Here is a 66,304-nt window from a genome sequence, read left to right on the forward strand (position 1 = left end):
CAGAACACCACCCGCAGAGCTGTCTCAGTACCATCCTCCACAGGATTATAGTGATATACTGAGGTGTGTAACAAATATCTTTTCCTTTTTTCATATTTCTGTTTCACTTTCACTGCACGTGCAATGGCTTCTGACATGCATTGAATAGCACAATAAAACAGTCGTACCACAGTGCAGACAGGGGTGGGTTCTGAAAGACATCTGTCATGAGTATGCCATTAGACATCTGTGCAAGGGAAGAACACTGTACTTCTACTTTGTTTGTATCCCACACATAAGTATCATGAAGGACTAAGAGACGATTGTTTAAAAAAAAAAAAAAAAAAAAGCACAACTGCTTACTTGTTATGCAGTGTATTCTGGGTATTCAGTGAACAATTATCCCTGACTGATTTAATGATATGTACCATAACCTGCAGGTAGGATGAAAGACAGGCAGTCTCAATTTCACAATGACCCAGCTTACAACGATCCACATTAGCAATATTTATTAAAATAAATAAATAATTAAGCCACTATTAACTGTTTCACGGCACAATTACTAATTCACTGTGAGAGAAGCTGGAGAGGGAGTATAAAAAAAAAAAAAAGATCCAGGGAAAGCAACCAGGGTAAGCCAACACTTTTCTCCCCCCCCCTCAGGGGCCTTTGGGTTTGTTGTGTTGTCTTTGTTATTTTAGTTTCGTTCAGTGAAATCGTGAGAGGGAGCTACGGAAGATTCATTTAATCCTTTGAGTGTGTGACTCTGCCCCACTCACCCTGTAGCTGAATAAACACCTGCCTGAAGATTGTAAAGTTGCATCTTGCTGTTCCCCATGTATTGTAATTCCCAGACCATCAAACTGCATTTCACACTACTGAATACTAGACTCCACTTGTATGTATATTTAATTCTAGAAAAGTTTATACAGTATTAATCTTATGACTACTGTCTAAACTGACTAAATCTCTGGTTATAATATTGCACCTTTGAGAAAACAAGAATCTATTCCCGACAATCCAGGGAAATGTTTCCAGGAACATTATTGCAAAAGCAGGAACCACCTGTACTGTATTAGATTTAAGAGAAGAACAAATGGAAAGAAACTATGCAATCCAGCAAAGTTTCAATCTGAAAAGTTTATTTTATGTTTAATATAAAGGCACTGATTTGTTTCCATCTAAGAAACAACTATCGTCTTCTCTTATGAATGATCTGATTCACATAGTTCGTTTCATTGCCACGCATTGCTCATTATGATGCTCTTGGAAATTGTTGAAATATAGCACATAGTTGATAAAGAGGAATACCAAACACTAACAGTTATTAGAGTCCTACATGTTTTGAGTGTGGCTATATTTTCCCAATCCGGAAAAATGATATAACTGTCCCCAGTCAAAATACTTCCATTTCTAAGAAGCAGCATTTGTGATTTCACACTCAGGTCTCATTAAAAACATTGGAAACACAGCCCTCTGCTGGCTGAATTACAGGTCACAAAAATTTAACATACTTATTTTTGTCTCTACACCTATCAAGTTGCTTCACTAATGATAAGCTTGAATTGTGTCTATTGATGTCAAAGAAAGAGATATATTCTTGTTCACTTACTCACATTCAATTAAAGCACAATGTCATGACTTTTTTTTTAGACTATTGTATATTTTTAAGACATTTTAGACTCTGCTCTTACTGCATTTCAGAATGTAATTTGAAATAATTAAGAAATGGCAATCCAGCTTTCTGTACAGCTATGTGCACATTTATGTTGCTACAGCATATAACAGCCTGGACTCATGAAAAAACACAACATAGCATAAAGAAACAGTAGTGCTAATAGGTATGTGCAGCTCCAACTTGAAATGAAATGTGCTCATCCCCCATCAAATTACCTTACCTGGTGCTGTTAAGAACAGCAGCAATTAGAATGTAATTGGGACCACTGCCAGATTTAAAACAGAGACAGATAAGCACACTCAACTTGATGTAATTAATTATGATATTGGTCAAATCCTGTGTTTTGGGTATTAGTATTGCCACAGCCACATGCATACATGAGCAACCCAACGCAGCAGACATCTTTAGTTATGGATTTAATGACCCCATCCATTGTTTTGACTTTCTCCAGCCCTTCCAATTAGACATCTAATGAGACCTCTGCCAGCCTTGAGGAAGTCTGAGCCCATTAAATTTGCATAAAAATCGCTTAGGGGTGATATTTAAAACGAGTCCAGTATCGTAGTTGACATTCACATGATAAAATCTGCAGTTGCGTTGATGTCTTAATGAAGCAGACTGTGAGAAACAGCGCAAATTAACCGCTGTTTGGTCATTTCCCTTTTTGGTGTTAAAAACATGGTACAAAAATACAGTCCATTTTAGGTGCAAGTGTGTGATTGCTTTCAAACTGATTTTTTTTTTCAAATGAAAGAACATTTATAAGGAATTCTTTTGGTGGTCTTCAGCTTAACATGACTGGTATGTGCACGCACGTGTCTGTGGGCGCATATGTTCTTGTGCATTATTCACATCTTTCAAAATGTTCTACCTCACTCTACAGGAGACTCCGCAGCTCAGCAGCTCAATGAATAATTCGAATGCATTCAAAGTATTTCATGGTGGCTGCCACAGATGTCTGATGGCCAAAACCAAGGACACGATACTGTTATCTCTGATGCTGGCATAAACATCACTGACACCATTCAGCTTTCTCCAAATTAACCTTCAGTTACCAAGTGTACATAGTAATATTATACATTAGATCCTTAATGCTATAAGCATGGATAGAAAATTCAAAGGTTGGTTCAAATGAAGCTGAGCTAGGGCAAGCAGGAAGGTACAATGTGCTAGTGGTGATGCCATCCCATGAAGTCAGAACCCTGCTAATGAAAATAACAGTAGTTTCCTAACAGGGGACCTAATGTGAGCAAATTATATCTCTGGTTGTGTCATGTGGATGGTAAAAACATTACACAGGTGTAGTACTACATCCGTCTTAGATTTATTTATTTTGGGTGTCCAACAAACATTGTGCATTTTGATTAATTTGCTTTTGATGGAGTTGTTATTATTATTTTTTGCGAATTTATACTGATGTGCATCCTATGGTATGCTATGAGTATCTTCTGTCATGTTGCACATTGTTGTGTAGGACTGTTCAAGTATGACCTACAGCCATACATTTAGTGTTAGAAAATTTCATGGATGCTGTGAAAGGTTGACTCATACAAAACACAAAACACACAGACATTTTAATTCAAATATTCTTATTTGTTTGGTAATCAATCTTACAAGGGTCAGGACTTCTTTGTTTCTATCAGTAATATGTATTTCTACACGGCACCTGGAAAACACAGGATATGTGTATGTCTTCTGTGTGCTGCTAGTGTTTCAGGCTGTGCCTTAGCAGGTGATGGGGTGATTTCACGTTAGTGGTGTCTGCAAAGAACATGCAGCTGTTCTGTAAGTCTGCTCCTCAACAGGCGTGTACAGTTGGCGAGGCTGCTGATGTGCGTTTACAATCAGAAACACATTCAGCAACTGTTTCAATCTTGTCCAACAAACAACATTTGTTTTAAGCCCTTCATGGCAGAGACACTTGTTGAAGTGCTTTGCTATGCTTTTCATAGCTAGCCAGAACAAAGACGTCAGCCTCAAATGATGTCATACAGACTTCTTCTTCTAGAGAGGTATTATTTGCTGCATGCAAAACTATGGGCTGTCACTACATTTTCATAGCAACAAAAAAAGATTCTTGCAAATTACTGTTTCAAGAATTAATAGTATTCAAGAGGATACTGATTTCAACATTTTGACATCAGCATTTTGACATGACACAATGTCAATGCAGTAGGTCTACAGTGGTAGTGTCAACCGAGTAGTGTCTTAAGCTTTTCTACAGCATAACAAGTCTGTATTAGGAGGAGGAGAGAAGAATTCTTGGGGATTCTCACTGAGTAAACTCTGAATATAATGTGAAACACGTCCCTTCATTGTTTAAACATTGCTGAACAAATGTGAAAGAAATGGATTACAGACAAGTGTGGACAGCATATGGAGCTGTTGAGTGGAGATCTGGCTGTCTGGTACTGTGTACCAACTGTCTGCAGACAGTGAGTCTCTGTTAGTGTCCATTTCTTATTTCCAGCAATCACAAATGGAGACCACCACATGGATTTCAGACCTCTCACAGTGTCATATTTATCATATCTATATAGTACAAATGCAAGAAATTGCAAACTGCTATTGCATGTGTATCATTTTATCATCTTCAAAGAATTTATGAATTTTAATTGTTCTAGATAGTGACAGTTCATCTTGTGTCAATGTAGCAGTTTGACTTAAAATTGAAGGGAATTATATATTTACTCATTTTGTGTGTCGGCCTTGGCAGTGTACAGGTTTCTGCAAGAACATGGGCCTTTTGACTTTTTTTTCCCCCAAAAATGTCTCACTGGAATTTTGAGGAATAACTGCTTAGTTAAGTTTACTGGCTCTTTAACAATGTATAACTCTCCAGAATGTGGATATCACTCTCGACATATGCCATTCCTTCATCTGACTGAGAACATTCAGAAGTTCTGATCGTGATGAAGCAAATCTGTTCAAGACAATCCTCTCTGAGAAAGAAATCAACAAAAACAACAATGATATGCCAATTGTTCTGAAATTGTTCTTAATCATTCTGAACTATTTTTAGACTGCGGATGAACAATTCAACCAATAAATACAGTCTTTCCATGCAAAATCTTTTGAGAACAACTTTGATAAAATATATTGGCAGTGAGGAAAATGGCATTTCATACATTGAATATAAGAAGAAATATAAAATATAAGAAACGTCTTCTTCCTGCATGCCCCATAACTTAAAGAGAAAATACCATGTCAAAAAACATTTCTTTACACAGTAGGATCCATTAATATAATGCAACCAACAATAAGTAAAACATTATTGTATGGAAATTACATACAACTTAATTTTGCATGGGGCCTTAAATTTGAAAGTGTTTTTGCATATATTTTTTCATGCATATGTGAAAATGTTTTGTATCTTATGTTATGTATCTATGTTTTGTATTTTAACTGTTTGAATGTCTCTCCACTCAATAGTCTCAACTCTTAATATGTACATTTATTTTTTTAAAAAATAGTATTTATTTTACATTTATTTTTAAAACGTGACATAGAGGTAGTGCTGCTATAATGTGTTTAGCACATGGTTCAGAATAATGCACATGAAAGAGTTCAACATTGCTTTCATATATCCTCAGTGTTTTTACATATTCATTTATTCATTTTTCTAAATTATATGGCTGTAGATGTCTACAAAGAGATGAATGCATAGGAGGTCTGAATGTAGGGACTGTTCATGAACAGATGGAAAACAGCTGGACTCCACAGAACATGTTCAAACCAATGCTGTCACAATTCACGTGCAGACCCACAGAGAGGGCAGAAGCCAATCAACAGATCAGATGTCAATCAAATGAATCATCATAGATTCAGAGGGGGAAACAAAGAAAAAGGTACGTTGATTAGCATGTGCATGCAATATATAACCATCTACTGACTGCAATCATTTCAAAGGGGAGTGACCACCAATTTTGTATGACATAATTCAGTTTATTACACTTACAGAATCTCCACACCAATAGGAAGTTTTTACCGTGCAAGATTTTTGTATGGAATACAATATAGAAATCGTATCTATCATAAAGGTATAGTCACAAGCAGTCTGGTATTAGTATTGCAAACTGTAACCCACTTCTAACCCATTTGACTGGCTTCGCTGCTCCTCCCATTCACCACCCCCATTTGCTCTACTGAAGTGGTTTCAGTAATTAGGTCAAGTAAGACAAGTGGAGACAACCTGCCTCCCACCATTATGTGAGCAATAACTACAGGGCTGGGTGATTCCTTGTTAGAGCAGATCTCGTTCCCTAAGCGCACAGTGTGACCCAAGTTGTTGCAGAGGGTGACAGTGATCCTTTTTAACGCCAGAGCTGAATATGTGTGTGTGTGTGTGAGGTTGAGTTGACTGTAGGGGTGGAGTGAGAGGTGACAGCTCTGGAGTTAGCAGGGACATGGAGGGGCGCAGATGCATCAGGTCATTAGGCACAGAGGATTCTACTACTGCTGCCAGTCATTCTGCGGTTATCCCTGCTGCTCAGGGCAATGAGAAGCTCTGCTTAACTTGCAAGCCGTCTTTCTTTGGCATGCAGTTTTAATGTGTGTACGGACATTGAAAGTGTTACACTTAAGCTAAATTTTTAAGATGACACAGAACTGTCTTATTATATAATAATGACAGTAAATTTTGACCAAAATTCAACGAGCACATCTGTGACTTGTACTTTTACACAACTGACATCTGGTGACAGATTTGTCTCAATAAGCATGGTACATTTTTAAATTATTAGGGACATCTGCTATATATCTGAAATAAATATAAAAATCATCCATAAATACAAAGTGGTGTGTAATAGCCCTGAATACAGTACAAACATCCCTTTAAACTCATAAAATGGAATCACAGGCCATGCCAATGTTTGTTGAAGGATGACAAAGTAAAAGTCATGTGGTGATGATCACAGTCCCAGGCTATGGACAGTTAGATCACTAAGCTTTATCACATGATCACATCCTACAACACATATCACACTCTCCAGTGTAGCTAGTCATCCATACGAATCCACAAGCCCACAGTAAAGCAAAGGAAGAGTGCTGGCCTACTTTCAGAGCCAGCCATTACAGATTACAGCAAGCAATAGCTCCATAGTTATACATGCAGTATGAATGATAGAAGGAAAGTGAACTGGTGTCATTGTAGAGCAGTTAGAGCAGCAGCAGGTTAACTGTGGATATGTCTAACCCAGTCTCCGTAGCTTCCATGACTGTGGCCTTAAAATCCATAGGGGTATACACTTCTTAATTTGTAAAGCAAGTACATAAGTAGAAGAACTGGAGAGGTTGACTTGAACAGCACCTCAGACAGACTGTTAGTTTTATCCTCACTGATGCTGGGAGTTCAAGAAAAGGTGTGAATGCTCTTTGGTGACAAGAGTGTCTGTTCCCCAATAGCCTCTAGCAATGGGCTTCCTTTACTTTCCAAATGAGGTGTGAAGATTGAATATAAATGATCTGCCATTTATAGCATCTCTTAAGCGTCTTTAAAGCCTGCTTGCTCTAATTGTCATCTTGTGCAACAAGGAGGCTGTAGAGGAAATTCAGCTACTTGTAAACTTATTATACACCATGCAATTCTGGTGTCTGTCAGGTTGCTGGCAATACAACATTCTTAAAACTATTTCCAAAACAGTACCCAGTGTTAAAAAGCTCAGCAAACCAGGAGCCAAATCTACACCAGAACCACAGCCAACCTCAGTTGCTCTACTCAAGTAACAGCTCTACCCAACTGCAGCCACACACCTGTATTTAATCACAGACAAATTACACAAGCATGGCTCATTACCAATGGATGGCCTCTACCCACACATTCCACACATGCACACAATGACTATGGCATGGTTTGAAATGAAGCTAATTGACAGAGACCTGCTATCATTAATATGGCAAATAGATGCTATGCATTCCTATACTCGCTCACCATCAAATACAAATATAAATGATAACATTTAGAATTGTTACAGCTTGTGGTAGCCTTAGCTTTTCATACAAATAAAGGGTCCTTTTTCCAGCAGTGTTTCTACACATGTAATTGGAGTTCAGTGTCAAATGGAGGAGTGGATGTGTAGTGCTGCATGATACAAGTATGCCATCAGTGTCCGTTTCAAATCAGGAAGCAGGAAGTCTGACACAGCATTAAGCAGTGCTCACTGAGAGTGCTGTGCATAATGTAGTTTAATTTAATTCTGGGGAAATTGTTCATCACTGTTTTTAAAAGGTATTTTAAAGAGTGCCCATCACTTCTGTTTATGGAGCTAACTAATAAGATAAATGTGTGAATAAAATGTGACTGTTCATCCTGAGGAGACTAAGCATAGTTTAACATTCAATAATAAATCTCACTATACTAAGTTTTTTATGTTAACCACATTATCAAGATTTTTTTGCTAGGATGAAGCAGAAAGTAAGTGATTTAAATTATGCTTAGTGATCTTAGTGAACTGCTCTCTTTGAGCAGTGGGCTATTTTACATGCTCGTAGGCACTGTGGTTGCTCCACTATGATGCTACTGTAGCCTTCTCTTTATTTCCAGCAAAGTCTATTTGCTATTTTTGATTGTTCCTTTTGCTTCTCCTTTTGATAGTGATGACATTTAATGGATGCTGCTACTACAGTTGTCTGTTTATTAACACACCACCTGCTCCATCAGAGCGTTGGCGTCATTGCAAAGCCCCAAATCAGCTGAAAATCAGGGCAAGTTTGTTTCACTGTATGTGAATTGGCACCTCATCCATACACAACTTCTGCTGGTTTTCACACGCCTCCTCCATCGTGTCAGGACGGAGTTGGAAGAGTGCAAACTTGCTACTAGGCAAGCCCAGCAGGAAAGCACAAGCTTGCTCAGTCACTAATGGCAAATATGTGTATCAGTATGCACATCAGCAAAGATAACAGAGACAAGAGCTGATGAGAACACAGCGTTCAAGGGAATGGTACATAGGGTATGGGACTGAATGAGTTGTTTGTATAATTTAATAATTAAGTCTAATTTTCTTGAATGTAGGAAGAGCTGGTTTGGAGGGAAATCAAAGACGCTGCATGTGAGACTGTGGCTGATGAACAGAAAACCACATTGTTAAAGTGCCGTAGTGATGTTTCTCAAGTTGTGTCTTATCTTGTCACGGAGCAGACTGTCTCGGGCTCCAGTTGCTGTGCATGTGCAGTCATTTAGATTTCAGTGTTCACTGAGCAGATCCAGATTTTCTTGATGTTTCAAAACTGTCCACAAAATGAAGAGAGTGCTGGAAAAAGACATAGAAGGCCCGTATAAAAGGAGCTTTTTACAGAAGAACAATGCCATGCAGGCTTTCATCTGTAATATCGTATCCATTTTCACATCCATGTCTTATGCTATTTTGACAATTTTGCAGATTTTAAGCATACTTGCCTTGACTATCTGTCTTCTGTGTGGGCAATTTGGCTCTGTATTTTGCTGTTTTATAATGGCAGTGGCATTAGTCAGATTAGGAAATGGTAAAGTAGAAAACTGTGTTATTCTCTTCCTGCCTCCACAGACTGCCATCTGTGTTTCAAGTCTGCCAAGAAGCTCTACCTTCCACCTCAGCTGATAACATCCTAAAAAGAAACGAATGTGTAAAATAACATAAAAACTCCAGCAGAACACAAGTTATTGTGCAAATATTGGGAGAAGGCGCCATTTTAAGGCTGGGCACAGGAGGGCCACTGCATTAAACCAGAGATCCGCACTCAAATACACAGGTACACAATGCACAGTGAACTCATTTTAGTGGGACATGGGCATCATCATAATCATACCACCCGAAGTACATGGGTTATCAGAGTAGCAGCCAAAGAGAAGAATATTACTCTGTAGATCCGGTTACATCTTGCTCAGAATTTCAGCCCTGCTCAGCCAGTTAAGGGTTCAGGCCATGTCATTCGCCAACAAAGACTGGGTGTCTGCAGTGGTGGAACACAACTGGCGTCATTCCATTGGGGTAGGTTGGGTTTTGCCTGCAAGTGTCTGTTTGCCACTGTGCCACTGTGGCCCCTCTGGTGGTTTTTGAGGTGCCTGCAAAGTCGCTTTGGTGACATCAGTGGAAATACGCCTATCCTCCATTTAACGTTTGCTTCGCTGTGATTACATTGCCCTCAGAAGTGAAGGAGAAATGTGTTAGCTGAGATTTGTTTGCCAGTGGACCAACTGAAAATGCTAACTACAGTTGATCTATGAAAAGGAAAAATAAAAATAACAGCAAATTTGATTAAAGAAACAGGGGAACCATTAATAAATGAAAAGCACATAAAAACACTTTCCATGAGAGTAATTTAAAAATTCCAGCAAAAATGACTTTTAAACACACCAATGAGCTCTTTAAATGTGAACCATTTGTCACCTTACTAAATCCAAAACTGTATGTTTGATGCTTTGATATTGCATTAGCAGAAAGCTGAAGATTTGTGAAATTTGACTGAAAAAGTCACAATAAGCAATATATACTGTGTCCATTCATAATAAGTACATTTACAGAATGTAGGTTTTACCCTGAGTAACTCTAGAAAGGCCAGAGTAAATGTTTAATTATAAGTATTGTGTTTTAAAGGAAGGAAAAGCAAAAAGTATTGTATTTTGCACACCCACCTCCACAACAATAGCTTAACCATGTGGTGAGTGGCCTGCTTTCTGACTTGAGACAGAAAGTAGACAAAGATATCTGAGAGAAGTGGTTACTCTGCCTCCAACTCCCCTCCCCCACCCATGTAAAAACAAATCTCCTTTTCTGCCTCAAGCCTGAAACTATTGAGTCAACAAATGTCAGTGCTGTCGGTCAGGGCCAATAGGGGAGGTGGGGTAGGGGGGTTGTGTGTGTGTGTGTGTATGTATGTATTGGGGGGGGGGGGGGCTCTCCTTGAAAACTGGACTGGTGCCAAAAGCAGATTACTTTTAGACAAGAACCACCTGTTACATCAGTACAGAACAAAAAAGGTGAGAGACTCAAATCATGTGAAAAGGATATTAGTTCATTTATTTATAAATGAAATCATTTATTCACCCTGGGCAGAATGTATGGTATCTGAAAACATGTTTAATGAAAAAAAATTGTTTATGGTATTTAGATTTGGTCTGGTGGGTAAAGAAGGCATTTCACATTAGGACGAGGGGAAAACCCAGCATCTTCCCACTCGTTATGATGCAATAGGTTGTGTCTTTCAAAATTAATACCAGGCAGGAAATGAATGTGTCATCTTAAACACATGCGCAGCCTTTAATCAGGGGTGCTCTTGCACTCAGTCCTTATTCAAGATAGTCTCACAGTTCAGTGGTATGATTCATATCTTTAACTACTGGGCAGATAAAAAGAAAACAAAAGGCAGTGAATTTTCTATTTTAATATTTCACTAGTTTGAAAAAAACAGAGGTTTAAGGACTTTTTTTATATTGTAAACAATGGATTTCTGTGTATGCTTTTTGTCCACCAGAGCCTCTTAAAAAAACCCTCAGAGACTCAGCAAAAGGACACAACAAGATAGTATACAACATTTTCCACATGCATAAACACTTGTGTTGCTGTATAAAAAATGATCACAGTTCTGGTATTACAGTGTACACTGTGAACACACTGAAAATATCAGCTGAACAGTGTTGAATTTGTCTTTTTAGACCCCCTCGTTCCTGGCCCACGTGGGCTCTGTTGGCAGGAGGTGGGCCTTATAGAGAGTAGAGAGAGAAGCTCGCTGGCTCTGCAGAGTTTCAAATGTTGGGCTGCTGCTTTCCTTCACCTCTGAAATCAAGCCGCCGGGCTGTGAGCGCCCGAATAGGAGCTCACTGCAAGTGTGAGGGGGGGAACAACTTTCAACTGAAGTCACTGGCTGGAGCGCCTGGAGTTGAGGAGGGACTGTTCTAAACAGGTCCGTTAGAGGAAAGAACAAGACAAGGGGAACAAGGAAATTTGGAAGAAAAAGAAACACACAAGCATTGCAGATTTTTCTCTCCAGCGTCTTCCTGTCAGATGGGTCTGCACGGCTGTGCTCTGAGATAAGCCGGCTTGCCTACGCAGACAGCCCAGAGCAGCAGTGAGGTCTGGACTGAACAGCAGAGCCATGCCCCGTGTGATCCACTCCAGTGCTTCAGGGCAGCCACCATAGTGTGCACTATTGTGTGTACAAAAAAAAAAGAAAAAGGAAAAAAAAAAAACCTGCCCTTTGTGTAGGAAGGACTCGGGAGGAAAGTGATTTACGATTTACTTGGGCTTGCCAGCAAAGCAGGCTGGCTGCCTTGACACAAACACGCACAAGTGGCCGCTGCGTGCCGCTGCGTTCTGTGAACTACATGTGTAGCTGAGAGAGACCAACAGCGACACCAGGCTTCTCCTTCTGGTGCTGAGAGCAGACGTCAGACTGCTCCATGAATATTGATGTGGAGGATTGTCTGTTTCACAGAAGAACAGAAGGAACCAAGATGGCTGCCCTTTAGGATTTGTTAAAGAGGAGACCCAGACGGTTTTCTGGAATTCTGCAAAGTGGAGGGACAAAAAAAGAGGTAAGAGTTTTTCCTGTGCTTCTTCGTCCTTTTTCTATGTATTTTTCTCCATTTTCTCAGCTTTATTTTCATTGGCCCTGGAGCTTGGGCTTGACATGCAAATGTCCCCAGTACCATAATAAGGAGGGGATATTAAAGCTTCTACAACATGGCTGACATTTTTTTTTCTTTTTTGTAGTTTAAAAAGCAAACAAACCCAACGCCCAAGCCCAGTCTTTCCTGTGGTTGCAGCTGTTTTAGAAAAATGGTGACTTTTAGATGGCTTTAAAGCAGTCTTCCTAAGGCATTGCCTAATGTTATGTATGTTGATGAAGTACTGTAGTTTCCAGCTGAAAATGAATTTGTGTCTGGGAGTAAATGTTGCATTGTCTTGATTTGGTTCTTTGGTGTAAAGGTTTGATGAGACATTTGTCACTGTGAGAGGAAATTGTTTTACTGATTTATATTCCATCTTCTGACTTTTTTCTTCATTTTGCATTTTCCAGTTCTGTTCATGGCTTATTATTCCCAGACCTTTAAAACACAGAGTGGTGTACAGGGGTTGTTCATTTGTGTTGTATTAAGACAAAAAAGGATGGTTCTGATTAAATGGAAACTACTGTACAAGGGGTCTTGTGTAAAAGGGTACTGAGTCGGAGGTAGAGCTGTGCCGCGGGGACCAGAGTTGCTCTCGGCTGTGTGCATCTCGTGAGTCAGCCCTCATAGCGCTCACCGGTGAATGACAAGCAGACACAAAGACAGGCACGATCGCAGGAAGGAAAAAAAAAAGATTGTGATGGTTTAGGGCCACAAGGTCAGGGGCTTTAAATGAAATGAAACCTAAATCTACGGCACCGTTAATCAAGGGACAGGAGAGGGAATTTAGAGTACATTTTGAAAAAGCATCCAAATGTTTTTTTCTGTCCAAGTTAGGCGTGTTTCTTTCCTGCTCTGTTGATTCAACAAACAAAAGCTACCAGTAAATCCTTAGATGCTGCATGTACTCTCCCAAATAAACATGCATTTGTAAACCAATTTCATAATTTTTGAATGCTCCACATTAATTTCACATTACTCCTTATGGGGAATTCATGAGGATCAAGATATTTTTCATGCCTTTTGAAATAAACTGTTGAAACTGGTCCAGGGCAGTCTGTCTGGTATTGATCCCTATGACAAACTGTTAATGACTGGCTTTCAGAGAAATATTAAACAGAGTTGTTCAGCTGTTGTTTGTGTAATAACCTCATGCCCTATTTTCCTTCTTTTACTGAGGGGAGATAATCATGGGGGGATTAAATTCTCCATAGTAATTGCTGATGTAATGGGATTGCCATCATTTGCTTTTACAGAAGCACTGGAAATTTTAAGTGTGCCAGTTTCCAGATACAATCAAATCAGGGAGAGACCTGATTAAGTCGACAAAGTGATGATGTCACAGACCTTCATTAGAAATTCAAAATTAAGGTGTATATTAAGGAAAAGGTTATAAAATATTGTGATTTTCTTCATAATCAAGGTTCTAAATATGTATCAATCTAGGCCAGCTTAAAAAATAAATGTGTGTTTCATGTGTAATTCATGTTTAATTTCATGACACCCTGTGGATATTTATCTCAGTAGTTTGTTTTTATTGCTTGTAAGATTTGGAGTCTAATGTGATTAAATTGATTACAAATGGTTGTTTTGTTTTCTATTCAACATACAGTTACATTGGTATTAGCAGTCAAGCCATCCCTTTGAATATAACATACATAGGCCTTTGAGAATTTGTGTATTTGGCCTGTGAATTCCACATCCATCATTTAACAGCTCACAGCGCATGAATTAGTGTCAAGTCCACATCACTAGTGTTTGTTGGAAAGACAAAAGCGTGGGACTTTATGAAATGTTGTTCATAAACATTGAAGAGAACTGAGGTGGGGAAACACAACTTGAAGGATAATGCATGTATCCACTTCTGCTAAAAATATGCTCCGTGTATACATTTTTGACAGATAATTTTACAGTGCTGCAATAACACTATATTAAATGTCTAGAGCTGCGTTTCCCAAACCTCTCCTGGAGGACCACTTGTCCTGCATGTTTTGGATCGCTCCCTGCTCCAACAAAGCTGGTTCAGATGATCAACTCGTTATGAACTCTTGAAGCTGCTTAATAACAAACTGATCACTTAATTCAGCTGTGTTGGAGCAGGGAGAGATGTAAAACATGCAGGACAAGTGGCCCTCCAGGAGAGGTTTGGGAAACGCTGGCCTAGAGTGTTGTCAAAAATGAATCGGTCTGTTGAAGGCCATCTTCTTGATTTTCTAGTGCATATTAAATCCAGTAAAATTTAAGTGTAACCACAAAATACCCTGTGATATGTACATACAAAGAAATTCAAGTAGGGGGGAATACTGATGTCACCAGGGCAATACCTTAGATACACTTAAATGCAACTATTTCAACAGACAATTGACAGCAAAAAGGTTTTAAATTCCATTTCAGCTAGTCTCAGCAACTATCCTAAAACCATTAAAAATAAAAAATAAAAAAACTAATTGCACCTTTTGACAGATGTTCAACTAGGATATCAATTTATGAAATGTGGCTTCTTTTTAATGTCAGTGCTAAGCATTTAGCACAGTGGCAAACAGTCAGTTAAAAAAATTTTCTTAAATTCTCCTCTCACTCAAAACATTGCTGTTACAACACTGAAGTGATGTTAGTTTTAAATGACATAAAATTAGATAGGAAAGTGTTTTGGTTCTTTGCTCAAGTCCCAGTCAGTGGTGGTATGGTAGTGTCTGAATACTGAATGTTGACTGTATTTGGTACAGTGGGTACAATGGACACATGACTTTGTCCCTTGGACGAGCAGGGCTATCTACATTTGGCGAGTCTTTGATGAGTAAAATTGCAGACAGTGCAGACTTATATGAATGCGCAGCTTCATTGCATGTGACTTATATTTGTGTTCATTGCAGTTTGCTAACAGTTTTGAACTCCTCCTGTCCCCGTACTGTCGCTGTACCTACTGTATGCACTTTTGTAAGTCGCTTTGGATAAAAGCGTCTGCTAAATAAATAAATGTAAATGTAAATGTAAATGTAAACTTGATATGAGGTTTTGTCCTCCACTAAAAACACCCATTGAATAATTTGGCTGACTATACTCTATATGATGTAAATTTAAGTACTGTAGAAAGCAGTGAAGATAGACCTAATACATTAAAATATTATTATCATTACTTTGTGTTTAAATTTTTTAGACCATTTGCAGAGACATGTATGTAGGTACAAATTCATCAAGGAGGACCACATAGAAGTGGCATTGAATATGATGCATTTCCATCCTCTTACAACAACCCCATCTTGAATGCACCTCATTGAGTGTGTATTTAGAATGTCAGTAACAGGTGACATGTTGTCACACCCACTGTACACCCTGTTTATATGTGTTTATGTATAAAACATGCCTAGGAACTGCATAGTTATTAGTCTAGTATGTGCACAAAAATATTAAACAAAACAAATAATGGCAAATGAAGTTGCAAATTAAACATATTTTGTTGATTCCACTAACAATGACCATTGAGACAGGAACCACAGAAGGCATAACTTTATTATTATTATTATTATTATTATTATTATTATTTTGATAAAATTAGTGGTCATTCCACTGTGGAGTGAAGCATCCTGTATTCAATGAAGGCCAGAAGAAAAAATGGCAACATTGTTGATTTGCCAAAGGCTCCTAAATTGAATTCCAAAGAGTGGCGTTCCAAAAGAAGGCTGTTGGTTAGAGTGGTCTGTTCTAACCTCTGACAAATGCATTATATTTCCTACCAAGGCCATTCTGAAAATAACTTAATGGAATCAGTTTGTAAATGGAAGTGTGTGTTCTTACACAATCATCGCTGCACGACATCATTAACAGTGCATTTAAATGACAAGGCTAGCAATGGGGGACCTGTAACGTGACACTAATTTCACTGTTATAGGCGTACTATCTACCTGCAAGAAGGCTTTGTTTTCAGACAAAGATAACTGGACACGAGATACTGGGCTACAAGGGAAGGATTCAGCATGATTTCAGGGTCTTCAGCCTCACTGCTGTGCCCCTTGTTGGCAGTCTACCACCCTAACAATGTAATGGTGTTTCCCAAAAACAGGAGCCCTTTGAAATGAAAGGGTCTAAGTGAAAAGTATATATGTTTGGCCGGCCACAGTGCTGCTGTCCCCTGTACTAATTACTCATAGCACCAATTGCACAACTCTCCTTTGCCATTGAGTCACACATCACACAGACCATTGAATACAGTCTAATTCTTCCAAAAAATGCGTCATTCTGAAAACACAAGCTCGGCATTGAAAACCAAACGCTTTCTTTTTTTTGGTTGTTTTTTTTTTCCCCCCGCTGTGGTTTACCGGCCTATTTTTGAAATGTGCTATTATTGCGAAGAAGGCCTCATAATGACAACCGTGGCACGGGTGGGAAAAGCCTTGGCTGGATGTCCCCAAATTATGTCAGAGTTTACCTCTGGGGTGAGCGTGTGAGGTCAGGACTAAAAGCTCTCCACGTGGGCTCGTTCACATGGCCGCTCTGTTTACAAACAGCGAGTGCCGGCACTCCGCCGGCGCTCTTACGTAACGGCATCCCTCAAGCCGCTCGCCTCTTCCTGACATTTGAATATCGCCGTCGCTGACGCCACGGGCGGAGAGAGGGAGCGCAAGCGAAGTCACCGGCCCGGAGCAGGACGGGACTGAGGCGTCTTACAAAAAACACGGCCTTTCTCTGTCAGTGGCGTGCTTCCGAAAACTTTGAAGGCCCCCACAATAGCCCTGTAAAGAATGCATGATCAAGCTGTTTTGGGGCGTACTATCGGAATTATAAACCATCCCTGTTTTCATTTTATTTTTGTAAGGAGGGTTTTCTCATTCAAGTAGTCGAATGATTCATGAGTACATTGCTACACGTGATATTATCTATGTATCTCTATTCTGTATGTACGCAAGTTGAATGTGTTAATGATGGAGAGCCAACTCATATCTCTGGTGAATATGCATAAGTATGCCAAAATGTTCTTATTTGTATCTAAGAAAAGAAAAAGCAAATCATAGGACACATATCATTTGTAATAATCATTTTATAAACTGGAAAGCTTTGTGTAGAACGTACACTGCCACAGTGTTTTCAAGGCAGTTTTCACACAAGTGGACCAATGTTTTGGTTGGCTCAGAATGATAGGGTAATGGCAACCATGACACATTACTCAGAAACCCTATAGACCTTTCCCACTCGTACATCTTTTTCAAAGTTGTACATATTTTTCCAAATAACTCTTTTTGTTCATTTCCTCAAGTTATTATCCGTTATGTGAGAAGTTTCCTTTGAAGAGGCGATAATTCATGTGGTACGTGTGGTTTACAAAATCTGGGGGATTTATAAAATTACCAGCTGTGCATATTCAAAGAAAAGTAGATTTACTTTAAGGAAAGCAGAGGCGGGAACACACAGATCTGAAGGGTGGTTTTGCATTGACTAAACGCTGGTAAACATTTCCTTACAGTTTCTTTTATTTCTGAGTAGTTCTCATTGTTGAAAATATCCCTCAAACACACACAAAAGGAATTATATACAGTTGCTTTCTTTTCATCTGCAGCTGGAACACAGAGTTGAAGGACAGAGATAGCTATCAGAGATAGATATCATTCAAGGCTGTCTGTGTGAATAATAACAAAAGTAATCATGAGGAATTAAATGTTTGATTTCCAGTGTGTTTGTTTGGTTTTAATAAGTAGTGCTTGTTGTTTCCATTGGCCCAGGAGATGAAGGCCTGTGTTTGGTCTCTGTCCACCATGTCAAGCTATAGTGTGGCATGCAAGCTGTGTGTCAAGCCTGTGCTGTCTGTATGGGACACTTGAGAAAAGCATCAGGTTGTGGATTTTCATCAACAGCGATGTGCAGCTCGCAAACGAGCAAATCTTTTTTGACCAAATCTTTTCAGTGTACTGTCTGTGCTCATCACCTATTCAAAATGATTTGTTCCTGTGAGTCACCAGTCAGGCGGCCCCAAGCACTTTGAGGGAATAGCTTATAGAAAGCCAAACAAAATAACAATGCTCAGGGTGTGGAGTAAAATCTTAACAGTGAAACAGGCAGTGTATCTGAACCATAATTCATACCCTCAGAGTTTCTACACATAGAGAAGAAGACAGCTGATAAGTTATCATTTAGTTCTTCCTGTGCATTCCGTTGATCTAGTTCTTTCAGTAAATGGGTTTCCTACTCTTATTACCTCAAAGTTGCCATTTAATAATAAAGCATTACATTTTGATCCATAAATGTAACATGTCCAAAACACTGCCTATGTATCAGTAATGGAAGAAGTATAAGGTAGACTATGTCCATCTCCTGGCATTTTGCTGGAAGCCATAATACACAGAATACACCACATAATACACCATAGAGTTCATAAGGGAATAACTGTATTGACTATTCCCATGTTAACCTCAAGTATGAATCTAATGATAGGCAAAAGGTCATTGTGAAGATAAATGAATTGAGAAGATGCGATTGTGTCAGATTTTTGTACATATACAAACACCCAATTTAAAAGATTTATATACATACATTCACTATTATTCCATACATGTACTGGGTAAATGCAGTTTAAATAGACTGAAATTGTAATACCAGGTTTTTACTGTGGCACTTTGATCCTACCCAAGCAATGTTAAAAGCATAGGAGAGATGACTAAAGCAGCCATGCTTGCTCCTCCACAGTTAATGTTTACAGCAGATGGCTTCATACTGGAATCAGGTGGTCACCATGGTAACCCTTCTCTTTGAAAGAAATTACCTTTGTACAGCAGTGGCAGTTCATCAGCTTGGTCAGATATATTGACCTGCATGGAAACAAAGGGCCTGTGACATGCAAAGTGAAATGTTTCTGAGCAAACAATGGCCGCGCATGTATTTTTTTTTGAGACCACCTCAGTGTGATTTTAACCTCCATACAATGACATGCTATGTTATGCTTTTGTTTCAGGGCTCTCAGCCATTACAGCTATATAACTGGCTTTTGCATCACAGCTGTGGCTGCTTGTTTGCCAATGCTGCACAGGGTTCTTCCAGGTCAGGTGATCCAGGTTCACCATTTCTAGGTCAGTTCAATGAGGTCGTTAGAGGTAAATCTCAGGGTAATCCATTTTATGACACTGGCTGGGTAATGATTAGCTTCAGGGAATCTCTGTTGACACACAGGACAATGTGACCTGTCCATGTACCCGCAATTTTTCAAAATGATCTTAACATTACCACACAACACTGACATTAAGGAATTATTTTACACACCTCGTACCAAAAACTCCAGTGATTTAATTTCAGATCACTAATGGAACTATTCCAGAGAATCTCTAACACTCACACAGGAAATTAACTGAAATAGCAAACATTCCAAAGGTGTTTATTTAACATATGAATTATGCCAATGAATCAGCTGTAAAGAGAGAACAAAGACTATGAAAAACATTCTTGCAAATAATTTGGGAATTATTTAGCTTTTTCACGGATTTGTTAGCTTGCTGGTTGGTTATATTGTTGGCTTCCTACCTTCTTTGCGGTGTAGCCCTCTTTTAAGACATTTCCAAGAACATTTAATTACACATTCAGAGATATAGAATTTTCAGTGCCAACCATGGTTTTAATCATCAAATTTCATAATCATAGGATCTTTCTGTACGGCATCCCCAATCGTGATCTTTAACAATGTCAAAAAAGCTAGAGGTAGCTAATTAGTTCTTTTTCAAAAACTTGTCGTAATATTTCAATTCAAATTAAGGGTGCAACTCTTTTGATATAAATTATATTATTCTATCTGGTTGATACATTATTAAATATATTTTCTGGGTTTTTTTTTTTTGCAGGGGGTGTGCCATAGCTTTGAAATACAGGGGCTTTTCTTATGGATATCTTTGAGCAGGAACACAATACAGAACAGATGCATATTCTGTGTTGGGTAGAATTCCTGCTGAACAAGTTCTATGAGTAAAGAGCACACAGGGAAGGGTGGTCTTTTGTCAAAACAAAAGGCAGTCAGTCAGGCTATCCCAGTGATCACCTGTCAAAATGCTGCCTGTATTCTGTGTATCATCTGTAGTGAAAAATGTTCCTTAAAGAATGATAGTCTACACATCTTGCAATTTCATAATTGCAAGACAAGACAGCAATATGTGGAGCAAAAAGACTACTCAATATCGTGAAATGTCAAAGACTTCAAAGAGCTGGTGTCTTTAATTAGAACATTCAGGCTCATGTTTAATAGATTCCATCAAATTAGTGATGCTTACATAGCCATCCATTTCACAAATAAACCTCAGTGAGAAGGATTCCTTGAGGTTGTCCCTTTGACAAGATGAATTAAGGCAAAACATTCCTGTGGCAGACAACACAAGGGTTTTGTGAAATTGTTAGTGTATTGTACTCTAAGGAGACGACTTGTGTGGTATACAGCATACATTGTTGTTTAACCCAATTGTGATGCTATATCAATTTCGCTTTCCTTGTATGTCCTTCAATCTCTATCTCCAAAGGGTATGTTTAGAATACATTTTGTACAGGCCTTCTATACCCCCAATCAGAAAAGGTGAGTTATATTGGGTATATTAACTGTATTTGGAAAGAAAGAAAGAAAAAACACTTGCCAAAATGTTGCCCTCAGAATCCAGTGTTGTCTCTAATGGAGCAAATGAGAGTGAAAAAACACCATTGTTCTGTTACTTTAAAAGGACTGCTTAATGAGTTGTTGTTTATGTAACTTTCTGTCTGTGTCAGTAGTGATTATCAATAATAAATCAAAAAGCAGATGCAATCGCTTTGTTTCCACACCAGTGCACTTTGTGTGTTTAATTCACAATGCAGTGGCTCTGGTGCTTTTTATTTCACCCATAAATCAACTTTACAAGGTTGTCTTATGCACATTAATAATAATGTACTGTTGCTAAAGTTGAGTACAGTTATAAACCATCAGCTACTATCAGACAAGACATAACACTAGCAACTTGTGTTCAGGTAGGTAAGGACCTACAATCCAGCAGCTGTATCAGAGACCACATTCGCATTTGCTTTTCTTTGGTAGCCTGTAAGTCACTTCACAATACCACATAATTACACAACTAGTGCTAACCTTGGGAATTGTAATTCAATAGTTAAAACTGCACGTATCATTGTACCACTTGTATTACAGTAACAAATCTATAGTGAAAAATGAATGCAAAAAGCAAGGGTGGCCAAGGCTGAAGTGTCATTATGAAGCAGTTGCTAAGGAAATATAAAGTCGTACTTTACAAGGCCACAGCCCTTTGTGTCTTTGACAGACACATTGGATGGTCACAAATGGAATGTTGTTGAACACTGTAAGGAGAGCAGACTACTTCTTTCCCAGATTATGCTTATTACAGAGATGCTTATAACAGATAGTTTCAAAATCAACCTTCCCAGGAGATGGTTAGCAATAAAATGCCCCAGATTTGCTCAGGTTTCCCATAATTCCCAGTATTCATGTACTGAGCAGGAATGGAGTCACCATCAGTTACTAAGCTTATACTGGAAAGTACCATTAGCCACTGTTTTATGAATTTTTTGGGGACCCTGGTACTGATCTGTTCTCTGTAACAAATTGTAGATTCTCTTTCAGACTAAAAGGAATTGTTCCCCAAACATAGTGTTTGGTGATTAGCGGAACATGGCAGAACAAAGATGTGCATAAGCACATTAATATATGGCCTATATCACTATATCAATATTGCACATGCATATACCCTGCATGCTCTCCATATCCTAAGCATATCTATTTTCAAAAAGATACTCTGAACATAACAAAGGTGATTGAGGGTAAGGAGTGATAAGTGTAGTAATGACAGCTGACGCTGGAAGTGATTACTCACTCCCAACGTCAGCTGTTTAGTATAGCATAGCACATACATAAGCCACTGCAATGCTGAGTAGCCAGATTGAATACGTACTGATGAATCCTAAAGCGGTCAGATCTATATTTACACTTGCACTTCAAACCTGTCTCACACTCCTGTCATTTGACACAATTAAAAGTTACTTGCCCATGGGGGAGCAGCCAAACATGTGGTAGTTCAGACAAGCTCAAACTGTTTAGTAAAATATGGGAAATAATCATAAGCACTAGTTAATAAATGCTATTTCTTAAATGATACTTTTAAAATGTGATTACTCAAGTTTGCTTTCTGGTAATTATTTAGTATTACCCAAAAGCAAACTTCTTATAACATTCTTGGATGTTATGTCTCTTTCTGATGATTAAATCCAAGTAACTGGTTATGGGGTTTGGGATGCCAAAGCATCCATGAAGCAGTCTTTGACTTTAAAGACAGAAACACATTAGTGCAACTTTTTAGTTGAGAAAGGGAAATGCTCTCTTATTATAATGGCCTATTTTTGGCCGTTGTGTTAAAAAATAGAGGTGTTCCTTATCTGATTTATGACCATTCACTGTGGCAGTTAGGGTCTTGGCTTTGTCCCAGCTCCGGTTTTGAAAGCATGATGTCTAACGCCAGTCTAGACATTTCCACACCAGCATTTTATGATGATGATGCTGATAATGGTTATGATTATTTTAATAGAACAGCATGGTTATATTCCACTCGTTCACTCCCACATTGAAAAAAATGCATTGTTATTATGTACTTGCTTGGTAGAAACCCTTATCCAGGGCAACTGATATGGTAAACAGTTCACATTTTTTTAGCTGGAGCAATTCAGGTGAAATACCGTGCTCAAGGATACTGAGTAGGTAACAGCAGAGCCCCACCTTGGATCTGAACCTGTCGTCTCAGGATTGCAAAACCAGCTCCTTAACCCCTATGCTGCTGGTCATCCATGAGCTCAAATGTGTGTGTGTGTATATATATATATAACTAAGCATTGCGATGATTGTGTGCACTCTAATTAATAACCATCAAGAATATACTAACTACAAAGCTTAATTGTCTCTTTTCCAGTGCTGAAATAGGAAATAGAATAATTGGGACTTTGTTGGTGTTTGTCTTTTTAGTTCTTTTGTGAGAAGGTGACACATGTACCCATGTGTGTATACTCATATTTCTCAGTATCAATGCACTCTTTGGGCTGGCTTACTATAACTCAGGTGTAAACAAATGGAGGGCCATAAACCAATACAGGACAAGCAATGTAAACAAAGTGCGAAACTAGACCCTCAAGCTAGGATTGTGGTCACAAAGATCAGGAAGGAGTTCAAAACAGCTAGTTTACAGTATCTAACTGTCTTTCCCTTAATTGGAATGTTCACTGGTGCAAATATAAATATTTTTTATTGTTATTATCTTTAGAATTTAATACTGGGATAATACGCAAATATAGAACAGATGGAACAGTGGTGGTGAGGGATTAGAGAGATTGTAAGATTTTGAATGAGGAAAATTAACGTGTTAAGATTTTCCCAACATGAGAACTCTACACTTTTTATAGAAAGGATTATAATTACAAACCCCCAAATGCATACAAATTGCAATATTTATTTCAGTTGTTTCAGAATCAGTTGCAATCATGCATCATAGGCATTATAATTGCCTCCAAAACAAATTGTGTGGACAGTCAAGATTTACTTTGGGTTCATATTTATAAACTCAGATTGAAAAAAAAAATGCAAGGCTAAAAATAAGGATCATCATCCTTTAATTAAATATGCACAGGGTGCAGCCAATGTTGCTGTTTCAGTGCTTGCACAGTGAACATTCAGCATTTACTGTGTGTGCAGCACTCAGACAGGATCTCTGGCTGGGTTATCTAATGGTCTCAGAGTTTTTTTTTTTTTCCCCCCCAGAGTGGGCGTAGCCAACTGTGACACTCTACACAGCACTGCTCAGTGTTCGGTAAAATCTGGAGTGTTCTGTTGAGGAGAAGTGGAGCGGAGCTAATATTAGTCTGGAGGAGGGAGAACAGACATTCTTTGCAGGCTCTGTGCAGTACACTGCTTAGGTTTAGTCAAAAGGTTGTGCAGGGAAAAGTCAGTTTAGACCAGGTTTGCCCTTCCTAGCTGGGTCTGAAAAGTGCTATTTTATTTAAAATAATAAGGAAGTAACCCTTGGTGCAAATGAAAAAAAATATATACTTTAAGGAATGAATTACAAGGATACACATTTGTAGACACCAAAAGACAGCATAAAGGACATATGTTTCTAATAATATTATAACTGATTTATAAATTATATCCATGTGCCTTCAGTGTCAGGTATAATGGGGGTTCTGTGAATTGTCAGTGAATGTAGTATGTTTGGTAATAATAAATATTTTTCGCTTTTATGTTGTTGTGATGATTTGTTTAACTGACAGTAGCCATATTCAACTATGTATAATTTATATTCATCTTTAGTATTATTAAGTTAAGTCTCAGTCTTGGTCTGTAAGCCTGGTCACAGCCCTGGATTCTACCATGTTTAAGAGAGGACTCAATGATATGAGGATTTACAAATCCTGTGGTCATCAATTCATTTCGACTTTGTGAATTTTATCATTCCACTTTGCTTTTCTGATACAGACTGGAATGGCCAGCTTCCTTCTGCCATCTTTCTTGTGACAGAACAATGCTTTCAATGCTATTTGGACATCCCTTTTTAGTAGCTCAGTGGGGGTTCCAGCTGCTAATGTTTTCCAAGGGATTACACCAGGGGACGCCAGCAATGCCAGACACTCAGTTCATCTGACTGATAGTTGTATATTGCAGTTTAGCATAGGTGATGTAGCTCATATGATGGGATCAAATCATGAGGCAAACAATACAAAAAAAAGAACAGATTATCTTGTCCACAAGGCCATATCATTTAGTGTAACCTTGGTTCACCATTATAGAAATGCTGTGTCTGAAACTAAATGTGTAACTAAAGATTTCTCTATTGGTTAGGCTCACATGAAGGAAGAAAGAAACCTCCAGGTGAGAGTAAATGATCAGGAGGCTTTCATGGTATTTTAAGAAGCTAATACAACCTTCCTCTATTTATGCTTCTCAAGCTAACTATGTTTCACATATGCTGGTGCAACTGTAAGATGAATTGGTTAATTTGCATTGTTGTGCATTTTTCTTTTTTTTGCCGCCAAAAAATGGAGACTTAGGTAAACTAACAATAGACCAACTGATAATTCAGTATTTTAATAATTGTCTTGACTTAATGGAAATCAGAAGAAGAGTTTTTAAACTCCCTGTTTCAGTGGTTTAACATTGTTTATGTTAAGTTGGGAAAACTGAAAGTCAGAAAGAGACTGCTCCTCTCCTCTGATCATAAGCAGGCATAATGGGGTCCAGATGTGATTGTCAGTGCCAATGGCAGCTAAATTATTGTTTCGGATGAAACATACTATGCCCTGCGATGAGCTCCTGAAGCATTCCAGAAGTCTGATAACTTGTTTATGATAAGGAATTTTTTTGCCTCCGTAGGGAGTAAGCAGTCCATTTCCAGCATATCACCCTCCTAGATATCAGTTAGGTGAGAAATGAAGTGCGAGATGTTCATCTGGTTCTGCACTTGGTCAGTGTTGTCCACACGCTGCCTATGAATCTGCGACGTAGTTTGCATTTTGCACTATAGTGCAAATACACTGCGTACTACACTACCTCTGTACCTAAAGGGGAACAAGGCAGAGAGGGTTATTTGCATTTAGCATAGCCTTTGAACTGCATTTGATCTAGACCTACCTCATGGAATGGATGTCCCCACAGTAATGATATTTCATCAAAAGAAGCCACAGCCATAGAAATGTTCAGTTATTGGCTTACCCAATCAGATTTTCAGTAGAGTCTCCAAAAATGGGAAATTGATTTACTGTATGCTGCCAAGGTTTTTGCACAAAAACTGTCAAAACATGAAAACGTGAGTTTATGAATGGCAAAAGTGCAATGAAAAAGGAATGACATAAATGTTAGATTAAAGATTATTTCTAGAAACAGGGCATTTAGCAAAAGTCTGCTGTCAGGGTTTACATAAATGAAACTTAAAAGTAGACTTCATATGAATGCGTTCTGATCCTTGACTTACTTTGTGTGTGCATTTATGAAAACAAAGCCTGAATCCTTTGCACAAGTGTGCCCCATCTGCACCATCAGTTAAACGTAGGGCAGGATCACAGATGTCTGCTGCAAACATAAATGGCTATGGGAGACCCTGTTGAGGGCAAAGGTAGTTTACTCTCATGAATGCAGCCCTCACAGGAAGTGCAGAGCTCATGGTCATAATGGATAAGACTGCGGTGTTGGACCCACGTGTACAGATTTTAGCACAGGTGCTGATGATGTGAAATGCATTAATGATGCTTGCAGGAGCCAGAAACATTCCTTTCAATGAAAGGTTTCTTTGCTTCTAGAGAGATAGTGGAGGTAATGAGAGAGCAGGCAACTGACAATGCTTTTTGTCTTCATCAGGAAATACTCTGCTGCTTATACCTGCTCTGTTTTTAAAAATAAATAAGCTGAGGAATGCTTACCATTTTTCATCTTTGAAGTGAAATATTTTAGTAAATCAATACAACAGATACAGAAATCCCAATGTGTGTCCAGTTGTCCCCCATTATCACTGCATTACCGTATGCCTGTTACCCCTGTTCACAATGACTGCTTTGGCATATGGTTGTGGCAGGACCATGTATAGTACAGAATTTCAATGGAGTGTAAGGTCAAGAACACTGCAGCATAACAGCTGACACTATCCACATAACAACTGTTCCTCACAGTATTCAGTCAATCAAACCAGTGAAGTTTTACTTAAAATAGCGCTCCTAACAAAGTAATTGTCACAGGGTATTTCACAGAGTGCATTACATACGATATTTATATTCCATCAGTAACCTTTAGCCTATGTCAATGCATCCTGTGCCTCATTCATATTAAAATAATGCAAAAAACACAATATGGCTCATTCATATTAAAAGTAAATTATTGTTATTATTTCTAACAATCTTTGGATATGTATAAAATTAATTATTGTCTAACTGTTTATGTATTTATTTTTTACTTCTATTACCACTACTCCCATCCCTTAGGTCAACCATATTTTGTTCCTTTTTCAATCTGACTGTCAAATCCAAGCTGAGTGTAATTGGAGCATCCACTGTTGGAAACGACGTTGTTAGGTGGAAACTACTCAGGCTTCCACCTAACAACACTGAACATACATACACTGAGGCTTAGGTTTTTCACTAAGATTATTATTGGACTGTTTTAGCATGTTTACAGACAGTTGCCAACAACTCTGTGGTTTGTTTCTGGTTTGTTTCAGGACAGACGGAGGGCAGCCTTGTGGATGGACTCAAAGCTGGCCAGATGGAAACAGAAAAGGCCAGTCATGAGGCGGAAGAAAGACTAAATTTAGCATCAATCGGTGCTGTTTGTCAGACTGAAAGCTTGATCACCAAGTTGCAGAATGGAAACCAATCACCAGAGGTGCTCCCTCAGCAAACCAATGGGGACGCTAGTTGGAACCACTTCAAGCCCAATGTAGAGAACCAAATGAAGAGATATGGGGAAAAATGTTCCAGTCCTGCCGAAATGCATGACTTGTTTGATGAAAGCACACACCTGAAAAATGGAAGCATAAAGCATGCACTCAGTGAGCCATCATTATTAGGATGCCACCAATCGAAAAAACTCAAAGTGGATTCAGAGCTTAATGGGGAGGACAATAATATAATCGCTTCATGGGACAAAACAAAATCTGTCAGCATGGCGAGCAAATTGGGTTGCGTACCAGAACCAGAGTGTGATGGTTTGCAGGACCAGAAACTGGATAAGAAAAACAGCAGCTTCCCTGATGGGGACATTTTCTCACTTTCAAGGAACAAGCAACTAGCCTTTTCTAATGGTGCTACAGTGACCTCTCCTTCCATGGAAGACACACATGGTGACCTCTTAGAAAAAACACTGTCTCAGTATTACCCAGAACATGTTTCAATCGCATCCCAGAGTAAATCTGAGGAAGACTCATCCAAAAACCTAGTTTCAAACGACATGCCTGGAAATACTATGAATTCTCCATCGTTGACCTCAGGTTTGCCCATTTCATCCCAGGACTGTGCATCTAGACACCAGGACGGGATGTTCTCAGAGGTGCACAGTGACGGTGCTTTCAATGCCTTATCGGCTGTGGATGAGCAGCTGCAGCAAAGGCAGCTGTTCCCTCTCCAAGACTACCCGGAGGTGCAGGACACATACTCACAAGCTGAGGAGGGACAGGTCCTTGGTATGGACCCATCTGTGAGGCCTGCGGGCAGTTCAAACCAGCAAAATGTCACAAAGGACTTCTCTGACAACATGGAGGCCTCGAGTATGCACCTTCATTCAGATGAAGAGTTCTGTCAAAGCTCTGACCCCAGAGTTCCACTTCAGACTGAGGAGGCGGAAAGATTCAGCCCCTTTACTGATGAAGCTATGGCTAGGATGATAGGAGATAAGGAAACAGAGACTAACCACCCTTCAGAGGACTTTAATCCAAATCTTAACTCTCAAATGAGTCAGCAGCAGATGCAAGTTGAGGCTCAACAGCAGACTGATGAACCATTGATGAGTGCACCTCAAAGCCACAGTAAACAGGTCTCTCCTAGCTCTGCATCGCCCAGTCCCCAAGAGCTGACTGCACATGGCTTGGATTCCACTGGCAGTCAAAAGCCTGAAACTGCTTCTGTTTCTTTCAAAGGAGAAGCTGAGGAAATGTTACCGCAAACAGATCCCTACCCCAGGGTGAGCTGGATTGATCTCAATTCTTCCCAACCCCCGCAGACAATGGCCCTGTCACAGACCTGGAAGGATTTCAGTTTACAGCCTCAGCGGGAGCGTCAAACCAATGCTGAGAGCCCGGGCCAAACGCAGAATGCAGGCCCCATGACAGGATTTCAGATGAAGGGTGCCCATAAATCTGCATTTCCACAACAAGACGAGCAGATGCACAATACATACAAACCTGACCAAGGATATGATCAGGTCTGCTACAACACAAGGCCAGAGTGGCAGCAACCAAACTCAACCCCCCCTCCCGTTCCACGGGAACAGTCTCAGATGCAGCCTAAAAAAATGCAACACATAACCCCACAATATGGTACTCCTCAGCAGCAGGTTAAAAATCTGTTCCACACCAAAACACAGCAGGAACTCTTCTTTGAGAGCACTCAGGACATTGAGCAGATTCTGGAGCCTAGGTATGCTCAGCAACAGCAGCCACTGGCCCCTCATCAGTCTGAAGGACAGCTGGCAGGCAGTGCACTCCAGCAACATCCTTCCCAGAATGCACCAAATGTAGGAAAGCCTCGGGATCAGCCAAAAGATCCCTCTCAGAGACAGCTGGACAGTCAGCTCTTAAACAAGCTCGGGCTGGAGGAATATATGAGGCTTGACAAAGAACTGAAATCATCCGACTGCACATCCCAAAGCCAGAAGGTGCAACATAACACAGGGCTTCACCCCACTGCTAGAAATTCTCCTGAGTTTTCAGATTCTTCATTACCAACTGCACAAGCTGAACACAATATTACATTTCCGTATGGCAATGCAGTGGATTTGCCGCAGCCTCAGCATGCTCCAAGCCCAGACATTCAAAAGCAATACTCAAAACCACAGCAGATTCAACCGCAGTCGAACCACACAGGATTTCCACAGCCAAGGCCGCCGATACAACCACCACCTCAGGTACCACAAGGTGCTTTTAACCAACAGGCAACATCACAGATGTATCCTAAAGCAGAAGTTCAAGAGTCCTGTGCACAATTTCAACAAGGGCAGCTCCAAAACCAAAATTACACAGAATTTCAGAAGCACACGGTGCTGCGGATGCACCTGCTGCAGAAGCAGGAACGACAAGGGCACCAGCAAAACCTGGAAGACTTCAAGCACATACTGCAAGCTATCAAGCGCGAGGACGGCCGAAGGTCTGAACCTCCTATGCTGCAGCAGGACAAGGTACTAGCAAACCCTCCAATGAGGGCAGTGATAAAGCAGGAGCATCTGCAGATGACCTGTGATCAGATGCAACAGAAGAGCATCATTGCCACCATGGAGCAGCAGCTGAAGCAGTACCAGCTGTCTCCCGTATTTGAGCGGAAATCACTGGTAGTTAAGTCTCCTAACAAGGTCAAGGTGGAGACAGTGGGCCCGGTGACCATACTGTCTACGAACGCCAGCCTAGGCAGTGATGACCTGGGCACTTCGGTGCAAACAAACGCTACCTCGGACTTTACCCCAACCAAGAAAACGGAGCCCAACCTCAGCAGCTTTCTGGAGTCTCCGATGAAAATGTTGGACACTCCAATCAAGAACTTCCTGGACACCCCTGTGAAAACGCAATATGAGATTGCATCTTGTCACTGTGTTGGTAAGGCTGGGAAAATATTACTCTGATCAGTAATCAGGCACATACAGTATGCTAGTTTTGATAAGGGCTCTCCCGAAAGAACAAATGATTCTCTCATTCATCAGTGATTAAGTTTCAGCATGACAATCTACCAGTACATTTCTGTCAGGCTGTCTATTGTGCAGTATAATAAACAATAGAATAATAAAATACATTTTAAGATATTATGATGTGCTGAATACCTGGATTTTCAGATTTTGCTCTGTGCTTTCTTTTAACCAGAACAACTGAGTGAAAAAGATGAAGGGCCCTATTACACACATCTAGGAGCTGCTCCGAATGTAGCAGGTATCAGGGATCTCATGGAGAAGAGGTGAAGTGTTTCTTACTGACACCGGCACTGCACATTTTCTGACTAATTCAGTGTTTTGGATTAATGTGCACCTTCACTTATAATCATGTATTTAATCATGAATAACTTATTATTTTCAAAGGTTTGGCCAATCTGGCAGTGCTATCAGGATTGAGAAGGTTGTTTACACAGGGAAAGAGGGAAAGAGCATTCAAGGGTGTCCCATAGCAAAATGGGTAAGACTGATATTCTGAAATCCTGTAAATGAATGTAATGTAATGTATTGTACCATGTCTATGATTCTCATAGTAAAATTTTTTGTGTCAGAATTTGCTTTTTGATGCGTTTTCTATGCTTTTTACAGATCGCAGCCAACAGCACTGGAAAGTTTTAACGGTCTGTTCTGTCTGTCCCCGTTATCAGGTGATCCGTCGGGCCAGCGTGGACGAGAAGCTGCTGGTGCTGGTGCGAGAGCGGGCTGGCCACACGTGCGAGACGGCCACCATCGTGGTGGTCATCCTCATCTGGGAGGGCATCAGCACCACCCTGGCCGACCGCCTCTACACAGAGCTGAGTGAAACGCTGATGAAGCACGGAGCCCTGACTAACCGCAGATGTGCTCTCAATGAAGAGTAAGGGCTCGCACGGCATTTGTTTGCTTCTCCATCTGTTTGGAGAGACATACAAATAAATGATCCAAGCAAATAACAGTATCAGCAATGCTGTTCATTGCATTTCACTTATTTTTACATTTTGTCTTAGCTGGCTAGAAAGCATTAAACCAAAGTATAAAAGAGGAAATTGCTACGACGCTGTAACACAAGTAGTAAAAATAAATACAGTATCTCTATTTCCTGGGTATGTGGAGAACATGAATATTCAATAAATCCATAGCAAGGTCACAGTCAAACTCTACTAAACAGTGGATGAAATGCCCCTGAAAATTAAACAGTGGAAGAGGAACACTTACAGAAAATGCAATTTAAGTTAATATAGCCATAGTACTACCTGAAAGTGACTTGCATATGTCAAAATGACATGCCTGTATTCATCACTGAATGAAACATGGAAAATCAACTTGTCCAGGAATACATTTTATTCATGATGTTGAAAGTCTTCATGGGCTGGAATGTGTTTCAGAAAAACATAGAAGAAGGCTGTCATCACTATTAGGAAAAAAATCAGACCTTTCCATGGTTTCTTAGTTCCTTCATTTCTGAGATGCTGTGTATTAGTTTTATTTAACAATATCAATTGAAAATGAAGCCTTCAAAATAGGTTAGATGGATTTAGTTTATTGCATCCATCAGTACCTCTCTCTTATTTTCCTCTCAGAAGGAGAAGTGACTTGTTTTTTAGTGACATTGAATTTGCAGCATGTGCTCATTTCACATTCTCTCTGCTGGCAGCTGACTTTTTTCCCCTAATTGGATGCGTAGTCTTCAAGACTACATGTGTAATGGTGCAATGCATGCTAAAGTGATGTCACACTCAGTGTCTTCAGCCATCTGCTAATGCTGTAAAATCTGGCTTATTAATGCTTTGTGCAAAAGCAGATGCTCATGTTATTAGGAAGACACAAAGCATATCAAGGATGGTGTCCTGATGCATCAGCAGAACACTTTTACCTCAGAAGGGCCAGGAACAGTCACATCTCTGTCCACATCATAGCCTCTTAAACCATCTAAAGTCGTTCGGGTGAGATGGGAAACCTTTTCTCCCTGTTTAACAGGAGAACATGTGCCTGCCAAGGACTGGACCCAGACAGCTGTGGGGCCTCCTTTTCCTTTGGGTGCTCATGGAGCATGTACTATAATGGGTGCAAATTTGCTAGGAGCAAAACCCCCAGGAAATTTAAGCTCCTTGGGGATGACACCAAAGAGGTAAAATAAGAACATTCCTTGATTTCCTTTAATGTTGTCTTCAGGCTAATTGCAAAGTACTTTGCCTTATTATGTTCCATTATATTCATTATTATTTGTTATTATTAAATTATATTCTGGAGTAAATGAGCTCCATGCGTATCACAACCATAATGATATATTTTTCTTTATCATACTCTTATTCTGTCCAGGAGGAAAAACTAGAGCAAAATCTACAGAATTTAGCTACTTTAATGGCACCAACCTACAAACAAATGGCTCCTGATGCTTATGCAAACCAGGTAAGGTTTACCACTACCAACACTATTCTATTGCATACTTAAGTTTCAATGTACACTTCACTAATATTATATTTTGAGAGCTTGCCATCTTACTGATTCCTAATCAATAACTCTGCCATTTGTAAGGTATTTGTAAGCTAATTCACATATCTCCTAATCGTAATCACTCTATGACACAATCCAATACAAAGTAAGACTATGGTACAACAGTTAAATTGAATTCTTTCTGGTGAACATTTGATCGTGCATGACTCAATACGCTGAAGCAGAGGATCCTGCTTTTGTGTACAGGTGGACCATGAACACAGAGCATTAGACTGTCGTCTGGGGCTGAAGGAAGGACGTCCATTTTCAGGAGTCACTGCCTGTTTGGACTTCTGTGCACATGCTCACAGAGATCTCCACAACATGCAGAGTGGGAGTACTGTGGTAAGTATTGCAATAAATAAATAAATAAACGACAAGAAATTTTACACAGAATTGTATACATGGAGTTCAGTGTGTGCCCTTTAGCTGCTGTAATGTATGGCATTACCAATCAGCTACGGAACCAATGACAAAAGCTACATTCTTCCTCACAATCAGAGGCAGGAAGAAAGATATAAACAAGGTCTAAACTCAGATTCAAACTAGATGGTATCTGTTTATTGCACACAGGCACTGTAAGGAATGTTTTCTTAAAATGTCCCCAAGGAAGGCCTGAAACATTTTTGTGATTTACGATTATGCTTTGAGCTCGCCTTCACACATCTGCCTGTTTGCATTATGCCATAAGGGGTAAAATTTTGTGTTTTGTGTTTTAAAAGAGACATGTGTATATTCTGGGTGTTGCAGTTAAATGTTTATCTTGTCCATGTGATTGTGTGCATACTTGAGGCTATACTAAAATACATCGTCTCCTATGCAGGTATGCACTCTCACAAGAGAAGATAATCGAGAAATCGGGAATATCCCGGAGGATGAACAGCTCCACGTGCTGCCCCTGTACAAGGTCTCCACCACCGACGAGTTCGGCAGCATGGAGGGGCAGCAGGAGAAGGTGAAATCAGGTGCTATTCAGGTGCTCAGCACTTTCCGTCGGAGGGTGCGCATGCTCGCCGAGCCGGCCAAGTCCTGCCGGCAGAGGAAGCTGGAGGCCAAAAGAGGAGCTGCAAACAAGCCATCCAACCCGGACACACCGAACTCAAAGGCGGAGAAGGCCCCTCAAGCAAGTCTCAAACAAAGCACTTACGAGAACACAGGCCAAAACATACCCGTGTCAGGTACAACGTGTTCTAAATTTCAAATCAAATTTGGTTCAGGCGATAATAACATATTCACTGGAGACTAGAATGTGATCCTCGATGTTCTTTCTTGTAACTTGCACTTTCAGTAAGAGAACATTCTTTACGAATTCTGTATGTCCCTCTTTTCACAGGTCCTAAACCAGGTCAAGTACATATGGGAACACCGCAGCCGGGACATCAGGCGCACACTCTCAGCAGTCAGCATCAGCAACAGCAGCAACTGCAGCACCCGAACCCAAACCCTGGGTCTCCACACATGGCTCAGCAAAGCTATCCAAGGTTCCCCAATCACGCAGATTCATTTTCAAGCACTTCTCAGTCAAATGTGTACCCACAATCACCAGCATCTATGAGCCCTTACCTGCCGTCTTTGCATACAAACAATACTTATTTAAATGGGTCAAATCCTGCAAACTCTTATCCTGGCTCTGTGAACCAAAATTCCCTTTACCCTGGATACCAGTGCAATGCAAGCATCACTACAGACAACCTCCACCCTTATTATGCTTCAAATCCAAAACAACTGAACATGTACCCACATCAGAGGCCACCTCTTTACCCTCAACAGCAGTACAGTGCCCATCCCCACTATGGAGTCAACTACCCTCCTCGGTACAGTGAGCATAGCTTACAGGTCAATGGTTACAGCAATGGTAACGTGAGACCCAGTGCTCATCCCATAGGTCCATACTCCAACAGTGAGCCAGACCCCCAGTTCTTGGAGCCTGTCTCTCGACCACCCTCAGCCCACCCAAACCTGGACTATGCATCAGTGAGCAAAAGCAGTCAATACAATGGATACCCTAACCCATATATTGCCCAGAAGTCTCAGATGTTTCCTCCAAACCATGAGTCTTTCCGTACTCAGATAAGACCTGGAGTGAATTTGCATGATGCAAATGGCATGGCCCAGGCGCTTCCCCCACCGGGCACTGAATGTCTGACCCCCAACCAACCTGGGTTTGGGCTGCTGAATGGTAATATCCAGGGAACCCCAATCAAGCAAGAGGCCCAACCAGGAACACAGAATCCCAACGACAAGGAGGACGTGTGGTCGGACAACGAGCACAACTTCCTGGACCCGGACATCGGCGGTGTGGCTGTGGCCCCCAGCCACGGCTCCATCCTCATCGAGTGTGCCAAGCGGGAGCTCCATGCCACCACCCCGCTGAAGAACCCCGACCGGAACCACCCCACCCGAATCTCACTGGTCTTCTACCAGCACAAGAACATGAATGAGGCCAAGCACGGGCTGTCTCTGTGGGAAGCCAAAATGGCGGAGAAGGCCCGGGAGAAAGAGGATGAGGCCGGGAAGCACGGCGCCGACGGCACACCGAACAAAAGCAAGAAGGTCAAGAGGGAACATTCCGATATGCTAGAGAACACAGAGCCCCCGTATAAGCGCTTCATTCAGACCCTCACACAGAAGTCCATGTCCTCCACCACCAGCACCTATGTCAGTACATCTCCCTATGCCTTCACTAAGGTAACAGGGCCTTATAACCAGTTTATTTAGCATTGGTATTCAGGTTTATAACACACAAGTCAGTTTACAACTAAAGGCGCTAAACGACGTGAAACCTCATCGCACTGGTGGTCACAAGCTTCAAAAAGTTCTCCTTTAAAACGATGGTGTAGTCTGACAACAGTAAAATATAATTCTATGCAAAGGATTGTATGAGCTAAGAAATACTGTAGATTAGTTGGAAGAAGTAACATCAGTTATTCATCAGGCAAAACATTTAGAAGATTGAGCTTTACTAACTGGTGTGACACTAAGGCGGTATTTATTTATATTTTTGTTTCTGTTGTGAGATATATACTGTACTAATCCTCTGGTGCTCCATGTCCTATACATCAGGATGTATATTACTGGAAACAAAGTTTCATTTTATTGGTTTAATTTTTTTAAATAGATTTATCTAATATATAGAATATATTATGTGGGCATAAAACTCTGACTTCATGGGTTATTTAATTCATGGTGCTAAAATGAAGTGTCTTTAATATAAATTGTCCATATAAATGCCTTCATATTCTATGAAAGTCTGTTTATATGTTACAGCACTTCTTAAGGCTGAAGTAATTATTTTGAATGGCATTTTCCACACAATTTAGAAATATGGAAGAAGTTAATGACATCAACAAAACGTGTTTTCAAGCACTTTGTGTACTGAAGGTCGATGGTTTTATAATTCCTTCAGATCAGACAGCATTTTTATCTTTAAGATGCCAGACAAGAGCATTTATATTTTCATATATCGGTCATGAAATCATTGATGGGTTGTACAATTACAATGTATAATTTTGATTGCAACTTCACCATACAGATGAGACTACTGGTTACACACAGAATTTTTACACTAACATGTATTGCAGTGCTTCAAAATAAAACCTAACATAGATGTTTTTTTAATGTAATCAAACACAAATTGAGCCAGTGTAAAGGCACATTTTTGGAGCAGAACTATATTAGAGACTGATGTTCAGCATGTTTGTAGAATGATTATTTCTTTCGTCAGGGCTAGTTCATTGTCTGTGATGGAACTGTACAGTATTTCATATGTTTTCATGAAATATTTAAATATTTCATAGCAGGTCCATCGGTAAAAAAAAATATCCTGGGAATAGTTACGTGATCATACCTGATCAGAAACAGGTTCTCCGCTATGGCGTGACACAAATGACACAGGGTTAGCTGTATGTTAATGTAATGGTTTCCAGGCAGCTGGCTTGCTGTGGTGTCTTTAAATAATTGTAATCTAATTGTAAAAAAGAAGAAAGTGAGATTTGTACAGTAAATTAAATTGCATACTTTTTTGAATTAACACTTTAGATTTTAGTACTGTAAAGAGCAGTAAATTTTCTTCTGGTTTGAGCTGATTTTATTTCAAATGGTGCTACTCAGCCTGCTATTACTATAATGTGACAGTCTTTATGAGCAACGACAAGGCTAATGGAACATGTTCCTACTTGTTATATACCTCAGAACTAGTTTGGCAATAGGACTATGATTTTAAAAGCATCATCATTTTCATACAAACATAATAATAACAAACCTTTAAGTCATGGTGAGATATCAAAATACATCATTTACTTATTTAAAAAAATGAAGTATAACTTGAACTTCAAACTTCAATTCTATAATAAAATCAGGGATATGTCAGCTCTTTTTACATATTTGATCATATTTCACAATTTTCTATGTATGCCAACATCGCCTCTGTTCATTCTCATCATTTCCTTCCTTTCAGGGATTTGGCTTGTGTGTTTAAAATCCCCATTCATTACCTGTATATACTGTACTTCAAAATAAACAAAAACAAAACAAAAAAAAAAATCACAAGAAAGAGACAAAAATGACCTGCAGTTTTTGTACTAATGTTCAGTCAATTGTTTTTAAACTTTGAAGAAGTAATTTGAACCTATAATATGCACTGAATTGACAAAAGGGAAAAGTATGACATTGACTTAAAATGATGTGTTTGGCTTTTACAATAAAAAAGAAAAAAAAGAAAAAAAAAACAGGGCAGTTATGATAGTAAATGCACATTGTGTATCTGTGTATAGTAAAAGCAGATCATATTTATAATAACCACTAAACATTTATAAAAGGCTTTTTTTGTTGTGTTAATTGATAGGGCAATTGTTGTGTATGATATAATAATACACCCCACTTGTACCATTTGTGTGGTGATTTTCTAGAAGCACTTCAGTTTTTTCTGTTGAAAATGACATTTAACAAAAACATCTGATGAGAAGTGTAGACTAAATATGAAATTTTTAAAATAAATTATCCCACACTGTGTATGTATGTGTGTATGCACAAAAAACAATACCATGCATTTGTAATACAGAGATACAAATCATTTTGGCTGTTTTAAAACTCTGCAATTGTTGTACGTAAGTTTTGTATTTTTAGCTGTACCTGCAAGTCGTATTTCACAAAAATACATTCTCTTCTTTTTCCTGGTATTCCCCTCAAGGATTTTACGTGGTAGTAGTCCTAGAATATGCTCGAAGAATGGCCATTGCTAAAGAAAATTTAGCCACCATATGTACCGGTATATACAATAGTTCTGTACATTGTATACTGTGTCACTCCTGAATAATTTAGAAATAATGTAAGATTATTTTGTTAAGGTGTGGGGGTTTTGTGCAGTAATATAATGTAATATTCAGTGTACAGGGCCCAGCTTCAGTAGCAGGTTGTAACTGAGAAAGGAGGGGTATGGGGGATTTGGGTGATAAGCATAGCCATACTTGAAGATGCTTCAGAGTGGTTTGAGTGCAGTCAACGTTACTTGAATGACTTTCTGAGCTTGACTTACGCATGGGGGTGCATAGCTCTTACATTAAGCTAGCAGATACATGTTGGCATTTAACAGTCAGACATTAAAAGGTATGAAATTTGTGTTATACTGCTTTTGTCTGTAATTTTTAAAAGCCTCCCTTGTACCCATGATGTGTGGTGTGCTTCATAAGTGGGGGGAAACGGATGGCTATAAATACTGTAAAGTAATGCAATGTACTGAATGCAGTTTATTTGAGAGCTGTTTATTATATCATTCCTGATATTGCTGAGATGTGGGTGTTTTTAATAAACTTTATATTTATTTGAAGCATTTTTCTGAATGGTCCTAATGTTTTTTTTTTCCATCCACTAACAGAAGACACTGGAATGGCCATACCCTCTCTCTGTTCAATTAGAAACACTGTGGAAATGAAAAAAAAAAATTCTTAACCTCATATTTTCATGCTTGCTCCCTAATATCTACTTCAGTCTGTGTCCAGCTGTATGTCCAATTCTGAATTGTCTTCAGTAAATCTTCACTGTCTTCAAATCAGCATAAATGTAACTAGCCAATTAAATTGAATCGGAATGAAATCAGCATGTTATACCAGTAAATTTTGAATTTTCTAACAGACAATTGCAACATATAGGCCTACTGCAAAAAGTATGAAGTCTTAAATGTTTATAGTGTAGTTAGAGCTATTTTTCGTAGTGCTTTGTCAATTGTCAATTACCATTATGAAATCTGGTGCTTTAGAAGACAGGAAAAATCCAGAATGGTGACCAGATCATGTGACCTACTGCACAGAAATTTATGGTGAGAACTCATGCCTTGGCCCCTTACAATATGCAAAATGTCTTCATGGAATATACACAAGCTTTGCAGTGACTTTTTATGTTTTTATATTTAAAAATGACCACCAAAAGATGACACAGGGAATCTTTGTATGATGTTGAAACCTTATTATGAGAGGACTTCAAAAGTGTGCAACTGAATACTATTTTGATTTCTCAAACAACAGTTTGAGTCAGCAAGCTGACCCTCTTTACATATTACATACATACATACATTTATCCTGTGAATTCTAAGGCCACCTTAGAAACAAGAACCTATTTATTGACAAGCACTGAGTGTTCTTCAATAATATCAATACGCTCAATAATAAAATTTCCTGTTATCTGTCTGGGCAAAACATATACATAATTATAAATATACATTCAACCTATTTGTTTGTGAAGAGGGAACTGTTAGTATTGCTTACAAATCTATCATTATTAATATCATTAATGTTAAGCACTAAAGTAATGCGGACATCTTTTCAACAGATTCAATCAATAAGTTGTGTTGTCATGGAAAACAGTAAGGAAATGCTGCACATTGCTTGTAAAAACCTCGCTCATTCTACTTTTACTCAGTTATTCATCTACAAGGAATATTCCATTTTTGAGCAAGAATTTTGTTTTCATGAACACATCTAAAAGGGTTTTTAAACATCTGCCCGGGTTCTGTGTGCACAATATATGCAAGTATCAAGTGCAATGTACTTTGTGTCATGTCTATAACTTCTACACCAAAAAGAAGCTCAATGGCAGCCTTCAAGAGAACATTACTGCACCCTAGTGGTGAAGGAAAACACTGCATTGGTATAGGAGGCGGTATTACGCCTGAAGGCATCAATTATTCCTCAATCAAGGTTCCTGTTCATTTGGAACCAATGTCTTCCGACTTGATTTGCATGTGATATACACAGTAATAATTAGCATTAAGAAACTATGTTGTTCACAGAAGCAGAGACATATAAGATTTTACACAGGTTCCACAAACTCACTGAAAGCTGGCAAACTAGCTAAATAAATAGATAAAAATGCTAATACAAAAACTCAATAAGCTGCCAAAATGTTTCACTGCCACTGCCTTGCTTCAATGATTTGATGAATTCACATTTTTCTTATATTATGGAGATTTGTCTTCTTTTGTACTAATATAGTATATCTGTAAATGCATCTCTTATAACCCTGTAGTAAACACACAAAGACATGACAGTATGATAACTGAAAAAAAACATTCAGCTGAACCATACCAAGTATTCTTGTGACTATAACACTCAAAACAAAGGTGTGTATCCAGATGTACAGGAATGTAACCCATATATGCAACCAATGTGTGTCAGCTGAAAACAAAAACATATATGGATTAGCTATAGGCTAAAGAATGAGTGACTGCATGGATACAATCAGTGTGAACTGTCTTGGGAGTAAAATGTGGAACAAGATGTGCATCACGCATTATTGGCTGCATCAGGTAACTGGTAAATCACTTAACTTACCCTTTTCTCCCAAGTGATTCAGACAGTGTCATTCATTTTATTTCATTTATTCATTCTCTCATTTTAATACTTCTATTATAATTCAGCTATCACTACCCAGAATTGTAATCAAAACTACAATTCAGTTTTTCCCCTTGTATTTGGACCTTAAAATGACATTTTGTACCTCAAAAATTCAAATACATACAGTACATACATACAGAAAATGTTAGAAGACTATGTGTCTAAATAATGTATATTATCAGAATACAAAGCAGCACTCACTTTACAATTATTACATTTAAGAATACCAAATATTTTGTTTCCAAAATCAAATGATTGGAGCTGTAGAGGAAAAGTTGAATTCTGTAATCTCATGAGCTTTAATGAAAAAAACTAGTGTAAAACTAGTGATCCAGCAGCAGACACCTACACCAATTCAATTAGCTGTGATCAGTTGAATATTTAACAGCTTAAAAATAAAATAAAATAAATTTGAGAAAAAAATAAACATAAAAAAACAACACTGTGGTCCACTGTGCCCCCACTCTACTTCTTCAGCTTCTTCTGAGCGGCTTTCTTCTTCACCATCTGTAGGCGTTTCATGGCATTCAGCTGAGACTCTTGGGTAGTGGGAGCTTTGCCTCCGGCTAAGGCCTCTGCAGCAGCCTTTGAGCCGTTGTTGTTGTTGCTGTTGGTGCCACTGCTAGTGCTGCCCGCGCCGCCGTTGCCGCCTGGCCCCCCGTTTCCACTGCCGCTGGTCTGGCTGCTGGGGACTGCTACCCCCACCTTGTTGACGCTGTCGTTACTGGATGAGCGGTTCAGGCCCGGCTTCCCCAGAATCAGAGGTGGGGGCGGCTTCAAAGGGACCGGGTTGGATCCCTCGCTGCTAGAGCTGCTCCCCACCAGCACTTTGGTAGCCAAACCTGGTTTGGCACTGGCCAGCCCGGAGAGTCCCACTGGCTTCTGGCTGGAGGAGGCTGTGCTGGCCTTCCCGCTGCTGCTCTGCAGGGCTGAGCCAAGCTTGGCGCTGGCAGCGCCCGCGGCGGGCGTCTTGGCCCCAAAGGCGGCCCACCCTGTGAGGCCGCTACCAGAGGGAATAGAGGAGCTGCTGGCAGACGGGTTTGCCGTCACTGTTGTGGACACCTGGAGGATAACAGAAGTGCCTCATGAAGGATTACTGAACATTCTTAGATTAAAAGAGTGTTTTTGTGTCCGTACAGTGCTGTTCTTGTCACAGTCTCCCCAAATCAGACTTCACCTTTAATTTGTTTACAATAGCCGCAATTGTTACAATGCCTTTCCCTACGAGAATGACACTCCACACATGATTTTGAAGCAGGGAGCTGGTCTGTAGGTTGTCCTGTATGGCTACTGATGGAGGTGTGTGACGTGTGAAACAAAGTTTAATCCAAAATGAAGACTTGTATCCAGCAAAGCTAAGTGCTCACCTTAACTTCTGTTCTCTTAAAAGCCTGGAAGGTACTGGCTGTGTCCTGCTTTGGTCTGACCTCCGATTTCTTCACCAGAGTGTCTTTCACTACTGGGGCAGCAGACGCCACAGTTGGGGCTGCTTTCTGTGGAGGTTTCTGTGTTTTCTGAGCCTGCCAAGCACACAGTAAAGGGTTTCACACCACAATGGCCAAAATTCTTTTTTTTTCCAGAAGAAACAAAAATTTGAACTCTCTCAAAGATGGGCATACTGAGTCCTACCATGCGTTTCATTTGCCTGGTGCAGCGGGCGCAGTACCACACAAGCCGCGGATCATTAACATCCTTGTCTGTCACCTGTGGCTTGTGACATTCTTGGTGGTAGAGATTGTGGCATTCCTGACACTCCACAAGTTGGTTCCCCGATGTGACTGTCATTTGTCTTGAGTAATACAAGATGAGAAACTGATAATTCAACCTCAAATACAGCTGTTGAGCAAAGCCCCCAGTTATCTTGGGCATATAGCTTTAGACAAACCCATCGGTGAGCACAACACTATGCACACCGACACAGATAATCAACAGTAAAATGTCTCCTCATCTTCTGGCATGTGCTATGGATAAAGCTCTTAAAATATTTCTCTCTGCATACCTGTTGCACTAATGTGACTTCTATTATGATATTATTGTCTACTATGACTTATTATCATCATCATCATCATCATCATCATCATCATCACCTAACACAACACTGGTATATATTACAGACACACACCGGCAAACCACACAGGCCAGGCCCATCTCCATGGCAAAGTCATCAGCACTGGTTTCATCAAAGCTGGAGAGGTCAGCCAGCGCCAGGTCCTTGCTGGTCTGAACTGTGATAGGGGAGGAGCGGTTCTCCTGCTTCTCGAGACGAGGCTTCTTTGCCGGCTCTGCTCCATCACCGAGGTCCACCTTGACCTAAATTAAAGGCAAAATTCATGGGTTCCGATCTTCATTCCTCATCCATGCAATGCTGATCAAGACAACTTTTCAAGCCGCAAAAGACCTATTAGTCAATTGCTTTTGATTTCAGTTAGCTTAGTCAATTAGTTTAATCAGACTGGAAAGCACTCGCATCATGTTGTTCACTGACAGCAAGCTATGGAAGTGTAATTATCAAGCTGTATGGACCCAGTGAAGCATAGCCGTACACAATATACATTCCAATCTCAGCTAATTCTGATGCATTTTGTGATTACAATATTAAAGAGGAACATGGTCTAATATGCCCTTGGCTCTAGATTTACTTTTGCCCTTGGTAAATTGTAGCAAAAAGACAATTTATCATAATTCATGTACGTGTGCAAGCTGTTTTTTGAGACCATGTTTTGTGATCATATGAAATGAAATTGAGCTTCATGGAAATACTGATTGGTGGAAGGTTTGGGTATAAAAAGGTGAGGTTCATGTTGAGAAGAACATAACTCCTTCTTAGAAATATGGATGCTTTTCTTTGGAGTTCATTCAAATTGACTAATCCTGGTACCCTTCTAAACAGTAACCAAAATAGAGGAAAAGATTAACTGAAACATGTGGCATGACATTTTGGAAGCTCTGGATCCCCTTGCGAAGAAACTCAAGATTTGGTTCAAAATGTACATTTGTGCTTGATTACTACCTAAAACAAATGTCAGAGGCTATGAGGAGATGGTAAAGGCAAGCAGAAAGGTGAAAAGAAACAACAAAAACAAAAATAACAAAATACAAAGATTAAAAAGAGAAATATCAACCACCAGGAGATTAAGTCAGGGAAGGATGTTTTGTATACTAATTTAAGGATCATCACTGAATGTATCCATTGAATGTATCCATTGTTTTTTAATTACACTGTTACTGGGAGGCTGTTGCTTTGCGTAGTTTTAGTAGTATTCAACTGACACTTTAGGCTGACTGTATATTGACTTTCGTTCTGTATCCACGGCAATGACTATTCTTCCAAAGGACTACAGTGGGGGAAAAAAAAGTGTCACAGTCTGCAGTTTGTTCACAATCACATGGAATTCCAAAGGCTACCTTTTCTGAAGGCCTTTTTTCACTCTCCTTTTTACCCTTGTCCAAGTTGCCAGATTTTCCATTATTTATGCCTGATGAGGAAGAGCTGGAAGAGGAGGATTTAGAATCCGGTTTGCTCAAGCTCACTTTAGTGACAGATACACGAGGGACATCCACTTCCTGTTAAAGATAAAAATGTTATTAAATGGTTTGCAATCAATAATAAGCGGACTATTCATATCACAATCTACTGCAATGGAACATGAAAAGCAAAACTGATTAAAAGCAACAAGAACAAGAATACTACTACTATTATTACAACTACAACTAATAAAAAATAATCTGGACCAAATCGTCAACAGGTCAGCGATTCACATACAATACCTTCTGAGATGATCTGTAAGAGGAGTCACTCCCTCTAGCTAAGGATTCGTCCAACAGAGCCTTGAGTTTCTCGGCGGAGTCTTTGCTTTTAGAATGAAGGTACCCCAGACCTTTCAAAAAGATCGGGTCTAGCTCAAGATTTACTGTCGTAGACATGATCTCTCAGAGGTGACTCAAAAGCATACCGTTAGTCAAATAACTAGCTAAAGAGTTCGATTAACCATACAACTTTTCATCTAGATAAATAAAAGGCCTTATACGGGCAGTTGTGGTAACAGACAATATTTCTGCTTGGTAACTACTGCTGGCTAGCTGGTAAAGAAACAACCTAGCTAGCTAGGTCTAGCTACTTTTCAGGGGGTCTCGATGAAGCTTGCTAGCTAACGCACCATCGGTATTCGCAACCTTAGATAACTAGCAAACTAGCGTTAGCTATCTAATGGGGTAAGAAGTACGGCACAATTCGGTCATGGTCAAGTACGCAGGTCTGGGTTACTGAGACGCTACAACAGATCCACATGTCAGCCTGGGAACCATAACTGAATACAGGCTTTCAGTACAGACAGCTCTTGTCCAGTCCTACTCTTAAATTGTTCGTGTAGGGAACACGAGTTCTGTGAACCATTGTTACCTTGCGCAACGTGGATAGGGATAGAAAACAACTCCATGTCAGAAAACATGAAAATATCACTTGCATAAATTAGCTATATTTTGTTCACAATGCATTCTTTCAAGGTACCAAATTAAGTAACAACCACTGCGGATATACTGTTACAAAAATGGACGAGTACTATTGGCTGTTACACAAGCCCCAAAGCGCTGACCTCAGACCAGCGACTAATGTAGTATCAGGTACAAGCAAATCAATCTTCTAGAGCAAGTATTAAAACACACGCTGGGGTAGTATAATGTGTCTTAATTTTGATGTCAGTCATTTGATTGCAAACTCATTTTTTGCATTTATAGAACCTTCTTTGTTTATGCGAGTATCCTAATTCAGCATTGTTGTTTTCAGAATTCTGAACTTGTGGGACTGTGTAACGTTAAGGTACCAACCTGTCACCTGCCTACATGGCATACCTACATCCCAATAAAGCACATAGGCAGGGTGATCATTTCTCCACCAGCGAAAATGTAGACCTGTTTTTATCCATTAATTAGATTTAGAACTCTCAAATTTGCCTAGATAGACCTCTGCTGTGTTCATTTGTTTGGCAACAGTAATTTGCACCAATCCACTTAAAGGCCTTCTTTAATATGTTGCTAATCACCAAACTAATTTACACCAAAAATAACAGTAAGTGACTGCACACAATAATCTCATTATTAATATTATTCAGGGGATATAACACATAGATTTAATGTGCGTTTACAAGATACATGTTACACAATCACAATTTAGGAAGCTAATTCCACCTTTGAATAAATCTAGCTGTATATTTTATCATCTTGTTTTTTGTCCTAATGTTTGCCTGACATGAGTGGACAGATTCACAATGGAAAAATGAACAAAGAGAACATACTCCACATCACCATATCTCCATGTATTTATTCCTTCCATTTCACTACAGGTACTCATTGTTGTCCTTTTTGTTATTGTTACAATGCAAAAGATTTAATATGTTCATGTGACCTTTTTAGAAAACAATCCCTCTCAGGCATCTGCATTTCCTTCACCAATTTTCCATCTCTGAGACTGATGCTCACCTGTTGTTCTGAATGGCGTAAAACCAAGACCTCTGTCAACACAGTCAGACAAAGATTGTTTCCTGTAGGGACTAGCCAAAAAGTTTGGTTTCCTTCCGTTTGTTGCAAGTGAGCCAGTACATCGCTCATCAGTACTTCCCTTCAGTGGAGCCAGCCTAGTGATAGCACACATACAGCTGACAGTGTAATTTACGCCTAAAAAGGTGGTTGGGGGAGTCAGTGAAGGCACACAGAATCCATTGGGAGAGACCTGAGCAGTGGTATAAATGTTCAATTTATAGAATGTCAAGAGACTCATCTAAGACCCCCCAAGTTGGGTTTAACTCATGTTAGCTCTCGCACTTCTTGGCCCAAGTGTCTGGGGGTGGAAGTTTAGTCTACAGCCACCAGGGGGCACTCCCACATCAGGAAAGTAATGACAAGGTTACTGACGTGGTGGAGCATGCTTACAGGTGAGTTGCCACTCGCTTCACTGATCTGGTGTTACTGATTTCTATGCATCACTACCCTGTATGAGCTTTTGAATTTTTATTGTAATACAAATGCAGTGCATATTTTACATGGCTCAAATTTTTACACTTCATATACTTTAAGAATAAGAATAAGAATAAGAAATACTTTATTAATCCAGAGGGAAATTTGAGTGTCACAACTGCACCGTCCGGCACCCATCAAAAACAACAAAAGAATAAATTGAATAAAATAAATAAAGAGGTATAAAATACAACAAATAGAAAGAAGTCTGTGCAATAAGAGCATTATATCATGTCCATTCTATGTCCCCATTACAAATCAATGACAATAAACAACATTTATTAAAGTTATTGAAACAGCAAATTAAAGGAAAAAGATAAGACTGTAGTTAATGAAAAGTATTATGAAAAGTTAATTTACACACAACCCATAGTGCTTCAATATTGGGTGGAAAAATAAAGGTTTCTAAAGATCTTGAAAAACACCTTGCTCATGTTTCGCTGACACCAGCATATGCATTCAGTGGAGGAAGGTGACAGACACCTGTATCAGGGAAGCTGAGTTCCTATTGCATGAGAAACTAAACAGTCCCACAACTTGTTGGGAGCTTCAATGTCTTATTGACTTATTTTGGATTCCACTGTCTGGCCTGCTACCTGATGTCTTCCACTGACAAAATACAGGATGTCTTTGCTCATATCTATGATGTAGCCTTTACTTTTAGAAGCGTTTCATGAACGTATGCTGGTACTCATCCATTTCTTGTTTTCATTCTGTACAAACAAGCTTCTGGATGATTTATTTTATATTGGACATATTTTGACTTCACGAGATAAAAGGAAAGGCTGTTCCTAGTGGGTGAATGGCCTTTTTTCTGGCATCACTGACATATTTAGCATGATATGATGGGTGTCTACTGGCATTTTGTTATTTACATGTGTTGTCATAGATACCATTTTTTACTATATGCATTAAGCCCAGTGCAATCTTTTCCATTAATCTCAGTGAGGTTGTCTGGTCAAGTCAGCCATAACCTGCTCTGTGGTTCTCCCATCTCTCGCATCTGCAAGAGGCTTCTGTATAACGCTTGGTTTAACACAAGTCAAACTCAGATTGTGGTGTTTAGAATAGAGTCATGTAAGCAGGCCAAGCCATTTTTTAATTGTTAGAAAGACAGTTCAAAATGAGTCAGCCTTTAGTATTTGTAGAGAAGCCAGCCAACACTTCTCCCATGAATGAGCAGAAAAGAATAAAGGTTAAAACAACAATTGATTTTAAAACCCAACAAAGAAAGAAAAAGAAACCTGCCTACACAAACCAACAGCAGGGACAAAATGAGCCTCCCTCCTGCTCGCTAGCCACACGTGTATTTAATCAGCCTTCAATTAGTCAGGTGTGGCTTGTTAGCCAATAGGCTGGTTCCTAGACAAATTACAACATGTGAACACAATTAACAAATGACTAACACACAAGTAGCATTTAGTTTCTAAGAAGAGGTGAAGGTGTCCCTTCACAAGTATGTTAGTTGCATGAGTACTTTTCGGAAGCAGCCTTTTACCTTTTTGTTGACTTCAAATAAAATAAACCCTGTATTTTGCCACTGAATAACTTAAGTTTCTTCACAAAAAACGTTTCTTTGTGACCCAACATACTGTCATGCCATTCTTGCACTGCGTTGTAAGGCCTTAGCATCAGTGGTTAAGGAGATTGTATTACTTCTCTGAGGAAGAACCCATTTTGACAGTGACGGTTTTTGGGGTCAGTTGTTCATGGATGGTTTTAAGTTTCACTCTCTCTCAGTCTAGAATGTCTCCTGCTTGAGTCAAAAGATGTTTGAATTAGAAGGGAAACGGAGGAAGAGGAGTTTACCTACCCTGTTTCAGTGTGAGGAGTGTGTGTGTGCGGGCGTGCTCCCTGAGTGTGCCTATATGTGCCTGCAGTGGGGCTGTTTTTCAGGTCTGTCAGATTGGATCTTTCACTATGATTGATTACAGAAGACCAATTGCTGGATTACCCAACTAAGACTTTATTTGTCCATGGACTGTACCTTTCAGTAACATATTGGCAATAAAGTCGACCGGTTAACACTTCTACACAATTAGTACTTCAAATTATGGGCATGTGCAAGAGCAGGGCATTCTTGGAACTAGTAGCTGTCCTCATTCACAAATCTCTGAATGTGGTCCCCATATAGAGACACTACAGGCTACAGGGATTATAAAGCCACAGGCCAGTACTGTAAATGCACACATTTTTGCATGCTGCAAAAACTGTTAAATACTGCTTACATTTACATTTACATCCCTGAATGCTAATTATGAAGACATTATCATTTTAATTGTTGTAAATTTTGTTTCCGATTTCATACTGATTTGTGGAAATGTCAGCTGTGTTACCTTTTGATTCCCATTTCTTCATATGTTGTTTCTAGTCATAGTGATTGTATTTCTCTTTCTTTTTAAAAGTTTTTGTAAACCTTCCGATTATGTCGTGGTTCCATAAAGTGCTCCCTCAAATATGAAAGGATTCACATGTTATAAGTCTTAAGCTCCATGACCCTCCAATCATATGCACCAACAGGCTTACAAAGCCTGTGTGACATTAATTTGATGCCACTCCATCAAACCAATGTCACAGTGTAAATAGACATTTTGTTCTAATCTATCAAATTATTGTGTCTCTAATACTTTGAGCAGTTGCACTAAACCTAATACGACAGCCATGTAAGAAACAACGTGCTACACAAGTTGGACTCAATTTAACAGAAGCTTTTGAAGGCTGGGTAATCTACTTCAGATAGTGAAATGAGTGATCTACACGAATCCTGTAGCCAACAGCCCAATCTACTCTCTATCTTCACAGTGTGCCAGCCATCAGGAAATAATACTGCAATGCTATAAAGTCCTGACACAGTTTCACAATACTACTTTAACTCTGAGATAGTGGTTAAGGTAACGCAGCTTGCTTGCAGTGGTCTGTAAAATATTTTTGGCATCCACACTGCTTGGGCAGGTTACTACCCTTATGCTAGAGGCTGTAGAAACTTCTATGGGAATAAGCTCACTGAGACCATTGTAAAAGCAACATGCTGCCCTCCTTTTCTTCCCTCCTTGTCCATTATTACAAATGCTGAGTTTGACTCCAGACCCGATATGCTGTTCCTCTGTGCTGCTTACCAAAGGGGAGGATCAGTGGTCACTTGCATCCCACAGGAAGAGAGATGACACCGAAAACACCTTGTAGGGGCGATGTTGGAAAAATCAGTTCAGAAATGAGACAAATGTATGGGGTTTTGCATGTACAATCTGAAAGTAATGTTTTGCTTAACAGCGCGCAAGATGTTGCACAGGCTAATGTAATGACAATTATCCAGTGGAGAGTATTGCAGGTCCACAGCATTTGTGGTTGAATTGTCTTCAACAAATACTTTTCAGTGTGCGATCCTATACCAAGGGGTCTCTCATATTTTGGGGTTTTACGTAGCTCTTTCCCTGGGAACATAAATTATAAGCAATTTTTAAAATGATTTCTGTTCATAAAATTCAGTGCTTTTTTGACCAGTTTAAATCTTTCACACTTTTGCATGAGGACTGGCTGTTTATGTGCATGTCTTTCCCTAAGGCAATAACTATGGAGACAGTTTTGTTTACCCAGGTGTTTTTGTCAAATCAGCCATGTCATTATAGCAGGTCAGAGAGTGCACAGATACTTTAAACATTTATCATTATCGTTTGAAGAGAAAAGAGCTTATGTACTCATCTCCATGGTAACACCAGGACTGTTTGTGTGCAACTTGGGAAAGTGGCGTTTATGTTGTTCTCTATCTTCTCCATGTCTACCATAGGCTCGAAACTGGGATGGGCCCCCGACAATCACCATTTCAATTAAAAATGAAAATACTCTGCCCTGGATTCAATCTATGTTTGTTTTAAAAACTCACAACTAAAAGCAAGTGCTACTTTTAAATCTTCCTAAAGACATGCTAAACATGTCAAAAATGTTTTTGCTGTTTCTGTGTGACAGCTGCCATAGTTATTAGAAAGCTTGCATATTATTACATTATATTATTAGCATTTAACAGATGCTCTTACCCAGAGGAACATTTAAATATTTTAAATATCTTGCCCAAGGGTACAACAGCAGTGCCCCAGTGGGGAATCAAACCAGCAACCTTTCGGTTACGATTCCTGCTCCTTACCACTATGCAACACTACTGCCTATTCTCATGTCACTTTTAAATGAACTCCATTTTAAATAAAACACCACCAGCCTTGAGAAGTTTTTAAAAAACTGGTCTGGTAATCACTGGTAGTCTCTTTGAATTGGACAAACCATTTAATGAGCTTCATCTGAATGCAAATTATTTTCTTGTTGAAATGCATAAGGATAACGCAACTTAATTATTCATGAACACCAACGGTGCACTGTTGGTGTTTTCTTGACAGGATAAATGTGCTTCCCACCCACTCCAAGTTGGTTTTGAATTACACAATATCAATACATTCTTTTTGTGAATTCACCCTTCTCTTTCTCTCTGTCTCTCAGTCATCCCTCTCACTGTATTTCTCTCTTCCTCCCTTTCTACCTCTCTCATTCTCACTCTATTTCTGTTTCTATGACTGATGGCAGGCTGTGAACTGCCCACACTACACTTCTGTTAGCTTTTTTTGTTTAGCATCTGCCAAAAAAGTCAATTTGTGAAATGTGCTGAGACTGTCAGATCAGTTATTTTTCTTCAGTATAGAATATTCTGATTTCATCTGAGGATGGATCTTCAGAAGTTGTTTAATTTAAACTTGCATATACCTGCAGGTTTACCTCTGCTACAGAGCTCTCGATGGGTGAACATGTTGGTTGTGAATGGTGGTAGTTGTTTTGTTAATGCACCACATGACACATTTTATTTAGTGTTATGCGGACTGAAAAGAAGGAAACTGGCAAGTAAGTAAGCCCATTATTTGAGAAGTGCTTTGTTATTGCTTTCAGAATCAGTCTTATAAATGCTCCCGTGACATCCCAATTTGCTGTTTAGGAGCCCCACATGTTATTGGCGGCAAGTCTTTAAAATAAGACACGAGAGAGCCAATTTGTTCAGGGAGAAGGATGCTCCATCTGTCTAACCTCAACCCCCTGCTCCCTCACCCTTTCTGAATATGCAACAATTGCTAACAATTTATGCAAACAAATGGCCAGGAACAGGAAAAAGAGAAGTCTTTTTGTCATTCCAAATATTCGTTGAGTCTTTCAACCAGAAAATACGATAATTATAATTGGAACACAGTGCAGACAGGTAATTAGTGATTTAAAGGCTGAATCTGTTGTGGGGGGTTTTCACATTCCGGATCTGATGGAGGACAGTGACTTAATGAAAGGACAAAGAAGTGGATGATGGGCTGTCCAACATATACTAAATGGATGTTTTTCACATATTTCAGAACTGACCTGAATGGAAGGGATCAATGTAGCGAAGGTTTAAATTCTGCTTGTTCCAGTAAAATGACTGCTCATTGCACAGTGCTGAAGGTATTTACATTGATCCATTGATAAACAACACCTAAACTCACTTGGAATAATGTGAGTAGCCAGAGAGACAATACATTGTACATGCCATTAGCGTGGGTAGTGTCTATTTTTAACTGTGTTTTGTAGATACAGCTTTCCTAAACAAAGTTTCTAATAGTGTTGCATTCAATCCAGTTTGTCCTCACACGTCCTAGAAGGAACGACAGAGACATTTCCTGTTAAAGACAGCTAGATGAGCCTGCTGCAGACAGTTTATGACAGAGATAGATAGATGTGTGTTTTGCAGGTAATGTTTGCAGCCACAGTAAAACAGCTGACAGGTCTTGCTAGCAGCAACAAAGCCTACAGATGTTTAAAGTGACTCATTAAGATTACTGAGATAAAGTGAGTCATGAGATTGACTTGGCGAAGCACGGTTTACTTCCCTTAGAGCATGACCCCCTGTCAACACAGTGGAATGGATCCAGGGATGGAGGAGGAGGGGGAAGGTGAGGGGGTACTTACCAGGACTGCTCCCACCAGTCCAGATGCCTCTCTGGGGTCAGTGATGTCCAGAGATTTGTTTCTCCAGATGACCTGATCCCTATCTCTGCAGAGGTCTCTTTGAGGTGTGTGGAGATTAATAGTGAGATCCTCAGTCCTCGGTGACCTTTGATACCGCTGGGCCGACCAGCATCCTGCACTCAGACTGCCGGTCCATTAGCAGGAGGATCAGGCAGTGCTGTGTTTGTATAAGCAGGTTGCACAGTGGCAACAGTATTTATTGTCGAGATGCCGAACCTCGGGGTCTCTGGAGGTTGCAGAGGGCTCCGTTTTTCCATTTTCAGTCCTCAGTCACTTAATTCAAGCCATTATGTGCTTTAATTGAAGATTTAGAGATACTGAGAAAACCTGCTTGAGAGAAAGCCTCCCGGTTTGTTACCCCCAATTCACAGATAATTGCCAGCTTATTGTGTATTTTAATTGTGTCCTCCTTCTGCCAATATGTTGCAGATTAATTCAGGCACAATTGATTTTTCAGCAAATCTGATCCAATTTCAGCATTTTTGAAAAAGTTGGGAGCCATGCATCCTGAACCACACAGTTTGTTTCTTGCAAATGGAATATACATGCAGCAGATGGGTTATTTTTCACTCTCCCATTGGTCATTATTCTTAGTCTCACACATCCAGTAGTTGTTATGATGAGGACTGTAGGGAGAAATACCATTTCTGGCTTACTTTAGGATCTGCTCTGCTTCAATTTTTATATATTATAAATTGTAATCCTTGACTGGTCTTGACACTATGGCCTTGAGTGAATCCTGATAGTTTCTAAACTGGACTGTATTTAACAAAAATAAATAATGATAGAGAATTGATTATATTTCTTTCCTGTAAAATAATTTATATAGGGCATATACACTCATCAGAGACAAAAATAAATGTTTATTCCAGTAAATACATTTTGAAGTATCAAGGCTGTGAAATTATGAACACCTTACGTGCACTGTGTATTACATTGACAATTTTGGCGAGTATGTCTAAAGAAAATTTAGCAGACATAAAAGTTAAATAATAAATAGTCTGATAGATGTGTGGATATGACACCTTTTTCTCTCGTGAACATGAAAACTGCTCATGTACATCGGGCACTCTAAGCATATATATGAGCTGTTTGGGTAGGGTACTTAATCAATTATTAGAAAGCTGCATACTGAAGTAATGTGGTCAAAATGAATAATATACTAATTACACACTGCTAATGAACATGGATGATACTGTCATTTCTTCTGTTGGAATATGTGTGTTGCATAACGGAAGAGACCAAATAAATCATCTAACAGTAGAATACTGGTTCATCATGTGTTGTTTAAATAGGTAAGAGTAAATGTTTAGGTCTGCCTCATGTAAAAATAGTGAGCAGTGCTCCAAAATACTTTCTAATGATGTTTCAAAACCCATTTTCTCTGTATTGGCATGTTTTGATTTAAAACATTCCATTCTATTGGGAATGGTGCATTCTATGATTCCACTGATGAATCAATGGCCATGCAAAACGTATGGCCCTGCTTCAGTCTCCTCAGGCCTTGCCTTCAAATGAAATGTTAGCCTTCAAACAGTCAATCTAGCTTCAATCTAGCTTTTGAATCCTTTTAATTCCTACATACGCTTGTCTCGTGCAACCAGCAATTTTCTGATTATGTGCTCACAAAGGTGTATCCGATACCAGCACAACCACAACGGGAAGCGGAACGAAATAAGCTTTATCTCAAAGAAAGGCTTTCCTCTTTCAAGGCCCCTAGAATCAAAAAAACACATTCATTTACAGGTAATGCAGAGCATTTCAAAAAGAATAATGCATCAACTTACTGCCTGGTAATTCTCTTAGATGTGTCATTGGACATTTTAGAAGGCAATGTTTATCTAGAAACACAACACACATTCCTTAGCTATACACTATTTGACAAGATGTTAAACACATTGGAAAACAAACAAACAAACACATGAATAAGTTTAGCCACGCTAACTGTTAGCAGGAAATAAAATCTTTAAGGCAGTAAGGCTGCTTGCCATTGATGTATATTTGTTTAGCTTCCAAGTTCCTTTCTGCTGTCACCATGAATAAGATATTTTCTGATGTGCTGAATACCATTTACTTCTAAGCCTGATTTTTGTCACATTCTACAAAGAACACTGCTAGGTGCCATGTAAATTTGGAGCCATTTCTCTTCGCCGAGTACCTGCTCAACAAAGGACTGTGGTGGAGATGCACCATACTGTCGACACAGGGACGCATTCAGAACTGTAATTAGGTTGTCAGTGTTTGGGTAAGTGCATCCTTTCCCAGGCAGACCACAGAACTGTAGAAGTCCAGAGGAGAGGCCGTGTGAAAAAAAATCTGGCTGAACTTCTTTGGGGGTTGTGTGTGTGTGTGGGGGGGGGGGGGGGGGGGGGTGGGTACAGGAGGGGAAGGATTGTGTCGATATCCGCCACTGCCTCTGCACCATGTTAAGCAGACCAGGAGTCACCCTCAGGAATGGCTGCTGTGGAACAGCCAAGCCTCATTTATTTACACCCCGCTCTGGAACACAGTTAACCCTTCATTTGGAAATAGGCCTGTACTGGACTTCTATTTGTGTAGAGCTGGTGTAGCCTGCTAACTGGCTGTTAATGTGTCACATATCCTGCATGAGGAGGGTGTGCGTGGGAGACAATTTGAAACTGGTGCCAGCAGAATGTGTTTCTTCGTGTTAAATGTGACAAATCAGGGTGAACTGTAATCTTGGATTGATTCGATTTGGTCCAGATTCGCTGCTATTATTTGGCCTGATCATCTGAGAGAATTCTAAAATAGACCTCAATAGAAAAACAAACCTATATTCAGGTCCATCCCAACCTTCATGCTGCAATATCAGTGCGAGAATATGATGGATTGATTGGTAGAAAGACTTGTAAGACCCTTCTATCCATTTTACATCTGAGGATAAGGTGAGCTGCTGTAGCGCTGAGACCATTTGCATTATTTTGGTCATACCAAACATTTTCTTCCTGTCGTTTTTTTTTTCCTGCAATGTTGGACAGGATTACAATAATCTGTGATAGGAATGCTGGGGGCAGTTTTTTAAAGCACTCATATGTATTTAGTGATGTGTTGCTGCATTTCTCAGATAGCCTGAGGTATGCCATTCCCCAGGCAGGTCGGAGATGGCCCGCTGTTTTTTCATTCGTCTGCACGCCACACACGTCGCATTGACATGCTGCATACCAAACGCTTGAACTCTCCGCGAATACTTCTCTTTTTCCTCTCTCTCTTGCTCTCTCTCTCTCTCTCAGTCTCACGCTCTCCCTCACTGGCACCAGTGCCATATAAACATTATTCTTTCACGCTCCGTACTCCAGTTGTACCTCACATTTGTTTTGATTAATGCCCCAGACATGTGTTTTGAATTCCTTCGGATATTAAAATGGGTAAAATTGATGTTATTTATCCACACAAAATAGTCTGGTAAGAGTTGTGTGGGGGGGAAACACTGGGATAATTCTGCCTGTAGTTGCCAAACCTGAGTTCTGTGCAGCGCCCAGTACATCTGAAACCAAGCAGGTGTGAAATGAGTCTTCATCTCCATTGCTCTCTCTGAGGGTGCTGTAGTTAAAAATGATGGCAGCTCTTTTTATTAATAGGTGGATCAAAAAAGAAAACTGTGTCTCTCATCATAATGTTTTGTTTTTCAAAAACCCCTGCTGGTGCTATGACTGAAGCTAACTTTTATAAAGGAAACGCATCTAACTTTACAAGTATACCTGATTGGCTGCTAATAGGCGACCATCTGCTGTAAGCACTGTTGGAAGGAGATGCTTATTTCCACACCCACCATGCCATTCCCCTGTTGCGAGACGTGCGTGCCATTGATAGCGGTGAAAGTTTAATGATTTTGGGGGAGAGGGAACCAGAGGAATGCGAGGACATTCCCTGGGCTCCCCCTCTGCTCTCTGATGGAAAGCCTAACCATGGCGAAAAACTGGCTGCGAATCCCTTTATCTCTCGCAGCAGCAGGAGTTTGGGAGACTACGTGCCCTTTAGATTTAAGAATGAAGCCCATTCCAGGACGGAGGCAGAGCCTGGGGCGCAGCCAGAGTATTACTAATCCGGGGGGGGGGGGGTATGTGGTCGGAATGGAGCTGCACCGCTTGGCTGCCAGAGTGACTGAGCCTACATGCAGGGGGAGGACGACAGAGCCGCAGTGAAGAGCACAGCATCACAGCGCTTTACATGACAGTTGAGAGAGGTGGTGGAAAACAGAGAATGTATTGTATTACATTACATTATTGTCATCTAGCTTGTTGTCATTTACTCGTTCAGAGTGACTTACATCGGTTACCTTGCCCAAGGGTACAGCAGCAGTGCCCCAGCGAGGAATCAAACTGGCAACCTTTTGGTTATGAGTACTGCTCCTTAACTACTACGCTACACTCTCACCCCAGTGTGCTGTAAATAAAATATGACAGGTCCTGAGGCAGATAAAGGGCTGTACTTGAGACTCACTGTGAACTCTAAAGACCTCAGCAGTGTCTGAGGGGGGGGGGGGTGGTGTTGCCCCACAGGAAAGCACAGGTTTACATACCCATTATTAATCCTCAAAATAACATCATCCTGCACTCAGCCATCTTTCCCTTCCTTTCATTTCATATAAGGCATTTCTTTCAGGGAATGACTGATGGCTGCCCCGCAAAGTTTTCACAATACAGTTCAGAGAGGACCCATATGTTTGTACCTTCATATCTCCATAGCAGTGATATAAATATTTATCATTTTTGGTCTTTACCACCTCAGTTACGTTGGTATGTACAAAAAACATTCCATACTATTTTGTAATTTTAATGAGTATTGTAAATAGCATCCACATTCTATGAACAGCTGCGAATTTGTTGCATTGTAGAAGTAAAAACAAAACACCTTATGGACTGCAACATATTCCATGGCGAGTGCAGATCATATAGCTCCTTAGAGACACTGAAAAGTACATTTTAAATCTTAACTTTAGTAAGTAGAGTTTTAAGTTATTCATAAACCATGTGTATTTCTTCAGGGAAAACAGGCTATTACTGAATAGTTCCTGTAGGTTGTGCACTGCACTATGCATCTGCCCAAAGCCAGGGTCCTGCAATATTTTGAGAAAAGATTGATGACAGGTTTGAAGTGCTATGTAAGGGGTCTATTTCTCATTCTTCTTCATCATTACTTTTATTTCTACTGTCACTAGCTGCCTTCCTATTCTCCTATGCATACTGATTCCACAGTAGCATTTTTACTCATCTGAGTGTCATTGTTTTTATTAACACTGTTCTATAGAAATTCTATAGAAATTCAAGGTAAGTTGCCACTTTCATTGCACTGGTACCATTAGAATAACAAGAGAGAGACAAAAACCTAGTCGTGAAATATCTGTGAAGTAACAGAAGATCAGTTTGAGTGTCACTCAGAATCCCAGTCTTAGTATACAGGTAAAGATAGGCCTTCTGTGGAAAAGCAAAGCATGTTACGGAATTTCCTCATCGAGAAATATTTCTTATCCAGCAACACCAGCTTATAAAGAACATGTGAATTAAAACTCCAATCAGACAGACCAAGGTCTAAGAAAACGGAGACAGAAGGAAAGAAAAATGGAATGCCAGGATCTATGCATTATGGGTAAAGCCTTACCTGATGTCATTACATTTTGAGAGCCTGAACTATGTGTAAGCCAGTAGTATTGAGCCATTGCACGCTTTTTTTCCTGTGAATTTGTGTTCTCCAACCAAAATGAGGTCATATCCTCACTCTCAACTTTGAGCCCAGGTGCAATCAGGCTCTGATTGTGGCTTGCACTTATCCTTATTCCACAGTCCTCTGCCACTCATGACCTCAGAAACCATTAAAGCTACCCCTACGAAACAGTCTGGGATACAAAGAAATAGAAAATTCATTGTAAGAAGGTTTGCCTTATCAGGAAGATGGACACAGTGAGAACCGGGAAGATTGCGAGGATTCTGATTACTGTCATCACAGTCCTCAGAGTGTCGAGTTTAGAGTTTTTTGTTTGTTATAAGAATGCATAATGAGGAACATATGGCCATACTCATTTCTTACCTTACCTTGCAGTCTGTGCCAATTCAATTTTGCAGCATTTTCCACTTCATGATTGTGTCTCCTAGCGTCTTGTTTAAAGATGTTTTTAAAGGAGCATAACATTGAAACAAGTCCATATCTGTGCTACACAAGAGCAGAAACTCAAGCAGTATTTCATCTTAATACTGCGTGTCAGACAGTATCAATGCTATTAAAACCTCAATCTAGAAACAGGAGCTGCCTCAAGGTAAATAATTAATTGACTTTAAAGCTTATGAAAAGATGCTACTGTGACATGCTGTCAGTGAAGATTGGGTGCAGCCATTCAAATCATTAGAAATGAAACAAAGTTAAAAAACGAATCTCTGTTAACAATACACAAATCATTTGGCACTTCATGGTTCAATTGGACAAAGGCATCCATTTTTTTTTCTATGTTATTATCAGGAGTAACATTTCATTTTGTTTATACACCTGTACCTAGATGCTGTCACAGTATAATTGAGTCTTTCTGTGGTTCTATAAGCACCAAAAACAAACAAGGTTCCTGACTATGCTTGAATATACCATACATTTTTTAGGATAATAAACCCCCTCATTTCCAAATTTTGCTCCTTATGTGGTCCTTAAAATCAGGAGAGACAGCCAATGTCGGTCACGCCACGGCTGTTGCAGTTGGCCCGATGTGTCTGTCTATATCTTCCCACTATCTTGCTGATGCAGTCTCCATGGATGAACACAATTATTTGGGAGAGAGCTATTCTTTATCAGTTTGACATATGTCCATTGTGTTTCCATGTTGTGTCTTGGCACTGTCTGCTCAAAATGGATTTGCTTAATCACCTGGATTTGTACAAATACTGTATCCACACAGCTCTTTTCTGGATAATATGTCTTCTGTGGCTTGATAAAGTGTGGTGAATTTGTGGATGGAAACAACGTTCCAGTAAGGCACATGTGCTGCTAACAAACGTGAAATCCACTGCCAGGCCTGGCCCTGGGAATTAAAGGCAGTGGATTTCCTTTAAATATGATTTAAGGGGATAATGCTTTTCCAGAGAGCTAAGATGCTTTATATTCAATTAAGTTTTTATCCTCAGTTTTCCCCCCAGACGATCCATCTTTTAAAAAAGATGTTTGAGGGAGAGATTTAGCCAAAGATAAGAACTGAATCTGGACAATGCATGGGGCAAAAAGGATCTTTCACAGGAAAGCATGGATGATTTAAATCAGGAAAGCAGACATGGACTGAAATTATTTCCAACATACTATGTTGGAAATTATTAAAAAAAAAAAAAAAAACACAATACAATAAAGAGAAAGGGGTAGCATTGACTCTTGTTTCTTTTCTTTTACCACTCTGGAGAAGGACACATAAAGACGGAGCCAACAGCTATGAGAGTTCAATAAAAATGACCATACAAGCCAGCACAATGTTTGTTTTATGATGGCTTATATATATAGTCCTCAGAGCTGGAGTTTAGCAGAGCAGCTGAGATGCCTGGATGATAAGGCCCTATTCCCCCTCAGAAAAACAGGAGAGGAAGAGGGCGCGTGGATTATCTTCCATTGTGTTTTGCATTCTCTCTGTGGGCATGGATGTCCTGACCTCCAAACATGGCATCTGATAGGAGACCTCAATAGTCTTTGCATACCTCAACTCCATCCCCTATTATTGTTGGCTCCCAGGAGAGTCTGTAGGATTAAACCTAGTGTACATCTTCAGCGCCTCGATACACAAACCGCACACATATGAACATAAAAAAACACACCCACACACACATTGCGTGAATAATTGGCTCTCTAGCCATGAAAGGGGTTAATTTACATGTTTATATCACAGAGAATTAAACTGTGCACTGTGTTTGTCTAAGACATTAGGGGACTGGATCAAAACATGGGGATTTAGTTTGTATTTATTCAACACAAGGAGCCTTGAATCTTAGTGGGTGGCCAGTCTACTAAAATATGCCTCCAGCGCCTCTCTCATCCCCAGTATGCATGCCTGCAGTATTCCACTGGATGACCTCGGTGTTGTTTCAGAAGAAAAGGATAGTTTATGGGCACCATGGTGGCAAATCGCCAGGCTTCTTCCTTATCTCTCTCTGTTGTGTGGGCTGTCTGAGAGAAGCTTCGGCAGATGGCTCACTGCCTCTCCGGTGATTTGACTTATTATGGTTTTTGATGTTATTGTTTACACTGCTTATAGTTTCTTGGTTATAGAAATATAGCTTTGCCTTTTGTGGCATGGAAACTGCTGCAGTGTTCTCTAAGCACATGCATGCCTTAATGCACACTGTTGGTCCCGCTGATTAAACATGATAAGAAAAATGAAATCCTGTATTTTGGCTGTATGTTATTGTCAGCTGAGGGGGTGAGAGTGGGGGGCAGATGTCTGTTGGTCTTGCAAATTGATAGCAGTATTGCATATTTATTTCTGACCATGTATTTAGGAGGATATTTTTTACTCACCAGGGTTAACATTGAGACCTTGGAACCGAGCGAAAAGACCTCACGTTTCATTCTTTCCAATATCACTCTTGTTGCTTTTTTCTCCATAGAGTTCTGCCAGGTATTCACAGGCAGATGGTAAAAAGGATAATAGCCAGTTTCACACATTCCATTCCAGCAGTTGTCTCTCAGTTATTCAGATCTGGATAAGTCTGCAAACCATCATATTAGAGCAGGGGTGGCCAACCCTCTCCTGAAGTGCCACTTGTCCTGCATGTTTTAGATCACTCCCTGCTCCAACACAGCTGATTCAAATGATCAGTTTGTTATTCAGCAGCTTCAGGAGTTCATAATGAGTTTATCATTTGAAAAACACAACTAATCTTTTATGGCCGGTGTGAAATGCTTAAACATTTTTCCAGAACAGCAGCAGATGTCTAATACTGCAGATATTTTCGATAGTTTGTTAGATAGTTTTGAAAAAGGATTGGATTATCCTGAGGAACAGGATTTGGCATAAAAGGATAAAAAGCAATAGTCCCGAAGAAGAGAACATAGATCAGTAAATTGTCAGTGTGAGTTATTTATCAACTGATCTTCAGTTAGATATCATTTAATGAGCATTTAGTAAGTTGTCATACAAGACACAATAACCAGTTATTAAAACTTCATTGTTAACTCTTTCCTGCTGGAGCCAGAAATGTGTAGATTGTTGTGACATACCTGAAAACCCCAGCAAACAAGTGGATTGCAACTGCACCTGGTCCTGCATTAAAAAGCTGGATTTTTGGAACCAGGCTCCAAAATAAAGAACATGTGACCTTATGAAGGCAGAAGACCTGGCTTGCCTTTTAATACATGTTTCCAGGAGCTGTGGTGCTGCCACACTGTTCTTGTTCCAAGAGGATGGCTTAAGCCCAGTGCTTCTGAGTCTGAAGGCACGCAGGCACTGACGGGACATCCCTGCAGCTGATGAAAGCATCTTAAGATGTTCCTGAGAAACTGAGAAAGTCTGTGCCTCCATGAATAATGCTGAAAGAAGCCTTCACACTTCTGACTTCCCGTTCTGCCAAAAGTCTGTTGTATACACTTCTTGTAGCCCTGGATGAATGTTTTTTTTTAATACTGTGATATGCAATTAAAAAGTTTATGTAAGGATGGGAAGTTCCTTCATGCTGACAGCATAAAATAGACCGTTTTAAAAATAGGCCCTTTGGGTTGATTTTTTTTCTTCTTCTGACCTCATGAATATTTTTATCATGTTAATATGAGAACTAAGAACATTACAACGAACCAACACGTTTCATGCTTTTGAAACTGAGAAAATCTTTCATTTCTTAGGAAAGATTATCTTTTTGTAATCTTTCTTAAGTATGCGTTTTGAATTCTTTATGGGAGACATTTAAAACATTTCTTGCCAGAACAGTATCAGCCATATTGAGAGTATTTTCAGACTGGGTGGGCAATCCTGTATTGCTATAATATAATATCTCCAACAAACTGTACCCTTTCACAAGAGGGGGATTATCTTACGGGTTGTTACAGTGCAGTCCTGTTTTTGCCTTTGATGTACTGTATGCGTTTTGGAATTCCATTCTCTAAAATTGCCCAGAATACTATGTCTTGTCAGGATTTTACGACAGAAAATTGACTGGTTTGGTTAAAACAGAGGCTACAGCATATCCATTTACTTTGAATATCCACATGAATGAAAGTAAAAGGGGTTGAAAGATCTCTGGCCAACAATATCTGAGGCACAAAAGCAAGTTAAAGTAATCAATACTGTTTTGTGCTCAGCACTGAATGTCATGAAGTGTGTTTTTTCCTGCATTTCTTCATAAGTCCTAACCTGATGCTCTGGTCTGAACCCTGAGTCTGAGATAAGCGTTTTGCCTTCAGGCCTCTACCAGGAAGTTGCAATGAGCCTCTCTACTGTACAGCTGAAAGCTTGGACACTGCAGGGTGGAGATAACTATAATTTTCACCCTGATGAAAAATGTAACATTCTTCGAGTTGTATCAAGTTTCTTTCTTCTTTAAACTCCCTGCTTCTGCTCCCAGTTAAGATGCCTTTTGTCGTTCATACTTTACCTTTTCCAAGGGACAGTCACGTGACTGTGTACTTTGATGAGACTTCTATAGTAAGTAAAGTGGGCTGGCTTCATAAAGGCAGTGACCTGAAATTATAATGTCTTTTTATAGGTAATATTTAGAATTCATAGCATATCATTTCTAGCCACTGTTAGCACAGGGTGAACACAATGTCAGCAGTGGGAATTAAAAAAACACTGATAAAAAGTGCTTCAAATTTTTAGCTCCGAGTAAGATATGCTGTCCCAGAAGTTCAGGCTGTAATGAGAAATATTATCCTGAAATAACTTTCTTCAAAGACGATAAAATTGGTACAGTAAATCTGATATTATGTGCAATTTATCCTCAATGGCTTTTGTTTTTACGATGGCATTATGTTGTACACATGAGTAATAACAAAATAATATGAGGAATTCTTGTCCTTGTACAATTGCTACAAGAGCAACCATTACCTTTTGAGACTTCATCACCATATACTGTAGCAGTTCCATAAAGTTTGATGAAAAGGAAAAGAGTGGAAATATGTTTCTGATATCCCAGCTGAGAGGATATTATAGCGTGACCCAAGAGCCAATTAAACAGCCATCACCTGTGTTTTATCGTTTTGAAGTACCAGCAGGTAGAGAGAGGAGGAAATATGGTTTGAGTTAGCGAGCTGCATCCTCTTTGCATGGTGCCTGGCCGTGTCTCTGGAGATGTGTTTTGCTGCAACAGCGCTCACTCATTCACACACGCCGCTCTCACCCTGACCTGCTTGACACCCTGTGTAATGGATTTGCTCTTCTCTGTTGGGAACATGCGCTGATAAGAAATATTCTTAGCCGCAGGGTGCTCCCAACATAAGGGAACCTTTCCACAGAGCAAAGGGTTTGTCCCATATTATACCTGAGCGACACACAATCTAACCACAATGTGCTTTGATCATCAGATTTAAGCAAGTGTTGATTTTGCATGGTTTCTCGCACAACATTTTTCTGTTCAAAGGAAAAAAAAGACAAAACTGGCCTGACTGGCCAGACAAATTTGATCCATTTCATTTGTTCCTTTCACATAGTAGGGGTTAATACTTCTATGCCAGTGGTTCTCAACTCCAGTCCTGGGGACCCACTGTCCAGCACGTTTTAGATGCCTCCCTGCTCCAACACACCTGATTCAAATGATCAGCTTGTTATAAAGCAGCTGCAGCAGTTAATACCCAGTTGATCATATAAATATACCCCTCAGGTTGATTTACAGTAACTGCAATTTAGTTTTCCTAGATTCATACAACAGTGGCAAAAAGAAAACCATCCACAGAATGATGCTAATCTACATGTGGAATTAGTAATGGTCCAACAATATATGGTAAACCTCTATTTGACTTGGATTACAGCTGTCTACTTTTTCTTTGTGGTTATAGTATCTTAATACTGCAGTGGGCAACTGTGCCACAGTGGTGTTACACGCCACATGGATAACCTCTAATCAGAGCTCTCAAAACTGCCCTTGTCCCCATGATACATGTGGTCAAGAGAGTATGCCATATTCCTTCACTAGGAGAGCATTCTTCCCCCCACACAAAAAATTCTCAGGAATGACACTGATCCTTGTTGCCTTTTGTGGAGACTTCTCCCATACATGAACCAAAAAAAGAATACAAGCTTAAAAGAAACAATAATTCATATTTAAACCCAAACAACAAAACAAAGCCAGCAGCCTACACCAACCAAAAGCAGGGACAAACTGAGTCTTCCCCACACCTGTATTTAATTAGGGTTCAATTAGTAAGGTGTGGCTCGTTAGCCAATAGGCCAGTTCCCTTACAAATCAGCACAGGTGAACATAACTAACAAATGATTAACAATTAACATTTAGGCTGAAGGGAGAGGTGAAGGCTCTTCTTCACACCTTTATTAGGCTATACCTCAGCCAGATATCAACACAATTTATTTACAATACCAGTCAAAAGTTTGGACATACTTCTCTTTCTTTATTTTTACTATTGTCCACATTTTAGAACAATATTAAAGGCATCAAAACTGTATGAATTATTCAGTGACCAAAAAGGTGTTATAAACAAATCAAACCTATCTTATATTTAAGATTCTTCAAAATAGCCAAAAAATATATTTTTAATTTAAAAAAATTTTGGAAAGAAATCCAAATGTAGACAAAAAATTCACAATATATATTTGTCTAAGCAACAAATTCAAGCATTTAAGCATAAGTCTTTACATCAAAATGTCTTTGAAGGCATGTTTCCCATTATCTTAATTAGGTGTGTCCAAACTTTTGAATTGTACTGTATATATATATATACAAGCGCTTTAAAGTATTTTATTGTATATCAGCCTTTTGATTTTCTCTGTAATTAGTTTAAGGATATGAAATGTCTTATTTTTTCTGCCCACTGTGATTTTACCCACAATATACACACCAATCCTCTCCCCTTTCAAAGGCAGTATGAGTTTTAGGGAAACTAAATGTCCTCCTGATGGTTGACATTGCAGTATATTGTAAGACAAATAATAGTTGCCTCATCTCAATTTTCTCAGTGAAACAATTACCTCTCTGATCTTTAAACACTGTTTTCTGCTATGAGTTCAAGAGAATAAAATCTGTCATATGATGTCATCTAGGAAATAGCTGCTGTGCTGTTTGGTTATGTTTTGAACCAATTCCTTATCACAGCAGCATGCCAAATTATGTCCATAATTTGGATTTTACCTC

General features: G+C 39.6%; 2 protein-coding genes across 2 annotated transcripts; one reads left to right on the top strand and one right to left on the bottom strand.

Moving 5' to 3' along the window:
* The first annotated feature begins 12,007 nt into the window (after nt 1-12,007).
* LOC118793340 (methylcytosine dioxygenase TET2-like) lies at nt 12,008-36,254 on the top strand. Its single transcript, XM_036551478.1, has 10 exons — nt 12,008-12,167; nt 27,449-30,529; nt 30,791-30,881; nt 31,003-31,096; nt 31,284-31,492; nt 32,593-32,743; nt 32,935-33,024; nt 33,316-33,453; nt 33,932-34,286; nt 34,442-36,254. Exons 2-10 carry the CDS (start codon nt 27,493-27,495, stop codon nt 35,824-35,826), a joined length of 5,550 nt encoding a protein of 1,849 aa, XP_036407371.1. The 5' UTR covers nt 12,008-12,167; nt 27,449-27,492; the 3' UTR covers nt 35,827-36,254.
* Nucleotides 36,255-41,260: 5,006 nt separating this feature from the next.
* Nucleotides 41,261-45,333, bottom strand: LOC118793361 (integrator complex subunit 12-like). Its single transcript, XM_036551509.1, has 6 exons — nt 44,763-45,333; nt 44,400-44,558; nt 43,117-43,304; nt 42,624-42,783; nt 42,362-42,514; nt 41,261-42,056 (listed from the first exon to the last, which is right to left on the bottom strand). Exons 1-6 carry the CDS (start codon nt 44,916-44,918, stop codon nt 41,460-41,462), a joined length of 1,413 nt encoding a protein of 470 aa, XP_036407402.1. The 5' UTR covers nt 44,919-45,333; the 3' UTR covers nt 41,261-41,459.
* Between the last annotated feature and the right edge of the window lie 20,971 nt (nt 45,334-66,304).

The sequence above is a fragment of the Megalops cyprinoides genome, chromosome 18, assembly GCF_013368585.1.
Source record: "Megalops cyprinoides isolate fMegCyp1 chromosome 18, fMegCyp1.pri, whole genome shotgun sequence".
NCBI lineage: Eukaryota > Metazoa > Chordata > Actinopteri > Elopiformes > Megalopidae > Megalops > Megalops cyprinoides.

Excerpts from the sequence above, each read along its gene's own strand:
- LOC118793361 (XM_036551509.1), bottom strand. The coding sequence starts at position 44,918 with ATGTCTACGACAGTAAATCTTGAGCTAGACCCGATCTTTTTGAAAGGT. Across the intron at positions 42,784-43,116 it reads CTGGCCTGTGTGGTTTGCCG|ACAAATGACAGTCACATCGG; the intron begins GTGTGTGTCTGT and ends GTATTACTCAAG. Across the intron at positions 42,057-42,361 it reads TTAAGAGAACAGAAGTTAAG|GTGTCCACAACAGTGACGGC; the intron begins GTGAGCACTTAG and ends GTTATCCTCCAG.
- LOC118793340 (XM_036551478.1), top strand. The coding sequence starts at position 27,493 with ATGGAAACAGAAAAGGCCAGTCATGAGGCGGAAGAAAGACTAAATTTA. Across the intron at positions 30,882-31,002 it reads AGGGATCTCATGGAGAAGAG|GTTTGGCCAATCTGGCAGTG; the intron begins GTGAAGTGTTTC and ends TTATTTTCAAAG. Across the intron at positions 31,493-32,592 it reads AGATGTGCTCTCAATGAAGA|GAGAACATGTGCCTGCCAAG; the intron begins GTAAGGGCTCGC and ends CCTGTTTAACAG.